A 72089-nucleotide genomic window follows, 5' to 3' on the forward strand; every position below is an offset into this window, starting at 1 on the left:
CACTGCTGTCAGTGATGTGTTGTTATGGCACTATCATCATTGTCCTCAGTAAGGGATACGTACATTCACCCATGGATCTGTGGTCATCTGATAATGATGTACACCCCCCCATATCTGTGTCCACTGCTGGGAGTCCTCTGCACCCACCCCCATGGCTCTGTCCACTGCTGGGAGTCCTCTGCACCCACCCCCATGGCTCTGTCAACTGCTGGGAGTCCTCTGCACCCACCCCATATATGTCTGGGCACTGCTGGGAGTGATAGGCACCCACCCCTCATATGTCTGGGCACTGCTGGGAGTCCTCTGCACCCACCCCCATGGCTCTGTCCACTGCTGGGAGTCCTCTGCACCCACCCCCATGGCTCTGTCCACTGCTGGGAGTCCTCTGCACCCACCCCCATGGCTCTGTCCACTGCTGGGAGTCCTCTGCACCCACCCCTCATATGTCTGGGTACTGCTGGGAGTGATAGGCACCCACCCCTCATATGCCTGGGCACTGCTGGGAGTGATAGGCACCCACCCCTCATATGTCTGGGCACTGCTGGGAGTCCTCTGCACCCACCCCTCATATGTCTGGGCACTGCTGGGAGTAATAGGCACCCACCCCTCATATGTCTGGGCACTGTTGGGAGTCCTCTGCACCCACCCCTCATATGTCTGGGCACTGCTGGGAGTGATAGGCACCCACCCCTCATATGTCTGGGCACTGCTGGGAGTCCTCTGCACCCATCCCTCATATGTCTGGGCACTGCTGGGAGTGATAGGCACCCACCCCTCATATGTCTGGGCACTGCTGGGAGTGATAGGCACCCACCCCTCATATGTCTGGGCACTGCTGGGAGTGATAGGCACCCACCCCTCATATGTCTGGGCACTGCTGGTATTCCTCTGCTCCCACCCACCCACTTGCGCCCTTGCTGTGGTACACTGCTGTCCTGGCCATACACCACCCCCAATTTACAGCTGATGTGCTGCACCAAGCCGTACACCTGCATCTGTGGCGTGTGTACGCCTTGTATCCATCATGTAATGGGGCTGTAGGTCCGTACACGCGTACAACTACATCACCACTCCAATGGTGGTACAGCCCGTACCCATGCTCTGGGGGCGTGGGTACGGTCCATACACGCGTACCCCTACATCACCACTACAATGGTGGTACAGACCGTACACACGCCCCCCAGAGCGTGGGTACGGGCCGTACCACCATTGGAGTGGTGATGTAGGGGTACGCGTGTACGGCCCGTACCCACGCTCTGGGAGCGTGGGTACGGGCCGTACCACCATTGGAGTGGTGATGTAGGGGTACGCGTGTATAGACCGTACCCACGCTCTGGGGGCGTGGGTACGGGCCGTACCACCATTCTAGTGGTGATGTAGGGGTACGCGTGTACGGACCGTACCCACGCCCCCAGAGCGTGGGTATGGTCCGTACACGCGTACCCCTACATCACCACTACAATGGTGGTACGGACCGTACCCACGCTCTGGGGGTGTGGGTACGGTCCGTACACGCGTACCCCTACATCACCACTACAATGGTGGTACAGACCGTACACACGCCCCCCAGAGCGTGGGTACGGGCCGTACCACCATTGGAGTGGTGATGTAGGGGTACGCGTGTACGGCCCGTACCCACGCTCTGGGGGCGTGGGTACGGGCCGTACCACCATTGGAGTGGTGATGTAGGGGTACGCGTGTATGGACCGTACCCACGCTCTGGGGGCGTGGGTACGGGCCGTACCACCATTGTAGTTGTGATGTAGGGGTACGCGTGTACGGACCGTACCCACGCCCCCAGAGCGTGGGTATGGTCCGTACACGCGTACCCCTACATCACCACTACAATGGTGGTATGGACCGTACCCACGCTCTGGGGGCGTGGGTACGGTCCGTACACGCGTACCCCTACATCACCACTACAATGGTGGTACGGACTGTACCCACGCTCTGGGGGCGTGGGTACGGTCCGTACACGCGTACCCCTACATCACCACTACAATGGTGGTACGGACCGTACCCACGCTCTGAGGGCTTGGGTACAGTCCGTACATGCGTACCCCTACATCACCACTACAATGGTGGTACGGACCATACCCACGCTCTGAGGGGCGTGGGTACGTCCCGTACCACCATTATGGTGGTGACAGGTACGCGTCCACGTCCACTTCCGTTGTGGCGGGACGTGGGATTGGTGGACACGCCCCCCGAAGTGACCAGACCATGGAGGTAATTAATGTGCAGGTTGTATTTGTATTTTGTGGGGTGTGGGTTATGTTTCCTGCCCCTTGTACCCCCCCCCCTTTGCCCCTGGGGGTTGTTCTGACCTTCTGCGGCATCTGCGGCGGTTTCTGAACACGAGGTCGTAGGCTATGAGGGCCGGGATGATGCGTAGGTTGGGGTCCATCGCTGTCCGTCGCGTACCGGTGCTCCTTGTTCGCGTCGTCCTCAATTTTCCGGCAGTTTTGGGCTCCCGTAAAAAATGCTACGTGCGGAGTGACTTCGGCACGAATCGTACTTGCTGGTCCGTGAAACGCTGCCTGACTCCATCCGGACGTCGCGTATGCGCCGTCCGAAATGAGATTTGTGTGTATTTTTTTGCCGGTCGGTGTTTTTTATGACTCGTACAGTAATGGTGTTTCTGTGCGAATCGTATTTGCGAGTTAGTAAGGTGTTTTTCCCGGGTACGAGTCGGACGGAGAAAACGCTCCGTACGACCATTTGTACCCGGGTTTTACTGGATCGGAATCGGCACCTAAGTGTGTTGCAGATGCATGCAATGTGCTCTGCATACTGGATGCAGACCAGAGGGTGAACTCTATTCTCTTCTTAGTATTTCTATGGATCTGCTTGTTTTTTTTCTTTTACTGAGATTCCCATATTTTCAGTGTACAGATGAAGACAATTCTTCCATTTGAAGCATTCGAAGGCTAGGAGGCATTCTTTTGTGTTATTTTTGAACCCCTTTAGAACAGACACTGTAGCTTCCACCAAGGTCATTTTGCAGAAAATCTTTACATAGCAGATACCGCCACTGCTAACAGTCAGCATGAAAATGGAAGCGTTCCCTTCAGTTTAAGCAACGTAGAAGAGAAGACATATAGCAGAAGACATATAGCAATTTCGCCCAAAAAAACACTGAACAGCCTCCACAAAATCCAGCAAGAAAATTCATGGTTATTTTGCGTTTTCGTTGTTAGCCTTGTTCAACTGTGCTAATTCAGCAAACTTAAAGCACGTTCAGTACACAAAACAGACAATGCAACACACATCAAGGCCTGTAATGTGTTCTCAAAAGTCCTGCTCCTTAGGACTTTACCTGATGGAGATTTCAGAAGAAACGAATGTGGGGATTAAATGCATGATAAATTTGTAATACGCTTCTAGTCCTGAGGAGTGGTCTAATAACCATCTAGAAGCTGCTGCTAGTTGTTATCCATATCTTCAATAGATACATATGAGAGTGTTCTGTAGATGGGCCACAATCCAAGTTTTGGAAAGGATCAAGAATCAAGGCAATCTAGAAAAATGTCACTAAGAGCATTCCAAGCAATTATTGCGTATTGTCTATGTTACACCCTCTAAGAAAACTATTAACATGGGTCATACTTGATGATTTACTGTTCTGGTCAATTCTGTTCTGTGAATTTCATCATATTAAAATGGCTTCAAGGAAGATGATCCCGTAACACACTATGCAATGGCTCTATCACCAATGGTCAGCCATGCAAAGACCTTTGCAAAGGTGTCAGACTATGTGCCGGGATTCAGGTTGCGGGTCAAATTACTAAGGCCATTATCACGATGTTGGGCGGACTGACCATTGCGGAATAGGAACCGACTGACCTCCAGTCGACGGTCCCGACCACAACATTACAATGCGACCGCACAATGGTGCGGTCGCATACTCCCATTTGTCTATGGGAGCTTCTGTTGTGACCGCGAACCGCAGGATGACTGCCACACGGTGCAGGGATGAACAGGGGGGCACCATAGGTGCCCCCTCAGCCCCCCACCGGATGCTGCAGGGTGAAGGGGGCATTGCTAGGAGCCCCCAATATTTCTTTACAACAGGGTTTTCATGTCAGAAAGCCCGACGTGGAAAGCCTGTCGGAAACTGACATTATAACCCCTATGGCGGAAACTTCATCCAAAGGGATTACGGGCAGGCCTCCGACTGGCCAACAAGCTCCTTGAGCCTATCGAAATTAGCTGGAATGACCAGCTGGTTTCACTTTCGACTGCCTGCATCGTAATGTGCTGGTCGAAACTGAAGCCCGTGATGGGACCAGGAAAGCCTCCGACCTGAGGTTAGAGGCTTTCCGGATCTCATCGTAATGGAAGTACAACATAACTTATTACACAATATATCATAAGTCCACTTTAAGACTTGGGAGCACCAGCCAACGAAATATACTACCATTCCTAAGTCAGACAAGGGCGTGTTTTGGCCCTGTGTTTAATATCTTTGAGGTAACTTACTCTCCTACTTGAAAATCATTGTCACCGATCCCCAATACCTTTGGAGTACCAGCATTCAAGCATTCTTCTATGCTGATGATGTTTTAGTATTGGACCGCATATTGGTGGGGATCAAGAGAATGACAAACATTGCTACTAAATATGCAAGAAAAAATCATTTATAAATAAATACTGGGAAAAGATCACATTGAGCGTATATAAAATATCCGGTACATTGAAAGTCATAAACTCAAAAACTGCCTGAGCACAGATATTTCTGTAAACTGTAGGAACAGGTGCTGTTATACAGATTTTTTTAAGCATAGAATAATGGCTTTAAAAAACACTTGCCGGTTACACACTGAGGTTCAGCACAACATCTGGAGGTGTATCTGTGAACTGAAGGTCAGGGCGTTTATGGCAAAATGTACAGCCTTAATAACTTATGATTTGCAAATGTGGATTTCAACTTTCTCTAAAATGATCAATAGTTTGGATATTCTGGCACAGTGATGATTCCTCTGTAAATCAGGGTATTCCATTAGAGGCAAGAAGATCAGGATTAAAACTGATCCCCACTAAAGCCTGAACAACTCAGTTCACCTCCATCTGGCGTGTTACCCTATGTCGCTCCCTAGCAGAGACTTTGGCAAGATGGATCCTCGAACACCTAATTTGCACTAATTCACCAATATACAGCCAATGCATATCTACCGGTGTGCATCTTTTCACTCTCCAAAGGCCAAGAGACTTGTCTTTGTCAATGCCTGCTTGCCTGTTGTGATAGCCATCACCTTAAGGCATCTGGGGCCAGATGTATCAAAGGGTTTTACCCATTCTGTGTCTATGGAAAAATGTATTCATACATATGGCCCCTGGTAAAGTGAAATAAAACTGCTACCTGTTCTTCAGCACTAGGTTTGTTCGGAACAGAATGTGCTAAAGAAAGCTGACCAAAGACATTGTGGCTCCAATAAACAGAGGAAGCAGCAGAAAGTAAAGAAAAATATGATACCTCATGCAGTGATATCAACTAGTATTAGACGAAAAAGAACGTTCTGAAATAATGAAATAATGAAAAAGTACACATTGATACTCCCATAAAGATGGTAATGCAAAGGATGTTCTGAGAATATCTCCTGTAGGTTGAAATGAAATAGGTGTAAAAAATTAATTTGTCCAGAAGGTAATTGCACACTAAATCAATGTGGCGAAAACGTCACGCAACATAAGGTCCAGGTTTAAAGCAAGAGTTAGCTATAGGAAGCCAATACAATATTACCCACAGAGTAAGGGCTTGAGTCACAACCCCATTGGAGCAGGTACATTTATCCTACACTCACAAATAATCTTTATAACTAGCTTAAAACAACTACTGCAATTATCAAAAAGTGAGTTTACACTCAAAAGGAATTACTGACAGGAAGGTTTTTTCCCTGACTAAATTTACTCCAAGGGCCAGTAAATGGGGTTTCCAGGGCAGACCTTCCCTGACAATTTGTACCAGTACACAAAATAGCTTATTTTTTGGGCACTCGTGTCCTAATCTTTCCCACCTTGAAACTGTCAGAAATTTACTTTTGTCAAATGAGGCATTAAAACTCTTTCTGAGTGGAGTGGGGCATGGGACTGCGTTAGCAACACTCTCGAAATTTGAGGGATGTAGAGAAAGGGACAGCTCCACTAGAAAAATATATCCCCATGTTGAAAAAAAACACAACTGAAAAAAGTGCTATTGAACTGGGAATAAAATGACCTGGGCTGGGTCTGGTGGCTCAGTGGACTAATGTGTCCAATGCAGGGGCTTGTGTTCAATCTCATGGTCACAGGTTCAAATCCCAGCAGGTCCACTCAACCTTTCATCCATCTGAGGTTGATGAAATGAGTACCATTGAGTTGTGTAACAATAAACATCTATTATTCAGTGCCAAGAGACCTCTGGGTGAACGTGTGCTTTATAAATACACATTTTATGTTATGGGAAGGTATTTTTTTCTCTTTGAGCACACTCTGCACAATTACAGTAATGGCGTAAAATACCAGGGGCTGTTGATGCTTCCCAGGTTCCTCTTATACCAATATATTATCCGACGTGATGCAAAGTCAGTCCCGCTCGGTCGTGTGTCCCGGTTGGGTACAAGAGCAGCCCGGGAAGCATCAACAGCTCCTGGTATTTGGTGCCATTACTGATGATAGAATCTGCAGGGTGGCTTTCTTCTCCTTTGAAACAAAACTCATTTTTTGCCACTCAGGAAGCACTTATTGGCTACTGCATTTATTCAGATTTGGACGAAAAGGTCACTTGCAAACTTTAAGGTGTCAGTTGACATGAGATGAGGTAGCGTGATCCTACCTGCCCGAAATTTTCCAAGAAGCATTTGTAACAGGCTGTTCAACATGATGTTCATAGTCCTGAGGAAGACCCCATGATGATGTTTGGCAAAAACACTAGACATTTCGGGGTCGAAACTTTGACGTAAAGAATAGACGCTCTGCTCCAAATCAGACAGATTTATGTAAAAGAATAAAGGGCATATGTTTAAATATGGACAATTAGGTTGCACGGACGCTCTATCAAGTCTTAGATTTTTTATGTGTTACTACTGTCAATTGTCCCATTGTCTTTGGATTGTGTTAGTGGTTATGTAATGTAACTGGCACAGATATCTGTATGTATTTCTCTATGTTGTAAAACAGTTCTGTGTTTTTAAATATTGATATATATATTCCCCTACACGATATATGATTTCACAATATATCATTCACATTTTGCACTAACAGTGTCAGTTTCATTTTTTCTGTCATTTGTGGTCAGTATTACATTTGTGTGTCCTAAATAATCATGACAAACTTAGTTTCAAAGTAATTGTTTCACCCATGGCAACCACTGTTTTTTATACTGTCATAAATTCACCAGGTTCTGCATGATACTGGGATACCCCATTGTTATTAATGGTCTTATGATAGTTGGTGGCAGGTTCGACTGGCTAGTATGATACTCAGCTACATGGCATATGGGAGCCATGTTGGATGTCTGTTTGGGTGTCTATCATAAGTGTTGTATTGAATGCGTGTGTGGCATGGTGGGACCAGAATATCTGAACCACCTCCTCTCATTCCACACACCCGCCAGACAGCTCTGATCAACCCAACTCGCCCTGGCCTCTGTTCCATGAATCCGCACGACCAGAAGTGGAGGAAGATCCTTCTCCTACCTCGCCACCAGGACCTGCAACATCCTGCCCCTCCACCTCAGGCAATCCGCGTCGTTGACCCAATTCAGGAAGGACCTCAAGACCTGGCGCTTTGACTGAACCTCCACGCCCAGACCGATCAGCAGCCCCCGCATCACCTTGAGACCCTCACAGATGAGTAGCCGTGCTATACAATCCCCAGATTGATTGATTGAATGTTGTAAGCAAGGTGATAGCCGACTATATGGCTTATATGTTCTCTGCTGGTCTCTGAAAGTATGTGTTTCCATGCCATATTACAAGCCTGGATTTTGGGTGTATGAAAGGAGCTCTAGCTAATGTGTTCTGTTGTGCAGTCAGTGATAAATAGTCTTTGTAGTGCTTTTAGACATATAATGCCTACACGTAGCTGTAAAGGAAGTCCCATATAAATGGAAACATAATTGAAAGGTCATTGTCAAGGAGGGCCTTTAACTAGATGGGGATGCATCTTGATCTACCATGACGCATTTCTGCTGAAAGAACTATGGCCATGGGACAATACCAAATGCAAAAGGCATTAAGAGAGAACCTAATAACATGTCAAATGGAGGAAACATGGTAGGAATAGGTTGAGGACCTGTAACAAAGAAATAAGTTGCCACAAAGAGACTGGCTTCAACCTAAAATGTGTATTGAATGCGAGTTCACTTTGGCAGCCTCGACGCAGCAACTTCAGCATCCAGAGGGGAGGAATCTTTTATTTGAGCGAAGTGGGAATAGCAATTCTTAAATCGTTTCTGCCACAAGAAGTTAAGGTTTTGCGCCATAAAAGAATATAGCAGAGGATGAGAAGTATTAAACTCGGACTGGCCTCCAGTTTGTCTACAGAGTGGTGTATTTTGAGGCTGTGCCTGTTCTGTTTTTAAATTTTGCTAATTGGTTTTTATAAATTATTTATGTAAGTATATATTGGATGTTTAATTGCGTGTGCTAAAGGCAAAATGCTGAAAGCATTTAAATAAATTTCAGTGTCTGGATACGGTCGCCCGTAAGCAAATACAATATTGTGGTGGCGTCTTGAATGTGTGGCGCGTGTGTGTGAGTATGTGTGTGGGTGTGGGTATGTGTGTGTGTGTGAGAGAGAGAGAAAGTGAGAGAGAATGTTGTGGAATGATGAGTAGGGGGTACCCAGCTAGAGGGAGTGAAATGTGCATGTGTGGAATGAAGTGCCTAGGGTATCCTGCTTACTATAGATATAATAAGGCACTACATTTTCCCAACATCAGCAGCATGGCATGCAAGTTCCTCTACGCACAATTTAGCAGAAGGTACTTTTCTATCACCTCTGTTTTTATACATTTCACTGAAGCAAAGGCCCGAAAGCATCTGCCTTCACAAGCCCCAATAGGCAGCAGGAACCTCAGCACCTGCAGGATTATATGTTGATCAGCATTGAAGGGGGTTTTGTCTGTGTGGTGCTCTGCAGAGGCATATCAGGTCATACAAGCTTTGACCTACCCAGGTGAGGCGGGGGAACATAGCCTTTGGTTGTTATTGTTACCTGTCATTTGTGTAGCCAATCAGCACTTATTCGAGCAGTGTTGCAGCCCTAATGCACGCTGGGAGTGGGACTTTCTATGCAGTTCTAAGGTCTCCAACACAGACTGATGTCTGATTCTGTATGTGGAGATGTTCAGTCAGTGGGTACCCCAGTGGACGATTCCACGTGCATGATGACACTTTCAAGTTTTGTGGTTAAGATCTCATGGTGCAGTGCTTTGTGGTTTGCCAATTAGTGTCAATACACTGTAGCCCTCCCCCACACACTTGCATGCCATAACGAACCAGAAACAAATAAATGAGACCACATATTTGTATGAGGATAAACATTTTTTGCAGGTTAATTTTACACCACAAAGTAGGTTATATGTAGTGGGTTAATTTACAGGCGATCCCGGGCCAGGTAACGACAAATGACCTAGACTGCTCCCCCACCTGATGAGCCAAAAGGCACCGAGGGCAACCCATGAGGTGCTTAACTTCCAGCTGGAGGGTTGGCATCCATCATGACCAGTCCCCTTGTAAAACACACGCCCTCTTTGGGCGGAGCATAAACAGGCAAGCCCCCAGCTGCTCACGTTTGCAGCTGCCTGTGGGACTAACGAGTCACCGTCACTTACATCCTGGGGACTGCCATAAAGACTTGCGAGGGGTTCGCATCGAGCACCCCCTGCTGTGCCCGATAAAATGATAGATTACAGTACCAAAATACCTCCAGATAGCCCTGTAACTCTGCCTGCAACACAAGACAAACAGGTTATAATCTCCTGGGGTCCTTTCCCAAGGGTAATCCTGTGTACCTCCCAAAGCAATGCTGGGTCAGGGAACGGGGAGGTTATCGCATTGCCAGCAGGAAAGAGAGATAGGGAGCATATGGAGGGGCAGACATATATACCTGGACACTGCCCCTCCTCCATGCAGGACATGCCGCAGCGTTAGTGTGCGGGGTGGGTGGCCCCTGCGACCCCCTCACTTCAAGGTGAGTGCATGGTCATTAGAGAAGAAAGAGGGATGGGGGGGATGGCCCTCAATGCGACACTAAGAGGGGATGGGCCTTATATTGTTGCTTTGCACCTGCCATGGACAGTCACATTCTTAAATTTTTTTAACGAATGTCTATTAGTCCTGTTGTCGCCCGGTTCCTAGTTTTCTATCCATTTTCCCTGTCTTTATGTGTCCTAGTCTCTCTCTGATCCTTCTTGTTTCAGTTTCCTGATACACCACAGTTTATCCCCCCGTGCCACTTTATCTCAGTGTCTCCCCAATTCCATATCTCCTTATTTTCATGTCTCCCTGTCATCCATGTCCCACTTTCTGCAGGTCACCCTCATCCCAATTCTCCCAAGATGCCTTCTTCTTCAGCTCCTTCTACTCCTGCACACAAGAGGAGCAGGAAACTACCCTCACAGTATAGCGCTCCCCTGTTATTGAAAGCCACTCTCCCAACCCACAATCCTGCCCAGATGCACACAAATTGTCATGGTCCCTTTTATCAGCTGCTCCAAGTAGGTAAATTAGAATGGGGCCTAGCCCGTTAATGTGGCCATAATCAGAAACCTATGTGCAAAAGGATCCAGTATCAATGGGTCTGCATATCAATCCCAATTCCTACCTCATAACTTTAGCTGTGGGGTACCAGCCAGAATCAACTGGCATTCCTATATACAATTTATGAAGTTGTGAAAAACATGATGGAAAACTGCCAAAGTGGTTGTTTGTCAGAATATCTATAACAAAAATATTGTTTGGCATAAATATTTTGGCCTAAAGTTCGGAAAAATATCACTCTGTTGGGTGTAGAGTTTCTTTTAATAACTTCAAGGAAGCCATATTTTTATAAAAAAAAATTCCAAGCACAATATTTTTGGCAGGCAATATTTAGAACATGGTATTCAGATACCATACCAGCACAACTTTAGCTTGTTAAAATCAATACAATTGTTGATTGACTCATGCTATAATTTTAAGATTAAGTAAATATTTTCAATAAAGCAATTTAAAATTTAAAGATGCTTATTTCGTCATGCATGATTCTAAAGACATCAGTCAATCAAATGGTAGTTTACGGTTGTCAAAGGATGGGGCCCGATTCAAAATTTCAGGACATATCATTGGTTTGGGAGAGTGACTTATTGCCAATAAGGGTACAAATGGGCCTCAATATGCAATAATTCAAGTAAGGGAGCTGGTCTTGGAGGAGTTAGTGACTGGTGCATCAGTCACTAAAACAATGACGGCGGTACAGTTCAAAGTGGTACCTATTACTCAAAGTAGATAGGGATAAGATGTAACAAAGGATCGCTGCTATCTAGGGGCTGCATTGACGCAGAAACCTGCTGATGGGGCATTCACATTGTACAGTACTCAACCTGAGATGAGAGGCAGCAACCAAAATATTGACACTGTGGGACAAGATGGGCTGATGTGCGGAAGAATTAAAGGGACATTGCAGTGCTTTTATACCATAACGTCTGCAGCGGAATTCCGGTCTGTCGCGCTGCTTGTGCTGATGTTTAACACCGTGAGCTTGTCCCGTGCTGTAAAATCAGCATGAACGGCACTACGTGGCATGCTAGAGGGCGCTGCTTCTTTCTGACACACAAGTAGATTTTCTACTCGTGCGACAGCTTTTGCAAAGTGAGCAGCAACTTTCGCAATGCGAGCAGTAGTGACCTGTTGCAACTACCCGTGTTGAGAAATCTCACCAGGGGGTAGTCTAGAGCTCATTTTTTAGTGCTCAGCAACTTACTGTTGGTGAGTCACGCAGGGGAAAACTCAACCATGTGGCGGTTGGCAGAGTTTTTGCCAAACTCCGTGCTCCAGGTGGAGTTTACCGCTCACCCCTAAAATTTGATCGCAAAATTACATTCTTTCACTTTGAACAAAAGCCGCACCGATCTAGATGAAGCCAATTCTGTCCACTTTCATTTCATAAGATATAGTAATGGTTTGTGATCAGTTAGCAGCAAATCAAGACAATTACCCCAGAGATACATTTTAAGTTTTGTGCAGCCCATACACAAGTGCCTCCCTTTCAATAGTACAGTAGTGGGATCCAGATGTATTGAGAGTGGGTGAAATAAAGGCATTGGTGCGTTCCTTCCCATTGTGTGATTGAATAAGTAGAGTACCAAGGCCAACAGGCATCCACAATTGCAGCACGTTTATCTATGCTACAGAAAAGTTGTAGTGTAGGAGCAGTCTTAATCATTTCCTTAATCACTTGAACTTGCTATCTGGTGGTCTTTTTGACAGAACAAATTTTCCTTTTTGCGTGGCAAAATTCTTGAATGTTCACCATAGGTGGCATAGCCCTGAACAAATCATGCACATTATTTACGGAGGCCTAGAAATGACCTCCATGAGACTTTATCAGTAGGGGGTGGAGCTTTAACAATGGATCAATGACATCTTTTTTTGGTTTAAGTTTAAAGCCATCCATAGTAATAGTGTGGCCCAAGAATTTCAGTTTCTTTACCAATAAACAACTTTTTTTCCTTTTGATGCAGTCGAACCTCATGCACTCGGGTTCATCAGGAATATAATAACAGAGCCATGCTAAGATCACTAAGCCGAGCCCACATTACTGTATGACACATGGGGCCAGATGTACGACTATTTAGAATTGCGACTCGCAAATTGCGAAAAATAACGAGTCGCAATTTGCTAGTCACAATTCCAAATGTACAACAGTGTCAGAGACACTGTTAGCGATTCCCAATGGGGTCGCAAAATGCGAGGCTCATCAATATTCATGAGGCACTCGCATTTTGCGACCCCGTTGAGAATGACTGGCCCTCCCAGGGATGGTGGCCTGCTGGGTTCAGCAGACCACCATGTCTGGGTCTGCTTTTAAATAAAGCAGATTTTTTTTCTTAAATGCAGCCTGTTTTCCTTAAAGGAAAACCGGATGCATTTAAATTTTTTTTTAAATGAAACGTTTTCGTTTCATTTTTTAAGGGCAGGCCCTGGGCCCTGGGACCACTGCTTGCCCTTAAAAAATATTTACGCGTGAATTTGCAAAGGGGAAGGGGTCCCCTGGGGACCCCTTCCCATTTGCGACTGCATTACCACCTACTTGAAGTAGGTGGTAAATTGCAACTGTTTTGCGACCGCAATTCCGGTCGCAAAACAGTCATACCTATGGCTCAGAGTCGGAATTAGGAAGGGACGCCCTTGAAACGCCCCTTCCTAATTGCGAGTCGCAAACGCTATTTAGCGAGTCGTAAATAAATTGCGACTCGCTAAATAGCGTTTGGACAGACCCATTTGCGCATGCAAAAACAGGTCGTATTTCTGGCCCATGGTCTGTTAATAATGAAAAGAACAAAACTGAACGATTGAGCACCAACAATGACAGTAAGCAGAAAATGGGACAAGAAAAGGAATATGAATGCAGGGATATGCACAGGAATCAAATATAGAGAAATACGGACAAGAAAAGAAATACATTGGGGCACGGGAAAACCAATGAGAATTTCTGATGGTGGCAAATGTGTAAAAGTTCATAAACGGAGTAAGGGATCAAAGATGGAGCAAAAGGGGTCAAAACTGCAAAGTAATGATTGTAATTTAACAACAGTAACATAGACTGTTAGAAATCATATTACAGCTTAGCAAGATAGCATAATGCAAAAGAGGGGGAAATACTAACGTGGGATATCACTAATTGTTGCCGGCTAAATGTCTGTGTGCCTTTGTACACCAATTAGGAAGCAGGCCAGTGAGAGTTGAGAATGACTGAAAAAGCCAATAGAACATTTAATACATTTACAATTAATATTTTCCACATGTCAGATTGGGAGTAATTTATCTTTAATAGGATATGGTCACTTTCAGAATGAAAAAACAGCTGTATCATTTTAAGGGGTCCATTTAGAGATCTCTGAACAAGGGGAATTGTAGAAATGGCCCCCTCCATGCCAGCACACCAGATTCAGGCGATGCACCTCTGATATTTTGTTATCCAAAATCATCTTTATTTTCGCTGTCTCATGCCAAAAATTGGCTCCAATTCAATTTAAATCAATGTGGAAAATACATTTATTGGATTTATTTTTTAAAGTCTTCTTTCCGGTTTCCAAATGTTGTAATTTATGTGTCTCTCAATTGTTTTTTCAGTATAGAGTCCAGTGAGGTCAGTGATTATTTATCGACCAGCCAAACTCCCAACCTATTCTCCACCCTTCTCCCCATAGTTTAAAATGGGAAATGTATCAAGTTGAATTAGCTCCAGCAAAGACTCCCCTTCTTTTTGCCTGGTTACCATACTGGAATCACGACGTTGGTACCATCATAACTAATCTGATTGTGTAACACATGGAGCTTAATACCTTTGTGAAAGTTAAATGGTACAGGGAGGCAGTCAGGTAACTGTTAAGTTCAGCTCAGTAGACCAATCCCGAATGCACAGTTTTTTACTTTAATCAGTAGATGTTATACCGTAATAAATAAATACACACACACACACACACACGCACACACACAAACACACACACACTCACATATATATAAATATATATATATATATGTATATATAAATATAAATATATATAGGACTACTCGTAAATGCCCTTTATGAATACCAAAAGTCATAAAGTTAGACTTTCGTCTCATTTTACTTTTGTGAATTAGACCCATAGTGTTTATATAGCGGTTGGAATGGCTAACGGCTGCTTCACAGTGCTCTGCAAGGCAGCAGTTACAGACTTGGGTCGGCTCCATGTCTAGTGAAGAAAAATAAGTCCCTGAGTCCAAAAAGCAGTTCGAAGGGCCCACCTGCAAACACGACACAATTTAAGCACTAAGTTGAACGCTGTTGAGCCGGAGATTCAAGACTGTGAAGAAACCACATTGAGACCAGGTCAGCTCACTAGTTGTTACTGCTGAGGGAATGAGAGAAATAAAGACAAAGAAATTCTCCCCAAGTGCATCTTGTTTAAAGATCTCGTTTGACCCATTTTCAAAATCACAGGAATGTTATTGAGAAGATATTTATTGTCCTGCGGAAGCGACAAATTACAGTGTATGAAATCGTGCAACACGTGTTGACAAACTAGCAAAATGGTTGCATGCAAGAATAGCAATAACAAAAATATTGTCACTGTAATGTATGGAATTGAAAAGAGCCAACTAAGAAATAGTGCATGGTGGGGTAAGGGTTAACGTTCCATCGCTCTGCTTAATATTCCAAAATGTGAACAACATATTTTGTCCTAGAGAGAATTCACTGATTAGGGGAAGACTATGAATCATCTCGTTCTCCAAATTACATTTTCTAAAAAGGTCTGGAGAATTCTGTCAAGCAAATGTATGCGCCTTTTAAAAAAAAAAATCAAAACCCCATCCAGACTTAGAGCTTGCATTTTGCATGAGAAGCACTCTGCTCTTTCTGGGATCAGACGTACAGGAAGCTGCAGTTCTAATTACAAATGCTCAACCTATGTTTTATTGGCTCTTCCTGGAGATATCCTTTTATGGGTTGCACATCAGTGTTTAATTTGTGCTGGTGGTTGCAGGTTCTGGGTTTTAGGTGCCAGGACTATAATGAGATGTTGACCTAAAGTAGGAAAGAGAAAATCAGAAGGACGGAAAGAAGGAGGAAGAGAAACGCATGAAAACAGTGACATGGTAGACAACAGGGATGTCATAGAATATGCAAGAGTGGGATAAAAAAAACAGGAAGATTATGGTGGTGGACGAAAGAGCCAAGAATCCTTAGACTTGTAAATCTGGAATCTCAGGGTTTGCAAGTCCATCAGCCATAACAGCGGTGGTGAGGGTTGAGGGACCGAGGGTGCAAAGCAATGGTTAATTGTTGTTGGTGGTTCCAGGTGGAGGGCACCAGCACTCATTTTTGGGGACCAGGGCTTGTTTTTTTTATCTTTAAGCTTTGACTCAGTGCAAGAGAAGGAGAGAAAGAGGAACTAAGGGAAAAGAACGAGGAAGAGAAAGACAGGAAAATAGTGGCCAAGGGAGAAGGCAAGAGTGCATAAGGAAATATGTGGCAAGAAGAATCTGATGGTGCTGCAGAAGGCAACTTAGGATGCATCTAGATTGATGTAAGAGCGCGTCAGGAGACATTTCCCAGGATTTGTCCCAGGCAGGGCCGGACTGACTACCGGGCGTTTTGGAATTCTGCCGAGCAGGGGGCAGATTTCACTGCAGTGGGGACTGATTTCGTTCATGGAGACCTGCGTGTACTTTGAAATAACTAAAGCAAAACGAATTTCGTTCAGTACACGCAGGTCCCCATCAACGAAATCAGCCCCCAGCTCAGCAGTATTCCAAAACGCCCGGTAGTCAGTCCGGCCCTGGTCCCAGGGTGCAAAAGGAAGGGAGCAAGAGAGGAGCAGGAAGAAAATGAGGCTACGAGGAAGGGTTCTGACAGTGCAACAGGAGACAGAGGATTCATCAGGAACAATGCAGTGTTGGAGCGGATGGAGCTGATAGTACGGCAAGGGGAGGGAGAGTGGCATGAGCACAATGAGGGTCTAGAAGAAAAATTCTTAGGTGTCAACAGGCGTTTGAGGGAATTTCTGGAGAAATGTAAAATTGCAGTCTGAAGAACCTAAGGGGAAAGTGGAGTATGAAAGGAAGTGAAGGTGCATTAGGAGTAGTCTATGGATGCAGTACGCATAGTGAGGATATGATACAAGGGTACATCAACAGTATTGCAAGGTTGCCTAAGGCCAATGACTAGGAAGCAGCAGGAGAAGTCTGAACATTCATCAGAAGATGTTTGATCATTCATCAGAAGGGATCTGAGGATGCAGAAGCCAAAGCTTTGGGGGGGAGGGTGGAGAAGAAGCCACAGGGTTGGGCTAGAGGTTTGAGTGAGTGACAGGAGTAATCTTAGGGTGCAATGAGAAAATTCTGATATTGTACTAGGAGAAATCGGAGGAGACTGCTGGAGCAAGAGTCATGGTGCATCAGAAGGAGGTAAGAGAACGTCAGGTGCAGTCAATGGGTAGAATAGGAAGGGTAAGATTGAAGCAGTTAAGATCTGCAGATGTGGCAGAAGTTGATTGAGAGAGCAGCAGGAACCCCTCAGAATGTGGAAGGAGCTTTTGTCAGTAGGACAGGCCATCTGAGGATGTCATGTTACAAGGAACTTCTACGATACAGTAAGGATGATTGAAAGGTTAGAGGGTGTGAGCTGAGCAATAACCCTGGGCAGAGCAGGCATAGTGCCTCTACGCGGAGTTCCATGTAGTTGGAAAAAAAACTCAGTGGAACTTTGCTTCGCTTCCCCCCTCCCAAAGTACTTATAAAGTAAGAAAGAAGGCACTTACCTGCCATGGCTGCCTCCTCACCATGGCCACTCTCCTTTTTCGTCCTCGCCATCCTTCTTCTTTGATAACCCCCACGTTGTACGTGTTGAGCGCGCACAAGACGTACAATGTAGGGGTTATCAAAGAAGAAGGACAGAGAGGACAAGGAAGGGGAGCGTCATAGCAAGGAGGAGGCAGCCATGTCAGATAAGTGCCCTCGCCATACTTCTTCTTTGATAACCCCTACTTTGTACGTCTTGGGCATACGCATACGCACACGCAAGACGTACAACGTAGGAGCTATCAAAGAAGAAGGACAGCGAGGACGAGGAAGGAGAGAGGCCATGGCGAGGAGGAGGCAGCCACATCAGGTAAGTGCCTTTTTTCTTACTTTATAAGTACTTTGGGAGGGTGTTGTGATTGTTCAGACAAAGAAATTTGATGTTACACTGATTTGAGGTCAATGAGTGAAAAATGGGTTGAACCACCAACAGCCATTAACATTTCTTGTATCCTCAGTAAAGGATGAAAGTCGACCACAATGTTCTTGTTTAGGGAACGTAAGTCACCATATAGGCGTAAATTGCCATTTTTCTTTTTAGCTAAAACTAATGCTGAAACCCATTTGGAAGAATCAGTTGGTTTAATGATGCCATGCTGGCATAAATCATCCAAAGTGTTTCTTAATTCATTCTTTACTCTAAGAGCTGCAATCCTGACCTAATGGTATAGCATTTGTTTTTTATTTTTCGCCATGTACTACGCCCCTTGACACATCCCACTTACCAAAAATATCAGAAAATTTGTTCAGAATCTCATTAACATCTGCTAGAGATTTGTCAGTGACTACTTCAACCAAGGCAACAGGTGTTAGAAATTGGTCTCAAGTTGGCAGAGGTATGCACCCTGTCCAAGTAGGGACCACCACTCTAGCCAGGGTAAGTCATAAACTTACCCTAACTTAACCCGCGCTTACCCTCCTGTAGCTTGGCACAGAGCAGTCAGGCTTAACTTAAGAGGCAATGTGTAAAGTTTCTTAGCAACGCTTAATACAGTAAAATAGTGAATACACCACACAAATAATCCACACCAGGTAAGACACATAAAGCTTAATTTAATGCACAAAACAAGACCAAAACAACAAAAATCCAATAAGTGGAACTAGAGTTATTCGCTTTTTAAGAATATCTTGAATTATACCGCTTACCATCATAAAGCACCATCCAGGGCTATCTGGTCACGCTGGAACGGGTCAAATCAGAAAATTCAAGCCGACCGCGATAGAGTGTGGGTCAAATAAACAAAATCTGCGCAGGCCCCGCTAAAATAGTGCCTTCATGGAGAACAAGCGTCTACGTTGAGGAGCAGCTACGAGGAGCAGCGGAGGTGATGCCTCATAGTCAATCCAAAGGATTGTAGGTGATGAGTTGGCTCTGAGCTATGCAGTGGGGTCCCGTGTCATTGAGCACCGGGCGATAAAGGCAATGCATTGTCATCAAGCTGCGCTGTCGAGTCTCATGTCGTCATCGAACTTCGGTGATGAAGGACATGCATTGCCGTCGAGCCGCGCTGTCAACGCGGTGCAGTCCTCGAAGCGGTGATAGTGTTGTGTCAAAGGCTAATGTGTTGGTTCCGACCGGCGCAAAGCAGGCTATGTGTGGATTTTCGCAGAAACAGCCAGGAACAGCCACCTCCACGGGCACAGGACTGGATTGGCACCACTTGGCAGAGCAGGGCAAACAGGTGGAAGAGTCCAGAGGCTGTAGAAGGAATAAATGACTGTCTCTGCTGTCCCTGAGACTTCAGTACAGGAGGCAAGCCATCAAGCCCTTGATGTCAATTGGTTCTGGGAATGTAGAGAGTCAGGTCAAGTCCTTCTCACCATCAGGCAACTAGCAGCATGCAGCAGGCCAGCAGAGCAGGAGTCCACCAAAACCATCAGAGTGTCAGTCCTTTCAGCAGCACAGCACTCCTTCTTCCTGACAGTGTCCTCAGGTCCAGAGTGTACTGTGTTGGTGGTGTTAGGGGTCCAGGACTTATACCCAGTTGTGACTTTGAACTGGGGGAGACTTCAAAGAGAGGCCTTTGAGGTGGACAAGGTCCCTGCCATTCCATCCCTGGCTCCAGACTCACTACTGGGGGGGGGAGCGTGTGAAGATCTTTGTGTGGTACAGCCCTATTCAGATGCAAGTGTCAACTCCCCCTTCCCATCTGTCTCATCAGGATGTGAATGACACATCTCATTTCCCTTTGAGTGTGACTGTCCAGAGGGAATGCACAACGCCCAGCTGTTACCCACCCCAGACGTGTATTTAGAGACAGGCAGAGGCACAGAATGGCTAAGGTAAGAAAATGACAACATTCTAAAAGTGTTTGAATAAAGGAAGGCTTGGGTCCTTGACGCAAACTAGACTGGACCTCCTTTAACTTTTTTAACGGACAAAATATCTAGTTGCCACAATTTATTTACCCACTCGAAACAAAGGGACCAATGTTCTTATTTCATTAGCCCTTATGATTTATTTCACTTTTCTTTTTTGTTTGTCTCAAAGTTTTTTGTTGCAAACGTGGTCCGAAGAGGGTGATGGCCTCTCCAAATACCAGGCTGGCTTTAGGACCAGTACAGGAACGATCGATCAGGTATTTAGGTTACTCCTAATATACTGGAAAGTCGTGATAATTGGCAAGGGCAGTCTTTACCTCGCATTCATTGACTTAAAGACTGCCTTCGATCTGGTACCTAGGACCAGGTTGTGGCAGACTTTTAAAGATATGGGCATTCCCCCCTAATCCTCAATCTACTGATCTGACTTCATAAGGGAAATTATGCCCAGGTGAGATGGGGGACCCAAGGCCAGATGACCGAACAGATGCCTGTTGGCAGGGGAGTCCGCCAGGGCAGACAGCCTGATTTCCCCTCCTGAGGCGACAAGCCGGGAGGTCCCTCCTTGCTCTCTTGCCTGGTTGACTTTTAACTAATTTGTACGATTTGTTTATTTTTAATTCGTTCTTACTGCACTGCCTAATTTGCACTTGGTAGTGCACTGTTTAATCTGCACTAGGAAGCTTTTTTGGGGATGGGTGCTTGGTGTTCAATCTACCCCTAAGATCTTACCTCGTGTGCCTCACCTCCTTGTCCACTCGCTCTCGGGCAGCTCTCAGCTGAGTATTGACGCTGAGAGCTTGCTCACGGAGAGGCGATTTCGGCTTTGGCGGCCATATTGGGGGGATTGTAGCGCGAGGACGCGCTCTAGTTTACTATATAAGGGGATGACGTCTCCTCCGCGCAGCGGACGCGCCTTGCGGACGGGCCGGACTCACGCCGGAGTCATGCCAGAGTCCTGCCCGTCTGCGCCCGTCAGCGCTAAGGAAGCGCTAGGTGCCAGGGATGCTGCTCGGTTTCAGGTCCCTTTAGCTTGCCCCCGACTGTACTCCCTGAGTACCCTTTTATCCCTGAGACCTTCCCAGCTAGATTGCCATCACACATTCTCGCCTGACCAACTGAGGCATAATCTGATCTGTAACTGCCTCAAAGGGTCTATATCATCTCTCCCAGAACCTGTCACCAATTTTCAATTGAATAAAGGGATGCAAGAGCCTCCTCTCCCCTTGAAAGACTTAGGCTTCCTTATTAATACTCGCTCCCTGGTTAAAAATAATTTAGCGTTCAGGGACTTTGTGTCCCAAAAGAAACCCTCCTGGGTCTTCGTTACAGAAACGTGGGGCTCTGACTGTTCAGGCGCTGACCTGCTCAATGCCCTCCCTGATGGATATACCATGGTTAGACAGGACAGAAAGGGCCATAAAGGGGGCGGAATTGGCATTATATATAAGATCGCCTCTCCTGCCGTATTGAGTCTCTTCCTTCCCCCAATGATTCCTTTCAGGCTATATTTTTCTCCCTTAGTTCTTCCCCCTCAGAAGATTTCTCCGGGGCTCTTGTTTACAGACCTCCAGGCCCTAGATCTTCGTTTGGCTCTGACCTTTTGGATGTCATAGAGCCCTTTTTAAACAGGCCTTCCCTCACTATTCTTGGGGATTTTAATTTCCATTTGGAAAGCAATAACTCCAGCGAGACGCCATCTCTTGTGGAGTCACTGGCCCCCTTTAACCTACTTCAAAAGGTCTCATCTTCCACTCACATTGCCGGTCACACACTAGACGGAGTCTTCACGAATGACCCCAGGTTAGAGTTAGGGCCTCTTTTTCCCCTTTCTTGGTCTGATCATTTTGCGGTTTCCATGGAATTCACTCCCGGTGTCCCTTCAGTTCCCAGTGGAGTTACAGACTGCTGGGTGCAGAAGAGGAATTTCCGGGGCCTGACTGATCTTTCTTTGAGCCCCTTCATCGCCAACTTCAAGCCCCCCTCCTCACAGAACATTGATCTCTTAGCACAGGAGCTTGCAAGTACCATTGCAAATGCAGTGGACACCCTGGCCCCTTTTAAATCAGTGTATAGTGCTAGGAAACGTCCCTCAGCACCTTGGTACTCTGAATCCCTGAGAATTCAGAGGCAGGAATGTAGGAGGCAGGAAAGGCTTTGGAGAGCTCGGCCAGATGCTGAAGGTCGGCTTAACCATAAAATCCTTCTTAAAAACTATAAAGCAGCGGTTTTAGCCAAAAAACAAACATACTTTTCCAGTCTTACATCCTCCCTTACTTCTTCTGGTGATTTATTTAAAATCATGGAACCCTTATCCTCTATTCATCACCCTGATCCCATAGTCCCTTCACAAGCTCTCTGTGATCAGATTTCTTCTTTTTTTCATACTAAAATACTAAATATTTACACATCTCTCCAAGCGGACAATCTTACTCACCCTCTCTCTCCTGACCCTGTGATCATGCCCCCCCTAGTGATACTCTTTCTAGCTTTCCACTGCTTTCTACCTCTGATCTTGAGAGACTGCTGGACTCCCTTAGATCAGGCTCTCCCCTTGATCCCTGTCCTCTGAAAATCTTAAAAAGCTGCAGGGCCACCTTAATTCCCCCCATACTGGTGGTTATGAACAGGGCTATCGCCAGTGGGACCTTTCCAGCATCCTGGAAAACCGCTATTGTGAAGCCCCTCCTAGAAAAGGCCACCTTGGACCCTGGGACCTTAAAGAACTTTCGTCCTATCTCCCTCCTCCCTGCTCCCGCCAAGATGTTAGAGGCTCACCTTAACCTTCATCTCAGCTCCTTTCTTGATAAAATCGGCCTGCTTGATCCATCTCAGCATGGTTTCAGAAAGGAGCACAGTACTGAGTCAGCTCTTACAGTAGTGGTCAATAACATCCGTGCTAAGGTCGATAGGGGTCAGACTACGCTTCTGATCCTGCTCGACCTTACAGCCGCATTTGACACCCTGTCTCCTACCATCTTGGCCTCCCGACTAGGTGAGATGGGGGTGGAGGGGCTGGCTCTCAGTCTCCTCACCTCCTTTCTCAATAATAGGGAGCAAAAGGTAAAGTTGGGCGACTTCCTCTCCACTGCCAAGCCATTGCATTGCGGGGTCCCACAGGGCTCCTCTTTGAGCCCCACCATTTTCAACGTTTATGTGGCCCCTCTTGCTAGGCTTGTTAGATCCTTTGGGCTGGAAGTTCTTTCCTATGCCGACGATACCCAAATTATGGTCCCCTGTCACAATCGGTCGGTTCCACGGCTCTCAACTTTAAGAACTGCATGGGAGCTGTGGCAGGTTGGATGACATCAAACTTTTTAAAGTTGAACGGGGAGAAGACAGAAATTCTTGTCTTTGGGGGAAACAAAGAGGTCTGGTCATCTGACTGGTGGCCGTCGGCCCTGGTAGTCTGCCCACAACCGTCCTCTGTTGCCCGTAATTTGGGAGTTTTATTTGATACCTCTCTGGCTTTTGACAAGCAAGTGAACAGGACTGTCTCCACCTGCTGTGGGGTGCTGAGGGTGTTGAGAAAGCTCACTCAGTACCTTTCTCCTGATGCTCGGAAACAAGTTTCGGTTGCCCTTTTGTCCTCGCACCTGGACTATTGCAATGCCCTCTATCTTGGGATGAGCAACAACCTGGTTCATCGGCTGCAAGTTGTTCAGAACGCGGCAGCAAGGTTTGTTGTCAACGCCCCCAGACGCTCCTCTGGAACTGCCATCAGGAAACAGCTTCACTGGCTCCCTGTTCATGCCAGGATAAAATTTAAAACCCTGACTATCATCTATCGGGCTCTTCATGATGCAGGGGCAGAGGACATCAGGTCCTTGGTGTCGTATTACACCCCAGGTAGAGCTCTCCGCTCTTCCAGTTTGAAGTTGCTTACGGTCCCCCGTTTTGCCAAGGCAAGGTGGGGAGGCAGGGCCTTTTTTGCCCTTGCCCCTAGACTTTGGAACGAGCTCCCTCTTGATCTAAGGAATCAGGACTCCTTTTTTCTGTTTCGTCGAGCGCTCAAAACTTTCCTTTTCGCCGAATCCTACCCCTAAAGCTCTCTTTTCCCTTTAGTTTTGGCTGATTGTTGTTTCCATCATCTGCGCCTTGACGCCTCTGGGCAAAGTCGCGCACTATAAATCCCTGTTCAATCAATCAATCAATCAGGGCTGTGTCATGGCCCCCACCCTGTTCTCTTTATATGTGAATGGGGTGGTGAGTTTTCTCTAAGAAGATCCTGCTGATGCCCCAATCCTGGCAGGCGACAAAGTGCCGACGCTTTTATTTGCTGACGATACCTTGTTGGTGTCCAAGACTCCAGCTGGGCTACAAAAATTAATGAATAGATATCAATCTTTCTGTGACTCCCGGGGTCTAGTCATCAACACCTCTTAGACAAAGCTCATGGCATTCAACCCCCATAAATCTTTTAGGAACAACCTCACACTAAATGGCACCCCCCTGGAGAGAGTCAGCATCTTTGATTATCTTGGCATCCGACTCTCAGACAAAATGCTTTTGAGGCCCCATTGAGCCAAAATGCTCATGAACAATAAACGAGAGGTCGGGGCACTAAGCAAAGAACAGCAGGCCAGTTGCCCCGGCCCTTGTGGTCTATGATGCTAAGGCAGATAGCTCAGCACTGTATGGAGCTGAGCTATGGGGGTTTGATAACGTAGATGATATCAGCAGATCTGAGCACAAGTTTTTGAGGGACTTGGTGATGCTCCCACGTAACACCCCTCTAACACCACTAATGTTTGACATGGGTAGGCGGCCGTTTACAGATATTGCCAACCTGCACCCTCTGCTCTTTTGGGCATGCCTAAGGCACACCCCAGAGCTCGCTAAATATGCCACAGCCCTTACGAAGGTGATGAACCTAGATGTGGACCACAGGGTCAAATGGATTTCAAAAGTTAAGAAAACAATGACAGAAATCGGGCTTAAAGAATCATGGGATACCCAAAAGCCCCCAAGCAAGGTAGAGCTCAAGCGCTCACACTGGGAGTGGATAGACAGCCAGGAGCTCAGTAAGCCCAACACGGGGAGGCTAACGGATGAATTTCTCTGCTTAAGGCAGACCAGAAGCCTCTAGCCTTACCTAGATGTAATCCAGGTCCCGCAGGGCCTTGTACATTCAATTTAGGCTTGGCTCGCTCCTAGTTCATGCACTAACATCAAAGTGGCACTCATCCAAGAATACAACAGAAGGTTGCCCTTGCTGCGGAGCCCAGCTGAAGTGTGTTGCCCATGTCATGTTTGCTTGCCCAGTTTATAACATCGCAAGGTCTAAATGGCTAAAACCAATCTGTAGGAACATGGAGACGGCGACCACCGGGCTGCCTTGCGTATCCTGAAATCCGACCAGAGTACCCTTTATTCTTGTGCGGTGGCTATGTTTTTAAGCCATGCCTGGATAGCCAGGCACAAAGCCCTGTGAGGGGTGCCTTAATTTTATGCCTTGAGTGACACTGGAGGCCACCGGGTGTCTCTGCATATATTGAAACTCGAGAAAGGAACTCTTATTTGAGCGCTAACTAAAACTAAAGCTTTGATTGAATAGCCAGCCAAAAAGCCTTATGAGGGATCCCTCACTTACTAAATTTTAGACCACACCGGGATGTTGCATTAATGCAAGCAAGTCTAATTAGAATCAAAAAGCACAGGCACTTTATATAAGACCGTTGGGTTGTATTGGTATGCTTTTATCCTTTCTTTTAAATACTTGTTTTTAATTCATGCATGATTTTATGGTATGAATTTGCAGAAATCTGAATGTATAGCTTTTAGATCTGTTTTTATGTTCCATGATGCAATATGTACTCTAAAGACACAGTGTAAGCACAATCTCCAGTTTAATTAAGTACCAAAGAATTATCTCCATCGATCTGTTGGCTTCTATTCACTGTACAAATGTTGCACAAAGCTTTTATGATACGAAGTTATTGAAATAAAGCACATTGATTGCAATTGCAAAACAAAAAACGTGGTGTATGCAATCATCTGCCCCTGTTAAAAAATGTATATGGGCAAAACAAACCAAGAGGTTCAACAAAGGATGGTTCAACATCGCTCGAGGTTGAAGAATAAAATTTCTGCGGCATCTATGGTCAATCATTTCATAGAGATGGGTCACACTGAAAGAGATTTCAAGTGGACTGTCCTTATTGTCATGAAGCAGAGTCCAAGAGGCGGGAACACAGAGACTTTGTTAATTAGAAAAGAAGCGAACCTGATCATGAAGTTTAATACAGCAATGAGGGGTTTAAACGAAATGACTAAAATCAGCATGTTATAACACCGAGTAAACTACTAAATCGTTTTTATTGGAGGTGCCAAACATTTTACAAATCAGAAAGATCTGAACCACAATACCCAACATGCAACACACTGGATCAAGGAAAAATACACACACTATCCAGACAAGTCAGCATCAGTAATTGATTCATGATCCCTTGTCAATTCAATTGCCAAAAAGCAGCTCACAACTGAGCAGCTCCGAGATCGAAGCCGTAACTTTGAACCACCGAATAATCAACATGGAATGCTGAAGGCAAGTGTTTCAATATAATTGTGGACTTGATACATTGTTTCTGGATAAAAAGCTCGCTAGCTTAAAAGAGGGTCAACAGCCAAATTTCAAGTCACAAGGCGAGTGAAATTATTCCAATACTGGATTATTGTTAAGATTACCTGGGTCCAGGTATATTCAGACGTATATAAAAAAGTTTTGTAACACAGTCCTCGGTACTGTTTTGCCTAATTAAACACGCTCACAGGCTTAAGCCCTTACCGGACTAATACTTTGCTATATTTCTTTCACAGGAATTCGTTTTTCTCAGTATCATCTCTGGATATTCACATTGAATAGTCTTTACGACCCAGTACAAGAAAAATAGAGGTACGCTGGGGCAATAGAAAGCATTGTGGAGTTAAGTCACAGTTGATAAACCTCTAATACACTACTTAACATTCCCTTTCACAGATATGACCAAGTTCCGGTCCTGAGGTGAACCCCTATACTGTTGGTGTTTGAAACACGTTGGCCTATGATTCTGGGGAAAGGACACTCGCAATCAAATTAAAAGTGCGTGAGAGAGATTTATAACACATCAACTCTCTCATTGATAACATTTAGAGCTAGCGACCCCACGGCACATTACACCGGCAGGAAATAGTATGCATAGCAACAAGAATGGAATACTCCGCCAAGTGTTAACATGTTTTGAATGAAGGACTGGCCAAAGAAAGGTTATTCACATTGTGTTTTTTCACAGAGAAGAATGTGTTGTTTTGTCATTATATGATTTGTTTGTATTGTTGTAATATCAAATGTGTTTTGATGTGTACATTTGAAATTCTTGTTTTAAAACAAAGTGTTGCCCTTCGCAGAGACATGTAATAATGCAACAAAAAACTTTGAGAAGAACAAAAAAAGTAAAGTGAAATAAATCATAAGGGCTAATGAAATAAAAACGTTGATCCATTTGATTCGAGTGGGTAATTAATTTGTGGCAACTAGATATTTTGTCAGTTAAAAAACATTCTAAAAGTGGCATTTTCAGACTTACAATTTAAAACCAGGCTTCACCATAAGGTGTGATTTTTAAATGTGAGTCCAGAGACAAAAAACTCAAAATTTCTCTCTTTTCCCAATTGGATATTACATTTATAAGCTGGAATAAGGTAATCCCAATGTGGGCAAGATAGTCCTTGCAGCAGTGAGAGCGCAAGTGAAATTACATTTTCCCCTACCTAGACATGTAAAACTTAAAAGTGTCCACCTTTGTAAAAACACTACACCCTGCACTTGGGGCTGTCTAAGGCCTACCTTTGACGCATGTTTTAAAAAGGATGGTTTGGGCCTGGAAAGTGGGTTAACATGCCAGATCAAAATGGCAATTCAACCTGCACTTGCAGGCACTGCAATGGCAGACCTGAGACATGCTTTAAAGGCCTACTGATCTGGGTGGTACAATCAGTGCTGCAGGCCTACTACTAGCATTTAATTTACATGCCCTGGGCACATGTAGTGCACTTTTAGGGGCTTATAAATAAATTAAATTTGCAATTGTGGATAAGGCAATGTTGCCATGTTTTTAGGGAAAATCCTAAAGCCAGCAAAAATGAAGTCAAAAAAGAAAGAAGGTCAGATGGCAAAATGTCGGGGGAAACCACACCAAGGATGCCCGGTCTAACAGCGAGCATGTCACCTGAAAATTATGGGATTATCATAACCAGGCTTAAACATAATGCCCAATCTCCCCACAATGTCCCACCCCTTTATGGAAATATAGACCTTGGCCAAGATCGTTTTACCAAGAATGCTCAATGTGTCTTGGAAATAACCCAGCATATCAATGTCTTGACCTCCGAATGCTTTGGGGTGAATATTCGACTCAATCATCTTCTTGCCAAAATTATTATTGTAATAGGTGACATCAGAAAGAATAGCTATGGGTGATTCAGAATCAGCCGTAACCTCTAAATTTACTTCACCTATTTGTACTGTGCCCAAAGGTGCTCTGAAGGACATGGCTGTACTCTCAGCATCAATGGTTAACACCAAATTGCTAATCATATCATCCTGCAGTTCATCTATTGCATTCACTCTGATGGGTGTATTATTAGATTTAGCTAACGATTTGCACACACTCTAAAAATGACCTTGTTTCTTGCATTTGTTGCTTCTCCTATTCATGGCTGGACAGTTTGGACTATTACCTAAATTCAATTTAGATCCACATCCATAACATATGAAATTTTTTAGAATGCATAACAGGATTTTTCCCTTTAAAAGTGTCGGAAATCCACCCTTTGTTCGAAATAGCACACACAGCATCAGTGCCAGGATCTAAACCAGTAATAGCTCTAGTAGACATAGAAGAACATTCTAGTACTTCAAGTACTTCATTTAATGTAGGATTCCTGCAAGTTCGTAACCATTTTTGAACTTTCTTGAGATGACAACTAAACACAAATTAATCACAAAGGTAAGTATCCAAGGTTTCACCAAATTCACACTTTGAAGCTGATATGCGCAAATTAGAAATGCATTCCTCAATGTTCTCCTCTGTATGTTGTTTTCTTTGAAAGAAACTGTGCCTTTCAAGCATTATATTTGGCTGTTCAGTAAATCTTTATTCCAGCCTCTGTGTACACATCCCTACAATATGAATTGTCCCGGTAGAAGTTCACTTTCTAGGAGATAATCAAAAACCTGTTGTCCAACATTCCCCAAGTAAAAGGGAAAAGAAGAAAAATACACACACACCCACCTCTGGCTAGCAACCAACGCTGTTAATAGAATAAAGAAAGAAAGATGAGGCAATAAATCCGAAATGTTTTGCCCCGATGTTTGAAGAACTTCAAATGCGCCCACAATGCACTGTTTTTAGGATTTTTCCTGTTGCGTGTGACGCGCCCCAGAGTTCATTGCACGTTTGCTGTACGAATAATACATTTGACCCAGAATTCCTTGGTCGTATTCTGCACAAACAATACACGCGCCACAGAATTCCTTTCATTTATGGGAATTTTAAGGATCATTACCTTGTTGGCTGACAGGAGAACGAATACGAAGACCATGCGAAAATACAAAGAAAAATAAACACCATTGTATGTTTATTGGTGCCAACACTACTTATATTGGGTCTTTATAACTGTTACCATAGAAGTAAATCACTTGCCATGCATGGTATTCAAATAACACGCTGTTACCAAGCGGCGACTGTTTGTGCGGCATACACACAAGAATTCTGGGGCACATGTATTGTTCATATTGCAAACGTGCAATGAACTCTGAGGCGTGTTGCATGCAACATGGCATGTATGAGTATGGTGAATAGAAGTTTCATAGTTGAATGCACACAAACAGGATGCTAGAGGGATCCTTGTGAGGTTCTGAGAAAAGCCACCCCACCTGTTTTTAACTCTGTCAGGTTGTCCTTTGAAAATAATATTAACCCTCAGGACACCACAGACTATTTTAAATCTAGGATCCCACACAACATCCAAAGAGCATAAGACAGACAATGTGGCAAGGCTGTAAGATTGTGCAAGTTTTTTTTTTTAAAACACAAATCGTAAAGGTTCTCCAAAGAAGAATTGAAAAAGCAAATACTTTTTCACGAGATACTTTGTGAAGAAGGATGGTGAATCGAGATGTAAACTCCAGGTCCCAAGTGAACAACCGGGAAAAACATGACGAACAATAACCACAGAGCTCCCTTGGCTACCAGGGTAGAGTCTGTATAGATACAGTAGGCATCTGGATGAGGAGTCTATGATGAAGCGTGCCACTTGGAATCCCAGTGGGTGAAGTCCTTTTAATACTGTAGCGTGATCCCCTTGGGCTTGTATAGAGAGATAGGCTAAGCACAGTAGGGGTTCCCTCCTGTTGTTTTTGTATCTTTAGATTAAATTTCAAACATTTTGATTATTTGTTAGAATTAGAACATATTCATATGGGGAGTTTCCAACCTGAGGTTCCAAGTCACATTAAAGACAACACAAGCTTCCCTCTCATTGTCCTGAGTGGGAACTTGAAACTAGAGGTTAAACAATTTTGCCAAATGGTGAATATGGCAGAATCCACTGGGTTTTTTCTCCCCTATGCAGTTTGATAAAAAGGGACAAGATCAGATCTGTGAGCAGGCATCAAAACATAGGGTTGTTTCTTTGACTGAACACAGGAAGACGCCTAGTTTTTGAGTTGCACAGGCTTCTCTGGGCAGGAAAACAGTCTACAGATATTGTAACTGCTCATGGTTATTCTGAATGGCGTCCCAGCAGTCAATCTGTATGGCCTAACAAAACTGTGAACCAATAACAGTGATTGGCTGCACTCAATGAATGTGAACAGATTTCTATGGTTACCACATTATGGTTGAATTAAGGACAGCCATTCATAATGTGGTTTTCCTAGTTTTCTTTTGCCTTTTTTTGCCTTTAGTGGTGGCCTCTGGACAGCACTTCAGTCAATGCAAAATTATCGCTTTTTAACCCTTTCCTAAAATACTTGAAGAATTTTTAACTTTTTCCAAAGTAATCTTGGACCAGAGTTAAAATAGTAATTGAACCTCCTTGATTATTTTGGGGAAAGTTTCCTTTCTGCAAATAATCAAAGACTGGAGTTAGAATAGTAAAATGCCGTGGTATTTGCCTGCCCATCCTGCCACACACTATGGCATGAGGGCAGGCGTTTGTGGCCCACTGCAAGAATCTATATAAGCTGTCTTCTGGCTGTGAGTGTAGATTTCTGGAAAATGAAAATTGGCTTTGTGTTTCACTTCCTCTTACTAAAGACAGAAAAAAAAATCCTCAAACCTACTTGGAACATTTGAATCGAAACAAGCGTTTGCTGATAGCTATCCATCTTTAATTCTATATACACACGTGTGACACAAAATATGCATTTATGGTAGGTGCTGTTAACGCTTTGACATTACTACAGTTGACATTAATTTGGCAATATTGTTATACTACCTGAAACTACAATGTACAGCTATACCCATATGGGGCTCAGTATGAACCAGAATTTTAGCTCGCATTGGGATTCAAAGATGTGAATTCATTACTGCCCGGTAGGTTTATCCCAACATGATTTTTTTCCAGCTGAAAAATGTGTCATTTGCATGGGGAAATTGCAACATTCAGATTTTTTGCTCCACGCAACTGGGGTAAATGCATATTATTATCTCACTATACCCTTTTCCAAGGTATTGATATTGATATTATTTATAAAGCGCAAGGAATGTGCAAGGGCATCTTGACGCTAGCATATGAAAGATAAGCGACAAAGGAAGAGTATAAAAGACTGAGATTTAACTAAAGCCGAGACTAATACTGTACCGCAAAACGCCAAGATTTCTGCTGTTTTCTGATACATGCAAGATTAGGCTGTTTTTTTAACTGGATGGGCAGTTTATTCCATAGGTGCCAGTTAAAAAGACAAACCTTCTGCCCCAAATAGGAATATACCAGGAGAAGGACTTACTCAGATACTCTGGGCCTGTATAATGCAGATATTTTTAGGCCAAACAGAGTGCCTTAAAAGCACCTCGCTTTTTAATCGGCGGCCAATGCGGCTCATTTAGCTCGCGAGAAACCGATTTACATGTAGGTACTCTCAAGAGGCATTTACATTCTGTAAAATTTGAATGTACAAATACAGGGCATTGCACTAATTCAACCTGGAGAGAACCAAAACTGTGATCACTGGTTTCTGCAGATCAAAGGAGATGAAAGAAAACATTCTTAAAAGACAAAAACAAGATGCATAGAACTTGTTGATCTGATGCAAAACTTTGAATGCTGGAGCCGTACTGTACCCTATGAATGCCGGACCCCACTGTATCAGTATTTTCCAGGTGCAGTATTATCACCCCCAAAAGACTGGGTGACTCGCATTGAGCGCTTTTATTTTTTTGTCCAAAAATATATACATATTTTTATTTTCTCTACTTGGAAATATCTTAAATGAATAACTTTTTTTTTTTTTTAATGAAGTATAAATATACTATTAATATAATTGCACATGTATTTTGCAGTAAACGGTGGTGATGACGGCTATAGAGAACGCTGCTTATTTTACGTTCTTGTTTCGGTGTGTACATGTATGCGCCTTTTGTGTGTTTCTTTGCAGGGTGAGTGTTTTGTTTGCCTCGTGCGTGCTTGCCTGACCTTTGCCTGTCTTCCTGCCTGTTTATGCGCATGGCCGTGCGGTGTGTGTGTGTGTTGCTTGACCGCTGTGTCTGTGGGTCTCAGTGCATTTATACATATTTATGTGGGGTCGTGATCCAAACCACGGTTCTTTGCCGGAAGCCTGAGATAAGAAAGGAGAGCAGACGGCTGAGGTAGGCTTAAATATCAGAGCTCGTCTCAGTTCCACACCTCCACGCGCACACTGACACTATAAATAATTTTTAGTGCGACATTACCATTATATCACTAATTGCTTCATGTTTCCCCCTGGCCTGGGATGGAAAGAACGACTTGCTGAATAAGGTCTTTTCCGTGCTTTTTATGCATAGAAATTGCAGTCGCGTTTAAATGAGACTTAACCAGGTAGGAAGCAAATTACACAAGTGCCCATTTCTGATATGTTTACAGACTATTCCCGCCCATAATCAATTTCAGTGGCCTTTATTTATCTGAACCTTACAGTGGTCAATGGCTCCTTTCCATCTTCCCAAAGCAAATTCTTTTAGTCCCTCTGCTTTTCAAATTCTTTCACAATTATCTACAAAGCTCCCCATTAAATTACATCTTTGCAATTTTATATATACATACATACATATATATATATATATATTCACTGAAAAAACCATAGGTTTCACACATGTTATAGTTGATTGATTGATTGATTTAAATTATTTCTAGAGCGCACGTATACCAGCGGTTTCTTGGCGCTAACTCTAACCGGATCCGGGGCTAATAGGCAGGGAGGGTTGATGGAGGATTATTCAAAAGACTTCGTGAAAAAATAAGTCTTGAGGTGTCTACGGAATTGTGAGTAAAGAGTAATGGTACGAAGTTCAAGGGGAAGGGAGTTCCAAAGGGTCGGGGCAAGGGTGGCAAATTTAGAACCTCCCCACTTCTTTCTCCGGAAGCGGGGGACGGTGAGGAGGGATTGGGAGGACGAGCGTAGTTCCCTGGTGGGAACGTATGGAGTAATCTCAGAAGAGATAAAGGCCGGAGCCAGGCCAAGTCGGGCCAAGAAGGTGATGGTGGCGAGTTTGAATTGGACTCTGGCTCGCACGGGGAGCCAGTGTAGAGATTTCAGAAGAGGGGTAGAGTGGTGAGATTTAGGAAGTTTGAAGGCCAGGCGGGCCGCCTTGTTCTGAATCTGCTGTAGGCGCCGCAAGCTATAAGCAGGAATGCCGGCATATAGAGCATTGCCGTAATCCAGGCGGGACACCACCATGGCCAGAATTATAAGCTTGAGAGCAGAGAAAGTAAAGAAGCGAGACACTCTGCGTATAGTGCGCAGGGAAAGGAAAGAAGAAGATACCACAGAGCTAACCTGGGAGTGAAGGGTGAGTTGAGAGTTGATTTTTATGCCTAGGGTTTTAACAGAGGAGGAGGGTGCAGGAGAAGGGCCAAGAGAGGGAGGCCAGAAGAGGGAGGACCAGGGGCTGGATGAACCACCCGTCAAGACCAGCTCGGTCTTGTCGGGGTTGAGTTTGAGGTGGTTGTGGTTCATCCAATCCCTGATATGGAGCATGACAGATTGAAAGTTTAGAACAGAGGAGGGAGAAGAAGATAGGTTGAAAACAAGCTGGAGGTCATCCGCATAATTAAATACGGCGACCTCCATCTGTTGAAGGGAAAAGATAAGGGGGGCGACATACAGATTAAACAGGAGAGGGGAGAGGGAAGAGCCTTGGGGAACCCCGCACTGAACTTTCCGGACGTCCGCTGTAAAGTCACCCAGGCGAACGGCCTGGGTGCGGTCGCTCAGGAAGGGGAAAGCCAGACCAGGGCAGTCCCCCCGATTCCTGCCGCCTTGACACGGGATACCAAGATGGTGTGATCTACCGTATCAAAGGCGGCTGGGAGAACGAGGAGCACAAGGGCCTGGTGCTGGTTGGTGTCCATACCCTCCCTGAGGTTGTCCAGGACCGAGATGACAATGGACTCCGTAGAGTGTGCGGGGCGGAAGCCGGCCTGGCGGGGGGCAAGGGCTCCATGCGTCTCCACAAAGGAGCTCAGAGCGCAGGTGACATGGCGCTCGAGCACCTTGGCCAGAAATGGCAAGAGGGAGATGGGGCGGAAATTGGCAGGGACAGAAGGGTCTGCCCCGGGTTTTTTCAAAATAGGCACAATAACCGCCGACTTCAAGGGGTAGGGAACTACGCCTTGAGCAAGAGAGCTGTTGAGGAGGTGAAGGGGGGGGTCTGGGCAGGTAACAAAAATATGGCGGAGAATGTGGGCAGGGCAGGGGTCAAGAGGAGAGCCAGACTTGACCAAAGGCACTAAGGAGGTCAGACATTCTCTAGTGATAGGGGGGAGGGTGGTGAGTTCACCCTTGGGAGGGGGACATTGGGGGTCCACAAAGGAGGGAGAAGGGGGGGGAATGTTGGCCTTGATGGTAGCAATTTTATGAATAAAATAGTTATTAAGGGAAAGACAGAGTTCTTCGGACGGGGCGGGCTTGAGGGTTGTTCTGTCCGAGAACGCCAGACTGTGGACGATTGTAAATATCTCCTTTGACTGGTTTTCCGCGGCTAAGATTTTGGAGGAGAAGTATGATGTTTTGGCCTCCAAGATGTCTATTTTATACTGGGTAAGAATGTTGGTATACTCCAGTTTTAGCGTGGGGCAATAGCTTCTCCTCCATGCCCGTTCAGCGCGACGTACTTTTAGTTTAGTGGCCTTAAGCTCGACGTTAAACCATCGGTTGGCGTCCTTCTCACGTTTGGAGGTGATGCGTTTGAGCGGGGCAATGGAGTCGCGGCCAGAGGAAAGCCATTGATCTATGGCATCCACCTGGGAGAGGGTGGAGAGGCCGTGCAGGGGAGGGAGGGAGGAACTGAGAAGGGAGGAGAGAATTTCTGGGTTAACTCGGCCCCACGATCGAACCCAGGTGTTTTTGGGGCGGGGGGCTTAGTTGGGGGATGGATAGGAAGGGAAAAAGAAATCAAGTGGTGATCAGACCATGAGCAAGGCGAGATGGAAAGAGATTCCACAGGGCAGTTCAGGGACCAGATCTGGTCAAGTATGTGACCTTTGATGTGAGTGGGTGAGTGAACGTAGGATGTAAAGTTAAGGGATTGGAGGGTTTCGGAGAATTCCTTGGAGGACGCACATTCAGCGGAAGCAGAATGGAGGAGTTATTAATTGTGATAGTGGCCAAGACTTCCAGGAAATCAGAGAGAAACTGTAGAGGAGATTGAGGAGAACGATAAGTGAGAAAGCAGGTCAGAGGAGGAGAGGTAGAAGTGGTGCGAATCACCAGAAATTCGGAGGTCGCGATGTCAGGCAGGGATAGACTTTGGAAAAGTAGATCGACACGTGCGATGACCGCTACGCCGCCCCCGGCTTTGCCAGGACGGCGATCCGCCCTGAGGGCATAGTAAGTGGCCGGTAAGGTGGATAATAGGGCAGGAAGGGAGTCATCGCAGAACCAGGTCTCCGTTAGGAAAAGAAGATCTGGGGCATGAAGATCCAACAGGACCGCAAGCTCATGCGCATGGGCGACAGTGGACCGGGTGTTAAGATAGAAGGCCGTAAGAGCTTTAGGGGTTGACGTAGGAACTGTGCGGCAGGGCGAGAGGGGGGGGCCAACTGTGGGAGGAGGGATGGAAAGGGAGAAAGTGGGGGGAAGACCAAGGAAAGAGATGCGAGAGCGTGTGGAGGCCATAATGGGCCAGGGTCCCTGGAGGCTGCGCAGTTGGTCCGGGGAGTAGGTGATACGCGGGGCAGAGTGACATGCCCCTAGCCCCGGCCAGTCGCGGACGGGCGCAGATGGGCTTGCCTTAAGCGCGCCTTCGGCGCGCAATCGTCGCGCCCGCTGCGCTCGTCCGCTGCGCTTCCTCCCAAGACACATGATTTATGCTAAATGGTCGGGGCGTTGAAGGGGGCGTGGCCAACCGAGGGGGCGTGTCACGTGGCACACCTCGCCCTCGAGAATGGCGACCAGGATGATGTGGTTCGTTGCAGCGTCAGCGCGCTGTTTGAGGAAATGCCAGAGAGTGCGAGTATGCTGGGTAAGTTAAGAACAAAGTATCACACACAATAATTAAAAAACAAAGTATCCACGCTCCCGGCTTTTCGCCTCAGGAGTCCTGCGTTAGTGTCGCGCTGAGAGAGCTGCGCGCACTATATATAGGTCTAGTAAGGGGGCGTGGCCAACCGAGGGGGCGTGTCACGTGGCACACCTCGCCCTCGAGAATGGCGACCAGGATGAGGTGGTTCGTTGCAGCGTCAGCGCGCTGTTTGAGGAAATGCCAGAGAGTGCGAGTATGCTGGGTAAGTTAAGAACAAAGTATCACACACAATAATTAAAAAACAAAGTATCCACGCTCCTGGCTTTTCGCCTCAGGAGTCCTGCGTTAGTGTCGCGCTGAGAGAGCTGCGCGCACTATATATAGGTCTAGTAAGGGGGCGTGGCCAACCGAGGGGGCGTGTCACGTGGCACACCTCGCCCTCGAGAATGGCGACCAGGATGAGGTGGTTCGTTGCAGCGTCAGCGCGCTGTTTGAGGAAATGCCAGAGAGTGCGAGTATGCTGGGTAAGTTAAGAACAAAGTATCACACACAATAATTAAAAAACAAAGTATCCACGCTCCCGGCTTTTCGCCTCAGGAGTCCTGCGTTAGTGTCGCGCTGAGAGAGCTGCGCGCACTATATATAGGTCTAGTAATGGGGCGTGGCCAACCGAGGGGGCGTGTCACGTGGCACACCTCGCCCTCGAGAATGGCGACCAGGATGAGGTGGTTCGTTGCAGCGTCAGCGCGCTGTTTGAGGAAATGCCAGAGAGTGCGAGTATGCTGGGTAAGTTAAGAACAAAGTATCACACACAATAATTAAAAAACAAAGTATCCACGCTCCCGGCTTTTCGCCTCAGGAGTCCTGCGTTAGTGAAATTTTACTGATAAAAAACCAATGAAATTCCCCCGTTATAGTTAGTGCAGGCAACTATAACTCACGCGACCGCAATCCTCTGCTGATGCTAATACTGTATTTAGACACTTATTTGCCCATGTCTTCTTCCATACATTTTTAGCTATACATATATTACAAATATTTTTTTTTCATAAAGACACATATGTCATCAGCAGAAGATTGCGGTCGCGTGAGTTATAGTTGCCTGCACTAACTATAACGGGGGAATTTCATTGGTTTTTTATCAGTAAAATTTCCGCTAACTATAACATGTGTGAAACCTATGGTTTTTTCAGTGAATTTGCAAGGTTTTTTAAATGCTAATTCCTAACTATAACGTGTGTGAAACCTATGGTTTTTTCAGTGAATTTGTACGGTTTTTTAAATGCTAAGTTACTTTACGCCATTCGTGGAGTGCGCGCCCACTTAACGCAGTTCGTTCCGTGCGCACCGTGCGCACATGGAGGACATATGATGCACTTCGTTTTGAAAGGTAATATTTTAATTTTTCGTATATGTTATAAGCCATGCACAAATTGTGCCCTTCGGGCACCATTTGCACACGGGGTGGAGAGAGTGTGGATAATTTTTTTTTTTATTATTATTTTTTTTAATATTTTAGTTTAACTCATAATAAATAATCCATGCACAATTGGTGCCCTTTGGGCACCAATTGCACACGGGGTGGGGAGAGTGTGGATAATTTTTTTTTTTATATAATTTTTTACCGTACGCGTACGGTAAGCGTAATCGGCGAAATTAGCGAAAAAATAAAAATTCAGTTTTTGGCCTTGGGGGATCTTTGGGGACTCCCTCAACATTGCTATGTGTGTGGGAGCTGTCTAAACAGCCCCTTTACATGTTTTTGTGCTTTATATTTTAAACATCACTTTCAGTGCGAGAGAGAAAATGGCGGCCGCCGCTTCCTGGTTTCGGCCGATTCGAATGTTTACTAAGATCTAAGAGCCAATCAGAATCGCGCTCGCGCACGCCACCGTACGCGTACGGTAAGCGTACCGTAAGCGCACCGTAAGCTGGCTCAGATATATATATTGATTTAAAGGCTATTTTCTCAGAATCTACTGAACAGATTTACACCAGACCTACAAAAGGCACTTCCTTGACCTGAGGACTACCTCTCTGCCAAATTTCTAGTAATTCTGTTCAGCCGTTCGGGCTGTAGCCCTGTCTAAAGGTCCTATGAAAAAATGCATGGGAAAAATGCGTTTTGGGACCCCCCTTTTATCTCAGCCCCCGCTTGACGAATCCCCCCGAGACTTTCAGGGTAGGAGCGGAGCGTAGCGCCCCACCTATTTTGAAAAATTCGCGAGGATTCGTCTACCGGCGCCAAAGTTATTCAAAATAGAATGTTGCGGATTTCCTATGGAAACGTGGTCCTAACTATAACTACCTACTGGCGACCGCCAGTAGGTAATATATATATATATATATATATATATATATCAAACAAGAAGGTCGCCCCACATGAAGATGCCGCTACGAAGAGTTGAATGCCTTTATTTTGAGATTTTCAGCATAGCAGGTAAGAGTCCAATTTTCATATTTCAAGGCCCAACGCGTTTCGAACAGCTGGTGTTCTTGATCACGGGCAAATGAGCAGAAAGCAGCAAGCATGATGAGGAACACCCTGATAAGTATTGAAAGACCCGCCCCAGTGGGCGTATGCTGCAAAGCACTCTGGTGTTTGTAGTTCCTCACCTTTTCCCCGGTATGGGTGCCGCCACAGTCTGTGCTGTATTTCAGTATATCCCCAGTGGGTGAGAATGGGACTGGAGACACTGCGATACTGTCCATAAAAAAGAGTCTCAAAAGCGGCCCCTCCGCTCAACAGCGCTCGGAACTTCCAAACGCCAGATCTGCGAGATATGCAGCGGGCATCTTCGCGGCCGAGCAAAGCCGCTAAACATCAAACAAGAAGGTCGCCCCACATGAAGATGCCGCTACGAAGAGTTGAATGCCTTTATTTTGAGATTTTCAGCATAGCAGGTAAGAGTCCAATTTTCATATTTCAAGGCCCAACGCATTTCGAACAGCTGGTGTTCTTGATCACAGGCAAATGAGCAGAAAGCAGCAAGCATGATGAGGAACACCCTGATAAGTATTGAAAGACCCGCCCCAGTGGGCGTATGCTGCAAAGCACTCTGGTGTTTGTAGTTCCTCACCTTTTCCCCGGTATGGGTGCCGCCACAGTCTGTGCTGTATTTCAGTATATCCCCAGTGGGTGAGAATGGGACTGGAGACACTGCGATACTGTTCATAAAAAAGAGTCTCAAAAGCGGCCCCTCCGCTCAACAGCGCTCGGAACTTCCAAACGCCAGATCTGCGAGATATGCAGCGGGCATCTTCGCGGCCGAGCAAAGCCGCTAAACATCAAACAAGAAGGTCGCCCCACATGAAGATGCCGCTACGAAGAGTTGAATGCCTTTATTTTGAGATTTTCAGCATAGCAGGTAAGAGTCCAATTTTCATATTTCAAGGCCCAACGAGTTTCGAACAGCTGGTGTTCTTGATCAAGGGCAAATGAGCAGAAAGCAGCAAGCATGATGAGGAACACCCTGATAAGTATTGAAAGACCCGCCCCAGTGGGCGTATGCTGCAAAGCACTCTGGTGTTTGTAGTTCCTCACCTTTTCCCCGGTATGGGTGCCGCCACAGTCTGTGCTGTATTTCAGTATATCCCCAGTGGGTGAGAATGGGACTGGAGACACTGCGATACTGTTCATAAAAAAGAGTCTCAAAAGCGGCCCCTCCGCTCAACAGCGCTCGGAACTTCCAAACGCCAGATCTGCGAGATATGCAGCGGGCATCTTCGCGGCCGAGCAAAGCCGCTAAACATCAAACAAGAAGGTCGCCCCACATGAAGATGCCGCTACGAAGAGTTGAATGCCTTTATTTTGAGATTTTCAGCATAGCAGGTAAGAGTCCAATTTTCATATTTCAAGGCCCAACCCGTTTCGAACAGCTGGTGTTCTTCATCACGGGCAAATGAGCAGAAAGCAGCAAGCATGATGAGGAACACCCTGATAAGTATTGAAAGACCCGCCCCAGTGGGCGTATGCTGCAAAGCACTCTGGTGTTTGTAGTTCCTCACCTTTTCCCCGGTATGGGTGCCGCCACAGTCTGTGCTGTATTTCAGTATATCCCCAGTGGGTGAGAATGGGACTGGAGACACTGCGATACTGTTCATAAAAAAGAGTCTCAAAAGCGGCCCCTCCGCTCAACAGCGCTCGGAACTTCCAAACGCCAGATCTGCGAGATATGCAGCGGGCATCTTCGCGGCCGAGCAAAGCCGCTAAACATCAAACAAGAAGGTCGCCCCACATGAAGATGCCGCTACGAAGAGTTGAATGCCTTTATTTTGAGATTTTCAGCATAGCAGGTAAGAGTCCAATTTTCATATTTCAAGGCCCAACGCGTTTCGAACAGCTGGTGTTCTTGATCACGGGCAAATGAGCAGAAAGCAGCAAGCATGATGAGGAACACCCTGATAAGTATTGAAAGACCCGCCCCAGTGGGCGTATGCTGCAAAGCACTCTGGTGTTTGTAGTTCCTCACCTTTTCCCCGGTATGGGTGCCGCCACAGTCTGTGCTGTATTTCAGTATATCCCCAGTGGGTGAGAATGGGACTGGAGACACTGCGATACTGTTCATAAAAAAGAGTCTCAAAAGCGGCCCCTCCGCTCAACAGCGCTCGGAACTTCCAAACGCCAGATCTGTGAGATATGCAGCGGGCATCTTCGCGGCCGAGCAAAGCCGCTAAACATCAAACAAGAAGGTCGCCCCACATGAAGATGCCGCTACGAAGAGTTGAATGCCTTTATTTTGAGATTTTCAGCATAGCAGGTAAGAGTACAATTTTCATATTTCAAGGCCCAACGCGTTTCGAACAGCTGGTGTTCTTGATCACGGGCAAATGAGCAGAAAGCAGCAAGCATGATGAGGAACACCCTGATAAGTATTGAAAGACCCGCCCCAGTGGGCGTATGCTGCAAAGCACTCTGGTGTTTGTAGTTCCTCACCTTTTCCCCGGTATGGGTGCCGCCACAGTCTGTGCTGTATTTCAGTATATCCCCAGTGGGTGATAATGGGACTGGAGACACTGCGATACTGTTCATAAAAAAGAGTCTCAAAAGCGGCCCCTCCGCTCAACAGCGCTCGGAACTTCCAAACGCCAGATCTGCGAGATATGCAGCGGGCATCTTCGCGGCCGAGCAAAGCCGCTAAACAGCTATGCTGAAAATCTCAAAATAAAGGCATTCAACTCTTCGTAGCGGCATCTTCATGTGGGGCGACCTTCTTGTTTGATGTTTAGCGGCTTTGCTCGGCCGCGAAGATGCCCGCTGCATATCTCGCAGATCTGGCGTTTGGAAGTTCCGAGCGTTGTTGAGCGGAGGGGCCGCTTTTGAGACTCTTTTTTATGAACAGTATCGCAGTGTCTCCAGTCCCATTCTCACCCACTGGGGATATACTGAAATACAGCACAGACTGTGGCGGCACCCATACCGGGGAAAAGGTGAGGAACTACAAACACCAGAGTGCTTTGCAGCATACGCCCACTGGGGCGGGTCTTTCAATACTTATCAGGGTGTTCCTCATCATGCTTGCTGCTTTCTGCTCATTTGCCCGTGATCAAGAACACCAGCTGTTCGAAACGCGTTGGGCCTTGAAATATGAAAATTGGACTCTTACCTGCTATACTGAAAATCTCAAAATAAAGGCATTCAACTCTTCGTAGCGGCATCTTCATGTGGGGCGACCTTCTTGTTTGATATATATATATATATATATATATATTCACTGAAAAAACCATAGGTTTCACACACGTTATAGTTAGGAATTAGCATTTAAAAAACCTTAGAAATTCAGTGAAAAAACCATAGGTTTCACACATGTTATAGTTAGCTGGACATTTTACTCGTAAAAAACCAATGAAATTCCCCCGTTATAGTTAGTTCAGCTAACTATAACTCGCGCGCCCGCAATGCACTGCTGATGACGTCACATATTACATCACTCATGACATGGTCAGTGACATCACTCATGACATCACTGATGACATCTCAAATGACATCACTGATGACATCACTGATGACATCACTGATGACATCATCCTTGTGATAGAGTGGCAGACCTCCTCTCACCCTAATATAACCTTTGATACACACATTCAAAAATAGAGACTAAAATTTTCAAAACAATGGACATACCAATACCAGTTACAACAACCTCTTCAGTAATTCTAAGATCCACATACACATCCACTCATTCACCAACAGTCCTATACAGTCACTCATACATGTACTCACTCATCATATGTACTCATACACCTATACATCCTGTTACACAATGCCACTCATCCATAGAGTTACTCACACACATAGTCACTCATGCTAATAAAGAATCAAACATACATTTACTTGCATATACAGTTATACACACACCACCATACTTACTTCTACGGAAACTTACACATACTTAGTCTTTTAAACAATCACTTATAGAAACACATACTTATTCATACAGGAACTCTTTCAATCTCTCACTCTCACATATACTCACATATATACACCAATAGTCACATATACTAGTTTAAAACATATGTAGTTACTCATAAAGACACTATTGAGACAGTCATTCACTCACTAACACACCCATACACACACTCATCCACCCATACAGTCCTGCACACATACTGTGTTCAACACATACAAACAGTGAGTCACTCATTCATGCACCTATGCACTACGTAATACCCCCACCGAACCATGCAGACACTCAGACTGATACTCAAAAAACCAACTAATAACCTATATAGACACCCATGTAGCTACTCACCAACCCATGCAGCCACTTATACACAAAGTGAGAGACTGATACAGATATTTACATATTTAAACATTACTCACTAAGCCATGTATTCACTATGATACACTTAATCAGTCAGTTACACAATCAATTTTTCAAAAACAAATCATCCATTTAGACACTTATATACCCATTTAATCTTCCATCGACCTTGAGATATACATATATAAAACATATTTAATTTTCAGAAAAACACACATTCACTGGATGATGTCATCAGTGATGTCATCAGTGATGTCATTTGAGATGTCATCAGTGATGTCATGAGTGATGTCACTGACCATGTCATGAGTGATGTAATATGTGACGTCATCAGCAGTGCATTGCGGGCGCGCGAGTTATAGTTAGCTGAACTAACTATAACGGGGGAATTTCATTGGTTTTTTACGAGTAAAATGTCCAGCTAACTATAACATGTGTGAAACCTATGGTTTTTTCACTGAATTTCTAAGGTTTTTTAAATGCTAATTCCTAACTATAACGTGTGTGAAACCTATGGTTTTTTCAGTGAATTTCTAAGGTTTTTTAAATGCTAATTCCTAACTATAACGTGTGTGAAACCCATGGTTTTTTCAGTGAATTTGCAAGGTTTTTTAAATGCTAATTCCTAACTATAACGTGTGTGTAACCCATGGTTTTTTCAGTGAATTTGCAAGGTTTTTTAAATGCTAATTTTTTTTTTTATTCTTCATTTTTTTCAAACATATTTTTAATTTAATTTTCTTTCATTTTATAAAGACTATGCTTAAATTTTTAAAATCCTTAAATATTTTTTTTAAATATATTTTTTAAAATAAACATGTAAAATTTATTACCAGATTTTTTTTTTTTTTTTTTTTTTTTTTTTAGTACGCGTACCGTAAGCTCACGGTAAGCGTACGGTTTACGCAACGTCCGTAATCTATCTACGCTGCTTGCGTATAGTTACGCAATTTGCGTAGCCGCGCGTACTGCGCGTGGGACGCGTGCGCGCTTACGCCACACGCGCACGTTACGCGGAAGTGCCGGGGAGTGACTGTTATGCGCATGCGCGGAAGCGCGTGTCTTTTTTACGCGCACGCGTACTTTTTGCCGTAAGCGTACCGTAAGCGTACCGTAAGCGTACGGTAGGTCATGTGATCATGAAACACAACTTTTGATTGGTTGAAACTACTTTCAGTTCTAGAACTCTCCTACACCACACCCATTCCCCTCATTTCTGCTTGTGATCCCTTGGGAGAAGGAGCTGGTTTGTCTTTGGGATACGATGGCAGAACAGCAGAGCTCTTCTGAGAGTGAGCCTAGCACCAGCAGCACTGTCTTGAGGCAGAGATCGAGGAAACAAAAGCCTTCTTATGTTTGGGATTATTTTACTTTTCCAGAAGGCCAGCAAAAGGTGAATGCACCCTTAGTTACTTGCTGTCTGTGTAAGCGTGTACTTTCTAGAGGTAATCCTAACAGGAAGTATTCCTTTGGGAATCACACCATGAAGAGGCACCTCCAGGATGTACACGGAAGGACACATGGTCATCTTTTTGGAGGTAACTCTTCAGAAAGACGAGCCAGTACATCCACAGCAGCTCAGCCTGGACCATCATCTGCAGGGCTGACTCCTTCTTCTGCAGGTCAGGTGAGCCCTTCATCTGTGGGGGGAGAATCTCCTTTTGCTGGCCCTCTGGAAATGAACCTTCGATTTCGGAAGGTTGATATTCATTGCACATTTTGTAAAGGTCTAATTTGTCATAGGGAGACCAGTGTTTCCCTAGTGAACAACAAAATAGATCAGCACATTTGTAGCTTTGAATGATTTTCCCATGCTTCCTTTCCTCTGTCCCTGCATGAACACAACGGTTCTTTTAAGAGCCAACCTTATCTTTCATCTTTTTTTTACATATGTTTTTTAAAACCTTTTTTTTTTTTTTTTTACCGTACGCGTACGGTGCGCGTACCTTTTTTTTATTTTTTAAAAAAAACACTAAAAATCAATTATCACATTACAAGGTCCTTGAGAGACTACAATTATTATTATTGACTTACCATACTCACTCAAAAAAATATTTATTCATTTGTTTTTTTAAAAAATAGTTTTAAAAATGGTTGTAGTTTTCGAAAATTTTCTATATCGATCTGAAAAAAAAGAAAAAAGTATTAATATTTTTTTAACAATTTATAATACAGTATACATATTTACATTTTTTTCAAAAAAATATTTTTGCCTTATTTTTGCTGTTTTCAGAATATATTGCATTTCACTATAAATTGTGAAAGCAATTGCATTCATCATTTTACAGCGGGCAAAAAAAAATAACAATCTCAAAGATTGTATTAAAAAAGCCCAGAATCTCTTCTCACTTAAACTTATCATTACAGAAATGCATATTATTCTAAAAAAATATCATCTAAAAACAATACTTATTTCTTTAAAATACCGTCTGATATGTTTGTTTCAGAAGTATAATCACAATATTATATCTCAAATAACTCCAAAATACATCTGATTTCATTTCCTTTAGGCCAAATAGTATTTTTTTTTTTTTTTTGGAATAAATTTCCAAGGGAAATCCATTAAAATTCTAAAGTTTAATCTGTCCAGATCTCACCGATTCTCTGTAACATTTTGGTTCACGAAAATTTTTTGAATAATTTATTTAGTCCACAATAGAATTGCTTACTTTTCCACATGGCCAAATAGTAATTTTTTAAATCATTTTTGAAAAAATTTCCAATGGCAGTCCAATAGCATTCCAAAATTTAAAATGTGCAGAAGTTACCGATTATCTATAAATTATTGGTTTTTCAAAATTGCATTAAAAATTTAAAAAGTCCACATTACAATTGGTTATCTTTCCTTTAGGCCAAATGATAATTTTAAAAATATTTTTTCTACAAAATTGCAATGGTAATCCAGTAAAATGGTAAAATTATTTTGTCCAGATCTTGCCAAGTCTCTCTAAAATTTAGGTTTCAGGAAGATTAGATAGGAATTTGCTAAATCAAAAGGCAAACGTTGTTTGAAAATCAATTGGGAATCATTACACAGTGTCCAGCCTTTTTCACATTTTAGATAAACTGTGTAATGTCCAGAAGTAACAGTAGGTCCATCATGGAAAATTATTGCAACAGTTACAAAAGTTTTTCCTGAAATTGATAATTGCTGTCCTGTAAACTTCTTTATTAAAGTATCCAATTTTGAACCATCAGCTCTACATCGTTGCATCATTAAAATTACATACTGTCCGTATTCCCTTAAAATTAATGTTGAAAACATGTCAGAATTACACTCACCACATTTCATGCTATGATTAGCATCTTTAACTAATTTTGCAAAAGTGACTGTTTTACTCTCTGGCAATGTCAAATAAATAAACCTTTCATTATCAACAATAGAGCCACATATATTATAACAATTATCACAACTATGTTCCCATTTATAAGAGAGACCAAAAAAAATGTCAATGGGAACTCCTTCTTCTTCCACTACCTGAAGAAAATACATCAAAAATTCGTGTGCATCTTGCTGTTCATTTTGTGAAAACTGTGTTCGTCCTGAACATACATCTAAAAGTTTTCTAATATCAGTAGCACTTTCTATTTGAGTTTTATCTTTACTCAGCTTTTGAAAAAGGAGACTCAGCTCTGAACAGAATCTTTTTCCCTGATTTACTATTATCTGCTCTTGCAAACTTTCCAGATAAAATGCAACATTCAGCACTACATTAGCGTAGCAGTTGACACCAGAGCTATTTTCAAAATGACATCCTACAACCTGTTCTTCATTGTCCTTTTTCTTTTTGCTTGCAATTACATCACTCCTCTTTTTTTTCCTCTTCTCTATATCTTCATTACAGATATTCTCATTTCTCCTTTTACGAGAAACTACACGTTTCTCCAACACAGGATACTGACCTAAATGAGGAGCATAGCTTCTTCTTAATCTATTATACTCCTTTACACAGTTTGTATCAGCACTAACTTTTGAGTCATCAAAGTCTATCATGAATAAACCTGATAATGTTTTGACTCGTGACAAAGCTACATATGCCATACCTTCTTTGAACACAGTTGAACCAATGTTCACAAATGCACAATCTACAGTCAGTCCTTGAGACTTGTGGATAGTTACAGCATATGCTAGAGAAAACAGAAACTGCTTCCTACGTACATATAAGTCTTTCACAAGCATAAAACGAACTGTACAACGACAAATATCTTTAACTTCATCTATCTGATCAAATTTTATCTGTAAACATTCAATTCCTTCTTTTTTCTGATAATTAATAAAACCCACAACTCTTCCCATCGCTCCATTCACTAAGCCTTTCTCAACATCCAAATTTCTCCTTAAAAATACTCTACAGTTCATGCAAACATATAGATTTTTTTCTAATCCTGCTGTTTTGGAGATGTTCTTCTCTAGTGAGTCCAATTTATTTTTCAGTTTGCCTGTTACTGTGACAGTAATTCTTCCATCCTCAATTTTGTCCACTGCTTCCAATTTCCTGATCTCTTCCTTTTCCAATTTCAAAAGCTCCTCATTAAATATTGAGCATTCACGTAGAGTTGGCATTAAGCAGATGACACTTTTGTTTTCTGCAATATTCTTGTATATTTTCTCTGCAACTATTTCTTCCTTTGGAAATAAATTATGTAGCAGCCGACTCTGTAATGCTTTTTTCCCAACTTCTGTGAGGAGTCCAATTCTGATATCTTTCAGAATACTTCCATATTCTTCATCGTTTGCTTGCCTCATATTAGTTGTAAGTTCCTTGTACTCAAAGAAGGACCAAATATTTGTATTTCCAATGCTTCCCAATGACTTCTTCGTGTCTTCATGTGTCACAGTATTAAACACTGGTTGTCCTTTAACTGGAGTAAGTTGCAAAAGATCCCCAAAAACTATGACGTGTTTTCCACCAAATAACACGTCATAGTCTGTCTTCAAAATTTGCTGCATTCTTAAATGCACAAAGGCAAGCATTAAGTTTGATACCATGCTCACCTCATCAATAATGAGAACTTGCATCTTCTTCAATACTCTTGAAACTTCCAAGGATGCTTCTCCAGTTAGCTTGTTGAATTGTATTTTGTTCTCATGCTCCACTGGTAACATTAGCAAACGATGTAAGGTGATTCCTTTTATGTTATATGCTGCTAACCCAGTTGGAGCAGTAACCACACAAGACAAAGTAGAATCCGTTTTTTGCTTTAGGTAGCTTCTGATGACTTTAATTAGGAAACTTTTTCCAGTGCCAGCTTGTCCGCTTACATACATCCTGATTGGATGAAATGATGTGCATGAGCACTCTTTTTTTATATGTAGAAATCCGTGATCAATTTTGTTTTTGATCTCTTCATAAATGTGTTGCTGCTCTTGATTCAGTTGTCTTTCCAAATTTTGTAAGTCTATAAATTCTTCTTGAGCTTGATTCATAGCCGTTTCCACTTCATTCATGGCTATTGATGCTTCATTTTCAACGATTGGTTGTCCTAGGGGATCTTGACTGTATGTTCCTGAACTTTGGCTGTCCTGAGAACTGTCTCTAGCTATTTCTGCTGCAATTGTAGTTTCCTGTTCAATTTCTTCATTTAACATTTGCAGATAAGTTGAGAATGTACTGCATTGTATGCTGTCTTTGCAAGCATTAAAAGAATCTTCATAGCTCTGGAATTCTCCCAGTAGTTCATCCTCTGTACGCCATGGTTTAAACAACTGTAAAAGAGCCAAGTAGTAAAATTCTTTCTTGTCGGTTGTGTCGCAACTCAGCTTCCGGTGATTTATCAAACTTCCTTTGGTTTGCTTCACCAAACATCCTTCTTCACCAACAACTTTATATTTTCCACTGTTGATGTCTTCTGCAGCTTTCCGTGAATAAATGTAGTTCTGCAGCACTTCATAGAGACACATGTTCTCCAGATGATGACTTCTCTTGGGATAATATGTGTCCAACATGTTTGTTTTCAATATATCTGTACTTTCTGGGTCATTCTCGGCCAAATATTCAATTTCTCCAACAGATTTCAGTACCCGATTTCTCATTGCTGCAAGGCCTAAACTTGCCCAAATTATTCTTCTTGACTTCGAGTAGAGACTTGCAGAAGATAACCTATCTGAACATTCGTAGGATCCAATTTCTCGATGCGATAACATCTTCAAACTGAAACTGTACAGCTTCTTACTGACAGTCTTCTCGTGAGAAATCTCTTACCACATTTCCTTCAATTCTGTTTTTTCTGATTTCGTAATGTAAGACGTTACATATCGTGCAACAGCAATGGAATTGTCAGCTACATACTGTATATCCATGTTAGCGTTCCACATGGATAAAATGACTGGGTTGTAGTCATTTATATTTTTTGATTCTTCTTTTCTTTTAAGGTTGTAGGTATTCTTAGGTGATTTTCTTGTGATAGTATGTCTCACAGCTGACATAAAACTGTTGACTCTTCCATTTGAAAGAACAGGTCTAGGAAATCCAAATCGACATTTAGTGTAGTATTTTTCTTTGCTCTTGTATTTCCGTCGACAGTATTTTCCACACCGATGACTTTGGAAACGTAGAACTTGCTCCTTTAACTTGTTCTCTTCTTTGCTTTTTGGTATACCACATGTTGCATATTCTTCAATGTAAGATAACACTGCTTCATCAGTATCTGTTCCAAACTTTGGGGCATCCTTGATCCACAGCAGCATATGAATATGAGGAGCACCTCTTGCCTGGTACTCTTTTCTCCAAAAGAAATCCACTACTTCTCCAAGGGGTGGATTTTTTTTATTGCAGATGAAGGACATCATAGCCTCAAATCTATGATTGAAATATCTGCAAACATTAACCGGATCCAATGAGCACAGTTCTCCTGCTGTCTTGTATTCGATGTTTTTAATGTTTGAATTGGCCTCTCGTAGAAAATCCAGTAAATCATCCCAAGCGTACTCTGCACAGCTTAGGGTAAGGAACCATGTTGGTGTTCCTAAATTGCGTAACATGCATTTTAGTTCACCATGGCGTCGGTACCAATATTCATTTGTCCCACGCTGACAAGCCATCAGATTGATCAGTTGTGTTTCCAAATGATCATCTCGGTGCTGCACTTTCTCCATAAAATCCTTAGCAGACACATTTTGTAAATGTACTCCACTTTTTAAAATGTGATTTACTGCATAAGACAGTGCAGACAAGTCGCTTTCAAATAAAAGATGGAACAAATAAGGAATACTTTGTCGAAATCTGGGATCTTCAGCATATAGTCTTGTAGTCCGATACTCTGAAGCTGGAATCTGTTCTGGACGTTCATCGTATCGTCCTCCTTTTCCTTTAGGAAACAGCTGGGGAAAACATCGAGCTTCCAAGCTCTCCTCCCATACACTCACGGGATTTCCTTTTGCTTTCTTCATCGGAAAGAGATCAATATTGTCTCCCATAACTTCTTTCGAATGGAGAGGATGTATGCTAAAATGTTCATAAATTTCTTCTTCCTTTGACTTGTCCACTTTTTCAATTTGTCCAGTTGGTGTTTCTGTGTGTTCTTGAAAATCTTCTTCTTCTTCTTCTTCTTCTATATAAATTGATTCATACCATTTGTTATTTTTTTTCAAATACAAATTTGCTCTTTGTACTTTCCGCACATCTACCAGCTCCTGCCAAATCTTCTTATTCTTTGTAGGTACACCATTAACCAGAATAATTAATGGTTCAGTTTCCAAAGTATCCGCATCAATAGTTTCCATATTTTTTTTCAAATCCAAGGGCAAATACACCACTCTACCTTTTAAACCTCTCAGTAAATCTGAAGGAGGTAATTTACCAGTTTTGGGCTCCATACGTACTATGGTCTGGAACGGATGAACACATTGAATGAGTATAGACTCATATGTATTTAATTCAGAAAGTTCAGCAGGAATAGCATCCAATTCTAAATTATTATGTACAGCTCTGGTCGGCATTCTATTTTCCTCTAACTTGTTGTAACAGTATTTACAAATACGCTGATCTTCACCCAATTCAAAACAATTTTCAAGAAATATATATGTGGCAAAATCCATCCACTTATAATTATCTTCATTTTCACTCTTTCTGTAGAGATCAACATTCCTAGTTTGTTTTCTATAATGAGTTCTGCGGCAACAAATACAAGTAACATTTGGTCTTTCATTAGAGACTATTGCAAATTTTGTTATGTGATCATTAAATGTGTTACTTACAGAGGGTTCTACATTCTCTTCCACTTCTGCCTCATTTACTGTGTCCTTCTCTGCACTGTTTTGTTCAGGACCAAAGTAACAAAACTGAATTTCATCAACAACCTTCTCTACATCTGATACCGTTCCTCGGAACAGAGCCCTATTCAATTCATTTAACTTTATTGCTGGACTTTTGGCAAAATACAACCGTCTCACAAACTTTCTCATTTCAGTATGATGAACAGCCAGCATCCTAAAATGATGGAAAACACTATTGCACACTTTTCTAGATAGACAAGCAAGAGAATGACCCTGCAAACCAGTATTCTCTCTCACTCTGCATGGATCCAGACTTTGAAGCACCTTAATCTTTTGTTTTACACTTTTTTTACTATATTCTCTTAGAAACTCTCGAAATCTGTCAATAGATTCCTGACGCACAGTGCAAATACTACTACAATTCCAAGTGTACACTGGGGCTTTAGGACGTCTCCCCATTGCCTCATCTGCCATCACTTGTACCTCATCTCTTGGAACCATTATCTCCTTCTCCATTATGCAACCATTTTTTACTTCGTATGAACGACCTCTGGTGTCAACTGCATGCAGCAAACTATTACTTTGAAAATAGCTCTCTTCATTAAAAAAAGGTTCACTACTTGAACTATGCATCCACTTTCCTAAAAACACTTTACAAAAGTTTGTTCTGTTCACTACTCTTTTGCTTTTGCTTTGTGATTTCAGTACATTAACCATTTTATCTAATGTACGCATCCTATTCAAAATTAATATGAATAGTTTCCTTTTTAATTCTAATGCTTTTGCTGCAATGGCTTCAATTTCTTTTTTTCTCTTGTAATATTTTGCCTTTTGCTTATATTTCTTTACATCCTTTATCAAATTGGACATAACTCTTCTCTGAAACATTTTTCTACGTATCTCTTTAAACGCTGTTTTTCTGTTTATGTTAAACTTTTCAATTGCAGAAGGTATATTTGCATTAACTAAATTCTCAATTTTTTGCTGTTCTCTATGTTTTGTTACATTTTTCCGAGGACAGACATTTTGTACATTTTTCTTTGTTTTGAATATTTTGTTAAGAAATTGTTTTTTCTGCTTACCAGAAGATTTTTTCTTTTTCCCAACATGAGCATCTTCTACTAACTTTGGTCCTCCAGTTGTCTTCAAATATAGTTTTTTTTTTAGGGTTTTTTGAGCTCGAGATTTTGTAGGCATCTTAAATTTTGTTCACTGTTCTTCAGCAATACCTGAAAAAAACTAAAAAAAAAATCCTTTATTGTATTTAAATATATTACTACATTTGTTTTCACAATAGTCATAAAACAAAATTTCTTTGCCAATTTGAATGCACACAAACTGCTCTTTTTTTTGGGCAAGTGAAAATCTCTTTTACAAACTGTCACATTATGAAACCACTTTTCAGATTTTTTAAAAAGCCCATGTCCACAGTGCTACACTCCACCAAGGGCAACCAGCCTTAGTGAAGCTCAATGTATTTGCATTACAGACTGAAACCTGAAAACCCCACTGGCTTCTAAATACTGTGCATGACTATACACGGCAAGCACATGGGTGTGTGCTAAGCCTCTGCTTCTTCCCCCAAAAATTCGCTCCCCCTTTCCATCTAATGCAACTGTGAAATCACCAGAGCAAGACGCAATAAATCTCTGCCTATAATTCCTCTATGCACACAGAGTCATGTTTTCACATTAGTCCCAAAACGAAATTTCTTTGCCATTTTGAAAGCACACTTACTGCTCTTTTTTTTTCGGGCCGAGTGAAAATCACTTTTACAGACTGACACATTATGAAACCACTATTTTTGATTTATTTAATTGCACGTGTACAAACTGTTTTTTTTTCAGACCACCACCATGTGCATTCTCTGTGACTGCCTACACTCCACCAAGGGCAACCAGCCTTACTGATGCTGAATGTATTTGCATTACAGACTTAAACCTGAAAACCCCACTGGCTTCTAAATACTGTGCATGACTATACATGGCAAGCACATGGGTGTGTGCTAAGCCTCTGCTTCTTCCCCAAAAAATTCGCTCCCCCTTTCCATCTAATGCAACTGTGAAATCACCAGAGCAAGACGCAATAAATCTCTGCCTATAATTCCTCTATGCACACAGAGTCATGTTTTCACATTAGTCCTAAAACGAAATTTCTTTGCCAATTTGAAAGCACACTTACTGCTCTTTTTTTTTAGGGCCAAGTGAAAATCTCTTTTTACAATTTGAAATCACTTTTACAGACTGACACATTATGAAACCACTATTTTTGATTTATTTAATTGCACGTGTCCAAGCTGTTTTTTTTTCAGACCAACACCATGTGTATTCTCTGTGTCTGCCTACACTCCAGCAAGGGCAACCAGTCTTAGTGATGCTGAATGTATTTGCATTACAGACTTAAACCTGAAAACCCCACTGGCTTCTAAATACTGTGCATGATTCCACATGGTAAGTAGCTGGCTGTGTGCTAAGAGTCTGCTTCTGCACCAAAAAATCGCTCCCCCTTTCCATCTAATGCAACTGTGAAATCACCAGAGCAAGACGCAATAAATCTCTGCCTATAATTCCTCTATGCACACAGAGTCATGTTTTCACATTAGTCCTAAAACGAAATTTCTTTGCCAATTTGAAAGCACACTTACAGCTCTTTTTTTTTAGGGCCAAGTGAAAATCTCTTTTTACAATTTGAAATCACTTTTACAGACTGACACATTATGAAACCACTATTTTTGATTTATTTAATTGCACGTGTACAAACTGTTTTTTTTTCAGACCACCACCATGTGCATTCTCTGTGACTGCCTACACTCCACCAAGGGCAACCAGCCTTAGTGATGCTGAATGTATTTGCATTACAGACTTAAACCTGAAAACCCCAGTGGCTTCTAAATACTGTGCATGACTATACATGGCAAGCACATGGGTGTGTGCTAAGCCTCTGCTTCTTCCCCCAAAAATTCGCTCCCCCTTTCCATCTAATGCAACTGTGAAATCACCAGAGCAAGACGCAATAAATCTCTGCCTATAATTCCTCTATGCACACAGAGTCATGTTTTCACATTAGACCTAAAACGAAATTTCTTTGCCAATTTGAAAGCACACTTACTGCTCTTTTTTTTTAGGGCCAAGTGAAAATCTCTTTTTACAATTTGAAATCACTTTTACAGACTGACACATTATGAAACCACTATTTTTGATTTATTTAATTGCACGTGTACAAACTGTTTTTTTTTCAGACCACCACCATGTGCATTCTCTGTGACTGCCTACACTCCACCAAGGGCAACCAGCCTTAGTGATGCTGAATGTATTTGCATTACAGACTTAAACCTGAAAACCCCAGTGGCTTCTAAATACTGTGCATGACTATACACGGCAAGCACATGGGTGTGTGCTAAGCCTCTGCTTCTTCCCCCAAAAATTCGCTCCCCCTTTCCATCTAATGCAACTGTGAAATCACCAGAGCAAGACGCAATAAATCTCTGCCTATAATTCCTCTATGCACACAGAGTCATGTTTTCACATTAGTCCTAAAACGAAATTTCTTTGCCAATTTGAAAGCACACTTACTGCTCTTTTTTTTTCGGGCCAAGTGAAAATCTCTTTTTACAATTTGAAATCACTTTTACAGACTGACACATTATGAAACCACTATTTTTGATTTATTTAATTGCACGTGTCCAAGCTGTTTTTTTTTCAGACCACCACCATGTGCATTCTCTGTGTCTGCCTACACTCCAGCAAGGGCAACCAGCCTTAGTGATGCTGAATGTATTTGCATTACAGACTTAAACCTGAAAACCCCACTGGCTTCTAAATACTGTGCATGACTATACATGGCAAGCACATGGGTGTGTGCTAAGCCTCTGCTTCTTCCCCCAAAAATTCGCTCCCCCTTTCCATCTAATGCAACTGTGAAATCACCAGAGCAAGACGCAATAAATCTCTGCCTATAATTCCTCTATGCACACAGAGTCATGTTTTCACATTAGTCCCAAAACGAAATTTCTTTGCCAATTTGAAAGCACACTTACTGCTCTTTTTTTTTCGGGCCAAGTGAAAATCTCTTTTTACAATTTGAAATCACTTTTACAGACTGACACATTATGAAACCACTATTTTTGATTTATTTAATTGCACGTGTCCAAGCTGTTTTTTTTTCAGACCACCACCATGTGCATTCTCTGTGACTGCCTACACTCCACCAAGGGCAACCAGCCTTAGTGATGCTGAATGTATTTGCATTACAGACTTAAACCTGAAAACCCCACTGGCTTCTAAATACTGTGCATGACTATACACGGCAAGCACATGGGTGTGTGCTAAGCCTCTGCTTCTTCCCCAAAAAATTCGCTCCCCCTTTCCATCTAATGCAACTGTGAAATCACCAGAGCAAGACGCAATAAATCTCTGCCTATAATTCTTCTATGCACACAGAGTCATGTTTTCACATTAGTCCCAAAACGAAATTTCTTTGCCAATTTGAAAGCACACTTACTGCTCTTTTTTTTTCGGGCCAAGTGAAAATCTCTTTTTACAATTTGAAATCACTTTTACAGACTGACACATTATGAAACCACTATTTTTGATTTATTTAATTGCACGTGTCCAAGCTGTTTTTTTTTCAGACCACCACCATGTGCATTCTCTGTGACTGCCTACACTCCACCAAGGGCAACCAGCCTTAGTGATGCTGAATGTATTTGCATTACAGACTTAAACCTGAAAACCCCACTGGCTTCTAAATACTGTGCATGACTATACATGGCAAGCACATGGGTGTGTGCTAAGCCTCTGCTTCTTCCCCCAAAAATTCGCTCCCCCTTTCCATCTAATGCAACTGTGAAATCACCAGAGCAAGACGCAATAAATCTCTGCCTATAATTCTTCTATGCACACAGAGTCATGTTTTCACATTAGTCCCAAAACGAAATTTCTTTGCCAATTTGAAAGCACACTTACTGCTCTTTTTTTTTTCGGGGCAAGTGTAAATCACTTTTACACACTGTCACATTATGAAACCACCATGTGTAACTACAACAAAAACAATTCCCATTTCTATTATTCATTTCTTAAGTTACCACATACATCCCCTCTCAAACTCTAAACTCACCTTTAAAATTAGTTAGTTGTGAAAGAAATGTGACACTCAAACAGCAGATTATCAGAGCCAGGATCTCTGTTGTGTTCACCTCTCTCCTCTCAGCAGAACCAGATAATGGCAAACTTTCCCTCTATTTTTCCACACATATACATGTAAGTTTCAAATCTCAGTGCTTCCCCCTTTTTTTCAAATGTAATCACACATTTCTATTGGTTGAAAACCAACCCTTTTCCAAAAGTACCCTGCCCCCAACTTGACTTCTGCCTAGTACCCTTCCCCCAACTTGACTTCTGCCTGCTACCATAGCAACAGCTCATGGAACACTGCTGTGTGCAGTTAGGTCAGAAGTTCGACACACAATGTTTCAATTCCACAGAGCAAGAGTGCTTGACTTTTCAAACCTTACAGCAAATCCATAGTACTGTTCTTTGGTTACACATTTTTTTGTACCAATACAAAACATGCTTCTATTAATTTTCACATACAGCCTAGTTTTTATTCTAGAATGGTATGAAACAGCCAATCAGTTCTTTTTGTTTTAAAAAAATATGTATGCCTCCATTTCCAAACTGTCTTTCTTTTCATATTGCCATTCTACTGAAAGACACCTCCTGAGTGCATCCAGTTCTCCTTTGAAGATGTTCACAGTGTGGATTGTAGGGCACAGCTATGTCTTCTGGAGTGAAAAGTTTGCAGAGAAAACAGATATGGTGAGAGACCTTGCTTTGCCAAATGTAGACATTAAATGGATTGGTCAGAGAGGGTTAAAGTGGCACCAATTGATGCCATTGGTGAAATCCTTCATTCAAATCCAACACCCTGACCTCATAATAGTGCACTGTGGTGGCAATGACCTAGGCACTTTGACTGGGGTAGGTCTGGAAATGCTTATGAAGGACACCTTTGCACAACTGTTTACACTTTTCCCTAAAACTGCCTTTGTGTTTTCCAACATATGCCAAAGGCAAAAATGGAACTGGTCCAATCATTTCTGTCCACAGATTGACAAAGCAAGAAAGCACGTCAACAAATCTGTTTCTGCTTTCCTCCGTGACTATGGTATGGGTGCCATTTACCACAACAACTTGCGTTATGACATGCAAGACATTTATAGAGGAGATGGTGTGCACTTCAATGATGAAGGGAACAGAGTCTTCCTCTTGAACCTTAGACTCTGCATCGGTACTTACTTGTAGGTACCACTAAAAAAATGACTTCATAAACACAACAGCTCTTTTTAGAGCTCCCTAATTTCTAAACTCTTAAATCTGCTTTTCATTTATCTATTTTTATTTTTTTACCGTACGCTTACCGTAAGCTTACCGTACGCGTACCCCGTGATTTTTTTAAAAATCAATAAATGTTTTTTTTGTACTTTTCTGTCCTTCTTTGACCCCCTTACAAATGTTAGGGGGTCTGTAACTCTCCTCATTGCCCCCTTTCCTTGTTTTCACTCTTTTTTTTCAGAGTGAAATACACAAAATGGCGGCCGCCGCTTCCTGGTTTCGACCGATTCGAATGTTTACTAAGATCTAAGAGCCAATCAGAATCGCGCTCGCGCACGCCACCGTACGCTTACCGTAAGCGTACGGTAAGCGTACCGTAAGCGGGCTCAGATATATATATTGATTTAAAGGCTATTTTCTCAGAATCTACTGAACAGATTTACACCAAACCTACAAAAGGCACTTCCTTGACCTAGGGACTACCTCTCTGCCAAATTTTGAGTAATTCTGTTCAGCCGTTCGGGCTGTAGCTCGTTCTAAAGGTCCTATGGAAAAATGCATGGGAAAAACGCGTTTTGGGACCCCCCTTTTATCTCAGCCCCCGCTTGACGGATCCCCCCGAGACTTTCAGGGTAGGAGCGGAGCGTAGCGCCCCACCTATTTTGAGAAATTCGCGAGGATTCGTCGACCGGCGCCAAAGTTATTCAAAATAGAATGTTGAGGTTTTCCTATGGAAACGTGGTCCTAACTATAACTACCTACTGGCGACCGCCAGTAGGTAATATATATATATATATATTTATATGTATGTATGTATATATATATATTCACTGAAAAAACCATAGGTTTCACACATGTTATAGTTAGCGGAAATTTTACTGATAAAAAACCAATGAAATTCCCCCGTTATAGTTAGTGCAGGCAACTATAACTCACGCAACCGCAATCCTCTGCTGATGCTAATACTGAATTTAGACACTTATTTGCCCATGTCTTCTTCCATACATTTTTAGCTATACATATATTACAAATATTTTTTTTTCATAAAGACACATATGTCATCAGCAGAAGATTGCGGTCGCGTGAGTTATAGTTGCCTGCACTAACTATAACGGGGGAATTTCATTGGTTTTTTATCAGTAAAATTTCCGCTAACTATAACATGTGTGAAACCTATGGTTTTTTCAGTGAATTTGCAAGGTTTTTTAAATGCTAATTCCTAACTATAACGTGTGTGAAACCTATGGTTTTTTCAGTGAATTTGTACGGTTTTTTAAATGCTAAGTTACTTTACGCCATTCGTGGCGTGCGCGCCCACTTAACGCAGTTCGTTCCGTATGCACGGTGCGCTTCGCGCACCGTGCGCGCACAGTAAGCACGCGGTGCGCTTCGCGCACAGCGCGCCCACTTTACGCAGTTAGTGCCGTGCCCACGTTACGCTAGATGGGCCATGTACGCACGATGCGCTTCGCGCACCGTGCGCACATGGAGGACATATGATGCACTTCGTTTTGAAAGGTAATATTTTAATTTTTCGTAATTTTTATAAGCCATGCACAAATGGTGCCCTTCGGGCACCATTTGCACACGGGGTGGACAGAGTGTGGATAATTTTTTTTTTATTTTTTATTTTTTAAATATTATAGTTTATCTCATCTGTTATAAGCCATGCACAATTGGTGGCCTTCGGCCTCCAATTGCGCACGGGGTGGGGAGAGTGTGGATAATTTTTTTTTTTATATCATTTTTTACCGTACGCGTACGGTAAGCGTAATCGGCGAAATTAGCGGAAAAAAAAAATTCCGTTTTTGGCCTTGGGGGATCTTTGGGGACTCCCTCAACATGACTATGTGTGTGGGAGCTGTCTAAACAGCCCCTTTACATGTTTTTGTGCTTTGTATTTTCATCATCACTCTCAGTGCGAGAGAGAAAATGGCGGCCGCCGCTTTCTGGTTTCGGCCGATTCGAATGTTTACTAAGATCTAAGAGCCAATCAGAATCGCGCTCGCGCACGCCACCGTACGCGTACGGTAAGCGTACCGTAAGCTGGCTCAGATATATATATTGATTTAAAGGCTATTTTCTCAGAATCTACTGAACAGATTTACACCAAACCTACAAAAGGCACTTCCTTGACCTGAGGACTACCTCTCTGCCAAATTTCAAGTAATTCTGTTCAGCAGTTCGGGCTGTAGCCCTGTCTAAAGGTCCTATGGAAAAATGCATGGGAAAAATGCGTTTTGGGACCCCCCTTTTATCTCAGCCCCCACTTGACGAATCCCCCCGAGACTTTCAGGGTAGGAGCGGAGCGTAGCGCCTCACCTATTTTGAAAAATTCGCGAGGATTCGTCGACCGGCGCCAAAGTTATTCAAAATAGAATGTTGCGGATTTCCTATGGAAACGTGGTCCTAACTATAACTACCTACTGGCGACCGCCAGTAGGTAATATATATATATATATATATATATATATATGTATGTATGTATATATATATATTCACTTAAAAAACCATAGGTTTCACACATGTTATAGTTAGCTGGACATTTCCCTCGTAAAAAACCAATGAAATTCCCCCGTTGTAGTTAGTGCAGGCAACTATAACTCACACGACCGCAATCCTCTGCTGATGACGTTAGATATTACATCACTGTATTTAGACACCTATTTACCCATGTCTTCTTCCATTAATCTTTAGCTATACATATATTACAAATATTTATTTTTCAGAAAGACATATATGTAATCAGTGATGTAATATCTGACGTCATCATCAGAGGATTGCGGTTGCGTGAGTTATAGTTGCCTGCACTAACTATAACGGGGGAATTTCATTGGTTTTTTACGAGGGAAATGTCCAGCTAACTATAACATGTGTGAAACCTATGGTTTTTTAAGTGAATATGCAAGGTTTTTTTAAATGCTAATTCCTAACTATAACGTGTGTGAAACCTATGGTTTTTTTAGTGAATTTGTACGGTTTTTTAAATGCTAAGTTATGTATTTAATAATATATATTTTTTTTCAGGTTTTTCACCATGCGCGCACCGTGCGCCCACGATGCGTTGTGCGTGCCGTGCGCGCACCCTGCACTTTTTCGTCAAAAAAATAAATGTTTTTTTCACCCTTGGGGGTCCTTCAGTGACCCCCTGACAAAGGCTAGGAGGTCAGGAACTGTCCACTCTGCCCCCTTTACACGTTCTCCACCTTTGTTTTTCACTGCCTCAGACTGCGAGAGACAAAATGGCGGCCGACACTTCCTGATTTCGACCGATTCGAATGTTTACTGACATCTAACAACCAATCAGAATTGCGCTCGCGCACGTCACCGTGCGCGCACGGTGCGTGCTTATAGATATATGTGTACTTTTAACTGAAATTTTCTTAGGAACTACTGAACAGATTGACTCCAGATATTCAAAAGGCACATCCCTGACCTGAGGACTACCTCTCTGCCAAATTTCAAGTAATTCTGTTCAGCCGTTCGGGCTGTACCTTGGACTAAAGGTCCCTATGGAAAAATGCATGGGGAAAACGTGTTTTGGGACCCCCCCTTTTTTCTCAGCCCCCGCTTGACTAATCACCCCGAGACTTTCAGGGTAGGAGCGGAGCGGAGCGCCCCACCTATTTTGAAAAATTCGCGAGGATTCGTCAACCGGCGCCAAAGTTATTCAAAATCGAATTTTCAGATTTCCTATGGAAACACGGTCCTAACTATAACTATCTACTGGCGACCGCCAGTAGATAATATATATATATATATATATGTATATATATATATATCTATATGAATTACGTTCTCTCTCTACCTATTCTCTCCCTTCCGTACATGTGAGGATAAATGCCAAAAGCTGCCATCTCCCTTACTGGCCTATCAGACTCCTCCATGACTCCACTTCTTCCTATTTTGTATCTGTCTTCTTTTTGTAAGATTTAAAAGGGTGAGAACTCGTTGTTTCTGTGTTACTGAGGCCCCTTCAGTGCTTGTGGCCCTAGGCGAGATATGCACATCTCAAAGGTGGTGAGGTGTGTCTTTTGGACAGAAGCGGGAATAGGGAACACCGCCCAATGTTGACGGGGGCTTGTGATGGAGGGGGAAGGGGGAAGGGGAAACCTTGAGCATGCAAGATGTTTCTCACTAATACAAACGTAAGCAAGGGCGTAGCTTGGTCAGTAAGATTGGGGTGTTGTGAGCTTCAGATTTCCAGCAATCGTGCTGGCATATAATGTTAAAATACACCATACGACAAGCAGGGCACATGAGAGGAGCTAAAGGGGCTGTGGAAGGGGAGAAGAATGAGGATTTGTAGGGGTACTAAGTGATTGAAAACACAATATTTTGTAAAATAAACAACATTTTTAAAGATTTTCAAAACAGAGAAGGAGTGAGAGTGTGTGCATTTTTGTCTGTGTGTATGTCAAAATTCCTTGTGAAATCCAACAGACACCTCACAATACCATACTGAAAGCACCTGTACCAACTATTTTCCAGAAAATACATTTATAAGAGGAGTGCAACAACCCTCACGCCCCCTCCACCCTAAATCGCTTACTAATTATGCTAAATGTGTTTTACAGTTATCTTGCGTGGAAATTTTGTGCCAGGGGATCCTTGGTGTAAACATGCCATGGAAGATACTGAAAGGAGACTGGTTCAAGCTGATGGAGCAGGATTTCACAAGAAACCTGCTCGGAGCAACACTCCTGTAATACGTACGAACAGTAAGTAGAAATAGAAATTAACGTGCATCACACACACACACACGGGAAATAGCTTTGCGCATGTATGCATTAATGTGAAATAATATATGAAAGGACTAAAACGTATAATTCGGTTAGCCTCGAAAGATACAAGGAGAAGGCATGTTTAGGCCGCATGTGCACTTTGTAGGTGCATGTTGCTTTCTACTTCAGAAATAATAAATAGTGCTGTTTTTCTGCTTAGAGCTTACTCTAGGTAATGTTAACTGAGAATAGTACATGGGAGCGGGGGTACACAGTGAAAACTACATTGTCATATAATTAATGAATGTTTATTTGAATATACTGTAGTGTCTTGGACACAAACTCCATCTTGATTAGAAGAGCGTCTTGAATGGGAGGGGGAAAGAGATGAGAAGCGCCTCAGAGCTAACAAAAGCGAGACGGACACGTTGTACTCAGCAGCTAGAGTGCCCGGGTTGAAGGACACAGGTCCCAGAGAGTTTGTCAGAATGCCAGAGGACATGGTTGATCGTGAGAACATATGTCCCTTCCACAGAAGATGTTAAAACATTGAATTAATTTTGTCAAAATGTAACATATTAATGGTATTTGAAAGAAGGACTAGAAAAACTATGAGAACTGAATTCAAACAATGAAATGTCTAATGTTTGGGGTGAAGTCACAATGGGGTGACAGAACCACCTCTTGAGGGGACCAATCCGCTGTTAGAATATGCGGATTGTTGCAATTTAGGTGGGATGGATAAGGAGATTTTAGGGTATAATTGGGGTGGCTTTAGGGGTGTGGTTTAGACTTGCAGGGAGCAAGAGAAGAAGAGTGGATGCGTCGCTGATCGTCTCTTTGCAGAAATGCCTAGCTGTTTCCTGTCCTAAACCTGTCCTCGGGTCTTGTCATCTTTGTTCCCTGAACCTATCTCAGGGGGGCCATTCCCCAGGCCAGGTGGTTGGTTTTCCCTACAGACATAATAGGTTTGTATGATCGTACATGCAAATGTATTTTTCTGAAACTTTGTCTCTTCCCCTATCCACTCCGTCATAATATTATTTCTTGCATAATAATTTGCTGAAGCCTGATGTCTCTTACTCTATCCCCTCCATTAAAGGTTACTGTAAATGTTGATGTGAGGAAAGGATTGCATTTAAGTTGCATTTAATAATGACTTCTCTCCCTTGATGAATTCACTGTTTGTATCTGTGCCATAGCGCATGTGAGCATAATGATTTTATGAAAAAAAATTGAGATTAACTTTATTAACCTTATCGAGAGTCTGTGGTTCATTCAAATAAATTGGCTAAATAAAATAGATGTGTCATATCATTACTATCAACTCCTCAACTAATTGGTCTATCGGACAAGTGGAAGAACAGTTGATGTATAAGTTAGAAATATTCACTGGAGATGTTGATAATGAATTTGTAAACGACATTGAAAACTGAAATCACGGAACAAATCAACCTCAGCGCATCGGGATATGGGTGAATGTGTATGGGCCCTTGTTTGAGGTATTTGTGAGTTTGATCCTTGATTGAATCATGAGTTTGCGCTGTATCAAAGCTGAAAATGTATCTCTTCAAGGTATTTTCTGCTACAACCAGTCACCCATACGGAAAATAAACTGTGAAAAATTATGTATTGCGAGATTTCACATATTTTGTTAATATTGCTAATTTCACATATTTATTTTATTTATTTATTTATTTATTGGATTTATATAGCGCACAGCTACCCGGAGGTTTCCCGGTGCCTAACATAACAAGACATGTGTGAATTTCATGAATTTCTTGACTGCAATGAAAATTTTGTCCAGGCCAGGAATAAGGTAGGTCCACCGGTGGGCAGAATGATATCTTATGTTGTTAAACAGGTTGATTGCAAGTCCATGTGACATACGTGTCCTCAGTTTTCGTCCAGCACACCATCATCACCCCCGCACAAAGGGCCTCATCTACAAAAAAATGATGCAGCCATTTCGTTACGCCGTGCTGCGTCATTTCCAAAGCACAAGAATGCATTATATTAACAACATTATGGCACATCCCTGTCCTTTCCCCTGCACTGGCAAGCAGTTGGCTGCCACGTTCCCACGCAGGTACCCTTGCGTCATTTAGTGTGGGTACCTGCGCTGCGGGATGATTGTTTTTGTGCGGGAAGGGACACCTTCCTGCAAAAAAAAATCATTAATGGCATTTTCCTCTTTCTAAGCATAGAAAGATGAAAAAAGGAGGAGAAATAAAAGTATTTCTCCTCATTGCGCTATTCCTATGCCTCCCCTGGGGAGGTGTAGGATTCTGACGAATACCCAGTTCTACTCAATGTTGTAAATCTGGGAATGCATCAAGTTCCATGGATGTTGCTTGGGAACACCCACAGCAACACCCATGGAATGTTCCTTTTGCGCAGAGTAATGCATGAAAGGGGCCATATTTACAAGGCAATGAAAAGTAATGCAGGGTGACTTTACGTGGCCTTGTAAATATGGGCAAGCCCATTGCACCGCTGGTGCGTCAAACAAAGTGAACTACCGGTGGCGTAATGGGCTTGTAAATAAGCCTTGAAGAGAGGAAATGTATTTCTATGCAACGGGACAAAGGGAATAGCTGCCCAGTGCTTCCCAAATCCAGCGCAGAAATGCTTAGTCCATTAAGGAGAGGCAAAAGTCCTGGTCCGAGAATTCAGAAGAACATTGCTTAAATTATTGGCCGTGAACATAAATGAGAAAGATTGAAAGGTAACGCACATACAAAATGGAAGAACATGGGTTACCTTCTGGACTATGTAAGAGTGAGACTAGGTTTTTCCAAAAGTGGCATTAAAAGCAATAGAAGATGTGGATGTAGTTAGCATTTTTTATCATACATATACATCCAGCATGCCGATCCTTCAGGTGCATACGTATTGGAGAGAAAATGATAGGGCTGAGCAAAGTTAATATTGGCAGGACTTATGGTAAAAATGTCAGTGTTTAATTTGAGGGTGGTTTCCGTTGCTCGACACTAGCACTTAATTGTCAGTACTGGGACTTATGACAGTCTGCCACATGGTGGAGCTCTTTGTCTAAATTAGAGCTGAACACAACAGTTGTTTATTAAATTCAATACACATTAAAAATGACTAATGCCTGCCTCCCAAGCCATTCTTATAGCTTTGGGAGCCTGGAAGAGTCTGAATTGGCACACTTGGAGTGTGGGAAGGGTAGTAGTTGGGGTTTGTTCTGTCATTGTCAGCGCTGGCAGAGGCAATGGTTGGTGCAAGCTGCAAAACCCCTGTGACAAGGGCATGACGAGTGCCCTGGCACTTATTTTTTATGAATTAAGCACTGAAAAATGTGGTTGAAATAAATGTCCTTGAGTCATCAGAGATGTTACAAGTAGATTCACTGCTAACAGATCTGTCTGGTAGAGCCTCAATAGCATTATAGGGCACGCCATTAGTGGAAGTGGATAAGACAGAGAAAGAGCAAACTGTCATCACAAGGCCACTATTCAAATGCCCTAGGACTTTATGACATGGAGATGGAGGAGTTACATTTTACTACCAAATTAGCTTCTAAAGACTTGTAGGCAGAAATGTGGTCAGATATAGCATTTAATCTATGTGACCTACTGCTTTGACAGAAGGCACGACAATTGGAAATTTGCCAAAATATTTGGATTCATGATTGGAAAATGGATATGAATCTGAAAGACGTGATAATCTGTATGCCACTGGAATGAAAGAGTCTGGAAGATCACCTTTCGTACTAGTGAGTGCAGTTGAAGTCTAAGACAAAGCAACAGGCAAAAAATAAGTCACACGTTCATATACTGCAACTCCTCAAAGAGGAACATCAACCCAAATTCACAAAGACTTTGTGAAGGAAAAAAAAGTGACATGGAGTAATTCAAAGCTATACAGGGTATTTACTTTTCAGCGCATATGGTATTTGTAAGTCAACAGGGCTTTTTGCAGATCTTCTGCCTACTTGCCCACATTTGGACTACTAGATGCTGGTTTTCGACTCCCAACAGTGCTCTGAAGCCTGCAAACCAGGCCTAAGTGCCAGTGCTCATTCCCTAAAACTGTTACGTGTGAATTAGCAAACCCAATTGACAGATACTTTACCCCCTTGTAAGTCCCTAGTATATGGTATCGGGCTACCCAGGACATAGGTGGTAAAGGTGTCCCCAGGGCTGCAGCACAGTTTTGTGCCACCCTGCATGAACCAAGACAACTACTGACAGCAGGCCTGCCATTGCAGACTGCAGGAGCACTACAAACTGGTCCAACTTGATTGTGCCCTCCCCATCTGTGGCACAGCCAATGCACTCTCTTTAATATATTCCAGGCACCCCTAACAAAGGTCTCCTCAGCCCAGGACGTAGGATGCATTATATTAAGGGTGTGGGCATATGTGCAAGCCTATATGTTCCTCTAGTGGTGTTTCCAAGTCACGTTGGGTATCAAACAACGTTCCTTCTCACCCATGACATGATTATCATGCCCTGGATGACGTGCCATACACCCAGGTGGCACCTTAAAGGTTGCCCACCTGGTTGCCCCAGCTTCACTGTGCTCTGGCTGACCAGCCAGCGCTTTCCCACGCCTGATGCCGCCAATACAGAATTGTGACCTCCTGCCTGGCAGTGTGATCACTCCCAGGAGTCAGGAACAAAGGCTTGAACCGGAAGGAGGTCTCCCTTCCCTCCTCCCAAGCAGGCTAGTGAATTGGCACATCAGAGCGGTGAGCTTCAAAGGCTGCACCACCTCTGATATGTATGTGGGCTGGCCCCCTAAGGAGGAAATAGCCCTTCTCTTTCCCCAGGTGTGCTTGCCCCTGGGCATGGCAGGAAATTTGCTTCACAGGAGGAGTGCATCCCCAGGAAGGCTGGCCACACCTCAAGGGTGGGCAGCCTGGTATGTACACCTAAAAAACAATTCTGCCATCATTAGGAGGGCAGAAATAGTGGGTTCTGGCTGGAAAAGTTGACCTACACCTCCGGATGTGGTCACCTCAGGGGCAGGCTAGCTGCAGGGACTAGCTGCCATTGGCTATTGGCACCCACACTCCTAACTCTCCTAAATTTAGGATTAAAGGACCCCCCCTGACACCAGAAACTCATCTGAATAACTTACTTCAAAGAAGGACTAAGAGGAGAACCATTTTGCTGACAACAGGACTTTGCCCACAGCAGAAAACAAAGTAGAGATACTTTGCCCCTGAGGCAACAGGCTTGGAACTCAGTGAACGATTTCCGTCATTGGCTAAAACTCGACATTCCCGAAGAGAGGGACCCTTGTGGAAGTCAGAAGCAACCTCAGTCTTCCCTGGACTAGTGGCACTGGTCCCCTGCAAACTGCAGGTAAAAACACTCGCCTGATCCATAGAATAGCTGACCATCGGGCCCTCGAAGGGGTGGCCCAAATCCAGTTGGCCCAGTGTATTGTGGGAGTTAGGAGCTAAGGCTTGTTGGTCACCAATTCAGTAACCGACCCCCACACTTGATGCTACATCTACAGGGAACCAGATGTCAGCAGTTGTGTATCTGTTGTATTTTTGCATTCTGTTTCTTGCAGCCCTGTGTAACTGGTAAAAACAGCACCACCCGCGGACTCCCGTTCAGCACCATGGACAGCCAGAGCAACTCTGAACCCAGACTCTCTGTGCTAGGTAAAATTGATCTAACTGTTGTGGCCTGTTTCTCGGGACTGCATGACCTTAACCATTTAAGGGTTCAACGTAACTCGATCTGCAAGTGACCGATTTTCACTACTGGTTTTAGCCATTGACTGCAATGTTATTTTGTCTATGTATTTAGTTGGATGACATTACCAGGTGTTTCTTCACCACTCACATTTTTACTACTCAGATTTTACAATGCATACCACTACCATGCATTCACATTCACTCACATTTGAAATACCATCACCACGCAATCCACTACCATGCACGCTTGTACCACGCTTAGTGTAAAGGCTTAGTGTCAAATCCAGTCACAGTCTAACACTGTCACCTACTTTTCAAAAGTTATTAATTAATTCTTAATACCTTAATGTTAGCATATTATATATTTATAACAAATTACATTTATGTCATTTACAGGTTTGCTAATATTTTAAGTTTTATATTTTTGGGGGAGATCCCTCAAAACCTCCTTTTATAATTACCCATTAAAATATATAAACTAGTTACCACATAGTCACCAATATAAAAATGTATTGCGACCATACTGAGATGCCGGTGGACTGAACTCAGATTCTGACGCTGCGCAATACAGTGCGTCGCGGGCTGACTGAATACAAAGGCCCTCACCTAGTACGAGGTATACTCCACATCGTGCATCGTCGATATTTGCTAAAATAACTTTCTTCGTGGAACACATGCAACTTGCCCAGCCGTACTTAGGCTGGGACGGAATTATAACCAGTCAGAAGGCACACAAGACCTTTTCATTGACCTAAAGCCCTGAGGAAGTCACGGGTGTCTTGTCCCGAACGACGAAACACATGTTGGCTGGAGTCTCAACAAGAAAAATCATTAAATTACTAATTCTTCTTTATGTATTTGCTTGGAAACTTATGTTATTGACATGTTTTAATGATTACAAATGTGTGCCAGGGCTTGATTTAAAATTTGCACTGATCTGCTGATCTGAATGGTGAGGTGTTGGATGATTACCTCCTCCCTGGGCACCTACAGTAACAATTTGAGCTACAAAATACTTACTGCATTTAGTGAGCGCCACTTCCAAACAGCTTACAATCATCCCAACTAATAAAAATGTATGCGTTGTAAAGACTTGCGTGGTAAAAGTAATTACGATGTAAAAAATGTGTTTTAATTGCTTTTTGTTGTAAACACTTTGTGGTAAAGGCTGTTCCCGATGTATTTTGCTTACTGATTTAATATTGCATCAAAATTCTATAGCTCTGGTAATATTCATGCTATTCAATTTGTTTTTGTGTCTAAATTATGATAACAATACACTCTATTATTATAAAGTGGTGTCAGATTTCTCTTGAGTCATGTCAATTACTTATCGTCCATATTGGCACTCTGAAATGCTTAACACATGTTCCTCTAGTAAAGCCTGCCTGCTCTCTGCCACTCTACCAGGACTGAGCTAAGGATTTATTAGTGGGAATCCAAAGACAATCTTTGGGGTATTGTGATAATATTACATAGTAAGATTGCCCAGCCTTACCACATAATATTTCACTTTCCTACAGTATTTTAAACTAAATATGTCCCTTTCCTCAGCACAAATAGCACATTGTACTGCTTTGCACCATTTTTAGTCAAGAGAGAGTTACTTGGATGCTACTTGGGTGGATCTGCCCCACCACCGATAAAATGTCTTTGAAGATGCCTCTAATGAAGAAAAAAGTTTTCATTTTTTTCAAACACTGCAAAGCAAATGTACAATGTGTGAAATGTTTCAGAATCTATCTTGGCACAGGATTTTGTACTGGAATTGGATAGTTTCAGACTAAAACCTATGCCAGAAAGCACACAGTCACCTCTGCACTGTGGTGCAAAGGTTCTGCGAAGTGCTGCGTAATGCTAGACAGCCTTTATAGTGCACCACTGCAGGGCATAACAGCAGCAGCACATAGGGCTCTGTGCCGCTTCCTTTCACTAGAGCAACGTTGTATGCTCCTTTGCATTGCACTGATAAAATATTACATCTTCCCATAGTTGTCACAAGAGCATCAAACCTGGCCATCCACTCTCTGGCATCAAATCTCTGCTCATCAGATGTCCTGACTATGCTGCAGAGGGGCAGTTAACATGTCTGGGAAGGTGCACCATCCAGGACTGTCTAAAAATCTGAGTCAAAGAAGCCAATGTTGCTAGGTTCTATGTGATCGTTAACTCAGACTATCAGACAGAACTTCTCTCAGAAGCACTAAACTCAAGAATGATGTGACTCCCTGGATCAGATCAGGAGAACAGAGGCAGGGCCTTCGCCAAGTGATGCAGGGTCTACTACAGAAGAGATACCGTGGTCACTGGCAGCAACGGCTAATTGGTGACCACTTGTCAAGGTCATTATGAACACTGTCTCCAGTCCTGAACTTTTCATCCACAAATCATTGTTTTGATGAGTGCAAAACAAGACTATAACACCCAGAATGCATTAAAGCTATCACACAAAAGTCATGGGGGCTTGGAAACGGTGTCCTTAATGACCATGGGGAAGATGTTTACCCTACAATCCACTGACCTACAGTTGATTAAGTCAGATCTTTCCGCCATCACTGGATTTCAGCATAAATCGAGAGATATATCAATAGATGTGCAGGAGAGTCAGGTGATTACTGTTGGCTTTGGAATAACACAGCAATTACTCCATTATTTCATGTACTGATGTTTAGCATTTAAAAATTACATGTACCGTTGATAGGGCTTCTTGGTGCTCATGAGAAGAGATTGTACTAAATTCAAAAGCCGACCTAACCAGATGCGATGCTAACACTTGTTACCTAAACAAGTATGGGGCATATCAGCAACAACCGGCGATAATTATCGCTAAGCGCATTTAGCGCTAGGATAATTATCGCCGGCTAGCGTGAATTTTTATCGCTGAGATAGCGTGCCATTAGCAACGCTTATCTCAAAAGCGATAAAAATCCTAGCTCTAACTGCCAAACATGAGATTATCGCTGGAAACCCAGCGATAATCCCACGAAGTTTGGCGATAGCTTGCTGATAGCGCCTCACATACTTAGCCATGATATCCACCTTCCATAGGATATCATGACTGAGTCAGTTTCAAAGTAGGCGTAAGGAAAGTAGCGATAACAGAGGTTATCCCTACATTTCTTGTCGCTATGCTGCTTTGCGTGAGGCTTGATAATAGGAGAAATGTCGCTTAGCGACATTTCTCCCGTTATCTTGGGGAGGAACGCCCACTTTGCATCTCATTAGAGATGCAAAGCTGGGCGTTAGGAATTCAGGCGCTAAGGCAAGGTTTCACGCGATAGCGTGACCTTGCTGATATAGCGATAAAATTATCGCCGCTTTTTGGCCGAAAACGGCCGCCAAAGCGGCGATAATTTTATATCGCCGCCTTGTAGATATGCCCCTATATTTTGTATTTAAGTAGTTGTATAAAGCACACCTTGCCATCCTTCGGAAACTTCAAACCAGTTGATAAATTGAAAAAAAACATGTCTTACTGCGTTTCCAGAGATGTAAATGATCTTTGAGATGGAGAATCATTGTCAAAAAGTTCCAAAAAGTTGGGTTGAAAACAGAAAATGTACTGCTCGCTTTCTATTGCTGAAGACATATTGGTACCCATAGCAAACATAAAGATGCTGAGTGCAGAGAGCATTCCAGAGCTGGGTCAATTTATTTACCAGGGGAAGACACTTTGACCTACATGGACTTGTGTGTAATGGTCAGTGTCTAAAACTGAGCTCTGCAAAAAACAGAAAAAGCAAGGGAGTGCCCTGAGAAGGGGTGAGACCAGGTCAGACCTACGATCTCCATTACGTAGGGAGCATTTCGAA

Source organism: Triturus cristatus, chromosome 7 (genome assembly GCF_964204655.1).
Source record: "Triturus cristatus chromosome 7, aTriCri1.1, whole genome shotgun sequence".
Taxonomy (NCBI): Eukaryota; Metazoa; Chordata; class Amphibia; order Caudata; family Salamandridae; genus Triturus; species Triturus cristatus.